This window comes from Mercenaria mercenaria, chromosome 6 (genome assembly GCF_021730395.1).
Source record: "Mercenaria mercenaria strain notata chromosome 6, MADL_Memer_1, whole genome shotgun sequence".
Taxonomy (NCBI): Eukaryota; Metazoa; Mollusca; class Bivalvia; order Venerida; family Veneridae; genus Mercenaria; species Mercenaria mercenaria.
The window spans coordinates 17,132,881-17,200,447 of NC_069366.1; the positions used below are offsets into that span (position 1 = coordinate 17,132,881).

The 67,567-nt window shown below is 34.5% G+C and overlaps 6 protein-coding genes across 18 annotated transcripts; 3 read left to right on the forward strand and 3 right to left on the reverse strand.

Annotated features, from left to right (window-relative positions):
• Positions 1-271: 271 nt before the first annotated feature.
• On the reverse strand, positions 272-13,624 carry LOC123549537 (heat shock 70 kDa protein 12A-like). 6 transcript variants are annotated; one of them, XM_053545250.1, is made up of 5 exons: positions 13,430-13,624; positions 5,081-5,464; positions 4,423-4,641; positions 3,716-3,872; positions 272-2,575 (listed from the first exon to the last, which is right to left on the reverse strand). In XM_053545250.1, exons 2-5 carry the CDS (start codon positions 5,393-5,395, stop codon positions 1,509-1,511), a joined length of 1,758 nt encoding a protein of 585 aa, XP_053401225.1. In that variant the 5' UTR covers positions 5,396-5,464; positions 13,430-13,624; the 3' UTR covers positions 272-1,508. The 6 variants fall into 6 exon arrangements, with proteins under 6 accessions (XP_053401225.1, XP_053401227.1, XP_045193640.2 ...); XM_053545252.1 differs by lacking the exon at positions 13,430-13,624 and adding an exon at positions 13,390-13,413; XM_045337705.2 differs by lacking the exon at positions 13,430-13,624 and adding an exon at positions 11,553-12,033.
• Positions 13,625-19,776: 6,152 nt separating this feature from the next.
• On the reverse strand, positions 19,777-25,175 carry LOC123549536 (heat shock 70 kDa protein 12A-like). Of its 4 annotated transcripts, none has more exons than XM_053545256.1 (5): positions 25,070-25,175; positions 23,255-23,595; positions 22,139-22,357; positions 21,746-21,902; positions 19,777-21,001 (listed from the first exon to the last, which is right to left on the reverse strand). In XM_053545256.1, exons 2-5 carry the CDS (start codon positions 23,567-23,569, stop codon positions 19,935-19,937), a joined length of 1,758 nt encoding a protein of 585 aa, XP_053401231.1. In that variant the 5' UTR covers positions 23,570-23,595; positions 25,070-25,175; the 3' UTR covers positions 19,777-19,934. The 4 variants fall into 4 exon arrangements, with proteins under 4 accessions (XP_053401231.1, XP_053401229.1, XP_053401230.1 ...); XM_053545254.1 differs by lacking the exon at positions 25,070-25,175 and adding an exon at positions 24,908-25,043; XM_053545255.1 differs by lacking the exon at positions 25,070-25,175 and adding an exon at positions 23,881-24,018.
• Positions 25,176-27,749: 2,574 nt separating this feature from the next.
• On the reverse strand, positions 27,750-28,727 carry LOC128557986 (uncharacterized). The gene has a single exon (XM_053546689.1). The coding sequence runs from the start codon at positions 28,725-28,727 to the stop codon at positions 27,750-27,752; it is 978 nt and encodes a 325-aa protein (XP_053402664.1).
• Positions 28,728-32,734: 4,007 nt separating this feature from the next.
• LOC123549535 (heat shock 70 kDa protein 12A-like) lies at positions 32,735-43,871 on the forward strand. Its single transcript, XM_045337698.2, has 7 exons — positions 32,735-32,905; positions 33,588-33,757; positions 38,346-38,513; positions 38,787-38,913; positions 40,546-40,637; positions 41,075-41,231; positions 41,650-43,871. Exons 2-7 carry the CDS (start codon positions 33,611-33,613, stop codon positions 42,711-42,713), a joined length of 1,755 nt encoding a protein of 584 aa, XP_045193633.2. The 5' UTR covers positions 32,735-32,905; positions 33,588-33,610; the 3' UTR covers positions 42,714-43,871.
• Positions 43,872-50,934: 7,063 nt separating this feature from the next.
• Positions 50,935-57,737, forward strand: LOC128545934 (heat shock 70 kDa protein 12B-like). 5 transcript variants are annotated; one of them, XM_053545260.1, is made up of 7 exons: positions 50,935-51,055; positions 51,815-51,964; positions 52,472-52,639; positions 53,650-53,776; positions 54,670-54,761; positions 55,587-55,743; positions 56,219-57,737. In XM_053545260.1, the coding sequence occupies exons 2-7, from the start codon at positions 51,818-51,820 to the stop codon at positions 56,470-56,472; spliced, it is 945 nt and encodes a 314-aa protein (XP_053401235.1). In that variant the 5' UTR covers positions 50,935-51,055; positions 51,815-51,817; the 3' UTR covers positions 56,473-57,737. The 5 variants fall into 5 exon arrangements, with proteins under 5 accessions (XP_053401235.1, XP_053401232.1, XP_053401237.1 ...); XM_053545257.1 differs by lacking the exon at positions 50,935-51,055 and adding an exon at positions 51,085-51,231; XM_053545262.1 differs by lacking the exon at positions 50,935-51,055 and adding an exon at positions 51,085-51,231 and having other exon boundaries at positions 55,587-55,789; positions 56,219-56,444.
• Positions 56,583-57,281, forward strand: LOC128557987 (heat shock 70 kDa protein 12A-like). The gene has a single exon (XM_053546690.1). The coding sequence runs from the start codon at positions 56,583-56,585 to the stop codon at positions 57,279-57,281; it is 699 nt and encodes a 232-aa protein (XP_053402665.1).
• Positions 57,738-67,567: the final 9,830 nt, after the last annotated feature.

Consider the following 67,567-nt stretch of genomic DNA (forward strand, 5'->3'; position numbering starts at 1 on the left):
TAGGACTGGGCTTAATTAAAATAGGTTTTGTGAAAGTTCACTCCTAAGTCATGTAATAAGTTCAAACTTTGTAATAAGAAGGTTTCTTGCTGTATCGTCGGCTACGTTCCTAGAATGTAGCTTTCCTTTTGGACTTAGTTCTTTTTTGATGAAACGGACCCCATATGTATAACAGTATTCCTATCGACATTACTGACTGGAATAAAGAGCTGGCACATGTATACTTACCAGAGAATAAAATAAGCTCTACAATCTGAAGCAAAATGTGTGATGAAATAAAGTCAAATTTATTGAATATTGTACATTTTAGACATTTAGGATTCTCTATTCAGTATGGATATTAAAATGGTACAATAAGTAAGATATTTACGGTATCATGGCAGGCAAGAAGCTCATATATCCTTCACAGATTCATTTATTTTGTGTTTTGCACACTTTATGTACTCAAAAACAACTACAACAACTAACAAGGATAGATATGCAACAGGCAAGCCACATTCCAAAAACGCAACCTCCCGAAATGTTAACCTAGCACGCGGATGCACACACACACGCACGCACGCACGCACGCACGCACGCACGCACGCACACTTCTCATCAAAAGCAAACACACCAACTCACAGAAAGCAAATACACTAGGACAAAACGAACAAATAAAGGAACACATTGGGGCGTTAATGGCAAAACTACCACTGGAGCCCTAAACAGGTTTATGGTGCACCTAACCCCACTCTTACCACCACCATCTAGTTATCCCCGCCAGGTGAAACCCTAACATACGTAATGTGGACAGAAGGCATGCTATATATTGTAAAACACCAAAATACTTTTGTATTTATATAAAAAGGCTAAACCGTATGTACTCAATGCATTTGCAGAAAACATAGCAAGAAGAGAAATATCCTTAAGGGCCAGACGAAACACGCCAGAAGACAGAAATTAAAATAGCTCAAGTTTCTTTCCTTTCCAGAAATGTTTACTTAGCTGAAGATACATTTCGTACTTCTTGTCTGCTAAAATAATTGTAAATGAATATATTTGGATAATGTCATAGAAGATTTAAGTGATATATCTATAAAACAGTACCTTATTACACACAGTTAGTCACTCTTATTCTCAAATAATCTGAAGTTTGGAACGACTTTATGATATTTGGTTAATGAGTATTCATTGCAAAGTAATGTAATGAGAAAATCTCAATAAAATCCAATTCTCTGCTATACACACTTATGACGGTGAATTCAATATATGATGGGAAATGTATAAGTCTGTCACATTTACAAATTCACATTTAATTCTAGTTGAATAGGTGTGACTATAGTCACTGTATAATACAATACAATTATTTGTTTATACATATTACAATAAAGTCAGACACAATATACAATATAATGTATCATAATATACCTAGAATCAATATCAACTTGCAATTAATTTACAGACATTGTAATACTGACAAATATAGCATAAAGTAGTGATGTCTTGTTATTTAGTACTCTTGTAATTCATTAAAAAATGCTCAGTGTGGTTTTACATGGAACCTTACTTTTTACATCAGAGGCGTGGATGTGAAGTTCTGTATCACCAAAAACGTACTGTACAGATATCTCCCGAATTTCCTCAGATGGATTTGGAATTTTGATCGTAAGCTGCCCGAGCTTCTTACAACCATCCTCATCGGTATACATGGTTTTCTCTCTAGTCGAAGTGAAAACTTGCAGGTCGGTATCACCTTGGAATGGCCTAACCGTGGTATATGAAGTAGATACTGTGTGACCTACTTTTACTTCTGTGCCGCAGTGCATGAACTCACCGAAGATATCGTTGCATCTGGCATCGCCTTTTTCGGTTTTATACATTTTTGAAGATTTGTGAATTTTTGCATCGAATGAAGGAGACAATTTTGCGCCATAAGAGAAACGCTGCACCCTGGATGTTATGTTCTCGGGATGTCGCCCAAACACAACTGCTCCTTGTACAACAGAAATGCCAGCTTCTTTTGGTATAAGGACTTTTCTGTCTTTCTTGTTGTGGAACTCTGCTTTGATCACGTCTTGTATGAAAGCAGACTCCGAGAAACCACCTACCATGAGAATAAGTGAGACCTTCTTCCCGACAGGTGTCTTGTCAAGGATGTACTTCATGTGGTCAACAATCTTATCTGTAGCCTTCTTGAAGAGAGCTTGCATAAGTGCTGGTTTGAATTTGGCTTTATCTCCGACAAAGGTTATATCTTTGTCTCTCTTCGCTACTTTGACAAGCTCTTTGAAATCCTTCTTTACCTGTTCTTTGCATGTGTCGTTCAAAGTAACAGGGAGTTTCATCTTTATATCATCGGTTGTAGAAAGGCTGACATTTCGCTTGACAGATTCAAATTCTCTCATCAGATCGAGGTAATCAACAGTGTGTTTTTTCATAAATACTGCAAAAACAGGCCCTCCAACAATTGAGCTGATAAGCTGTATGAATGCTCCATCAACCGAAGTGCCACCCCACGGTCCACCACTTGCTCGATCGACTTCTTTGAGCTTTCCGCAAGATACCTTTTCATGCACCGTTATATCTGCAGTTCCGCCTGTAAACGAAATCATTATGCTTAAATACCACTGATCGCACAAGTAGAAAAGTAAAGTTATTTTAATTTTAGCTTGCCATGACGGAAGCCATCAGAGCAACTGCGATACAGTTGGTATCGGCGTCCTGTGTAGACCATTGTTAACGAGTCACATGAAACGCCTATCTCAGATATAACTCTTCATAACTGCATGAACCTTCAAGCATACTTTTCCTAGTTAATACCAACTGACTGACATAGTTTCCGTAACTATTGCTTTGCTTTTGATGCAAATATGCCCCTTTTTGTACCTAGCCATTGTTTCTTAACAAAGTCTGTTTGCGATTGTCAGCAAGTAAGTATCTCAGTAACTACATATCACGTCTCTATATAAAACTTCATACAACTTTTTTGTGATGATAATACCAAGTTTTATAACACGTGCTTTCATTTTCTTGAAATAATGCGTCCTTTTATTCTTAGTCATTTTATTTTTCATTTTGTTTTTCAAGAATTCTCTTGGAAATCTCTACTAGCTTATCACACTTATTTGCCATGATAAGTTTGTAAATTGAATGACTATCTTGCTATCATTTTGACGAATACTTATTTCCATAAAATTATGTTTGCGATTGTCAGTAAGTTCTCAGTAACTACAGATCAAAGACAATGAAACTTTACATTTATCATTGCCATCATAATGCCAATAGTATGAACTAAGTTTCATTAATCTTGTTGGCATTTTGACAAAATAATCCATTTTATACATTTTCATACAAATTAGATTTCAAGCTTCAATTTCTCTTGTTTTTCTTTCATATATCTATTATTTCCTGCAGCGCATTGTATGAATATAAATCAACTGCACAAGAGTTGTGCATTGAAAACATGTCATTATATTAATGCTAAATATGGTATTTGACTGATTTAATTGATTTTTAACAGACTACATAAACATCCCATAAATATCTCAAATCTTTGAGCTAGAATTTTTATCTCTAAATGCAAATTATGCCCCGAGCCTCTTTCCCATATTTCAGATGCCCTTTTTATAAAATACTCCTGCCTAATATTACTTATTGATATCATAACATTTATATACATATCCAAGTTTCATAATTATAGACTCATTTCACGAAAACTTTGGCCAAAATAATTTACCTCCAAGATCGACAATCATATATGTGGTCCCTGGTTTAGCGTCAGAGAACTTCACCTGTCCGCCAACGTTTAACTTCTCTACAGGTAAGTGCTGACAAAATAAGGAGGCTGCTTCCGGTTCTAATGCTATTGTCAAATGCTCAGACGGAATTCCAGCCTAAAAATAATATCCATATGTGCCTCTATAAATATCGTGTTCAAGATCATTTTTCATGCTTTCTATCAAAAACTGTTTAAGAATTCCACAGTTAATTAAAAAGATGTTCGTTTTCGTTTTGGTCAGAAGTTGTTATTAAATAATAGCTTTGGATGGTTAAAATGAATAAGGAAACCCGGGAAATTCAGTGAGACATATTAAGCTGGTTGTATTGAAAGGTAATGTTTACAATAATAAAGATGACCTCCAAATGCCATTCAACGTAAGTGGCGTGTTTGAAGAAACATCGCGAGAAATTGGACCGATTACACCAACTCTTATTGTTTTGGGTGTCAGTGAAATTATCTCATTTTGATGGTCATATCTCAAAACTGAGGTTTGTCAAAGTGTAACTTTTTATGCTAGAAGCTTTCGGAAAAATCAAGATCAGTGCCTGACCTTTAACACAAATACAGTAGAAGACCTTTGCTCGACAAAAATGTCGATATGTTTTGAATTAACATAAATACGGTGAAATACGTAATGAACAAATGATGAATTGAAATATCACCTCTTTTGCTGCTTGTCTCATAAAACCTTTTGCGGTATCATCCCAAATTGCTGGTACTGTGAGAACCCACTTTATCTCGTGCGGCAGTACGTGGCAATTTTTCTTCTGCAGTAACTCCGAGAAGTTGTTCTTTAGACATTCAATAGATTTACTGAAAACCTTTAACGCCGAAAGTTTTCTTCCAGTCTCATCCGATAACATTGTTGTCCTTTTTAAGCCCTGCATAACAGAAAACACACGCTAAATATAACATGACATAAACAGTTTAATAACAAGGAGAATATTGTTTTTGACATATATTAGCGTTCCTGAAATTTGTGCAACGTATATGTACATATTCATATGCTATGATATCCATATACACATTTAACCCTGACATCGCTAATTATTTCACAATGAACTAGTCCATCGTTCAATTTGGACAGTACCATTAACTGTTAAAAGGAGAGCTTATCAAAATGATATTGACTGAATGGGGAAAAGAGCTGATCATGATCAGACTGCACGGATGATCTACACTGGTCGCAAAAGCAGAGTCATTCGTATCCAACATGATCAGGATTAAGATCGAAATGTAAATCTTCAATTATTTTGAATTGAAAATTTCATAGGTTGCGTGTAATAAGTAATATTTTAATGTGTCTGGTTTAAAACATACTGTAGTGTCATGCAGCTGCATCTTGAATCGCCTGAAAAAGTACCAATTCTTATTATCTCCGTCCATACATAGATCAGCATACTTTTCTTCCGCCATGAATCCAAACGAATCAATGTCTTCATTGTTATCTAATAGCAAACAAGTCGGTGTCTTAAGAGACGTAAGTTTTGTTGAACCGTCATTCCAAGCTTGAGGAGAAAAGATTTTCTTTGTTGGATCTGTTGGATCATATTCGCTTGTAAGCTGGAAAGCGTAACCCGAATATGTCGTTCCAAAATCTATTGCCGCTATGACAAAGTAATCAGTGTCTGCCATACTTCACGTCATACAATGTAATTGCTTAACTTTCTGTGCAATAACCATGCACTGATGTTAAAGTTGTACCTAAAGTAAAAATAGTTATTCCATTATTTTAACTGTAAAATGAAACAAACGATATACTATTACTTGATAGAATACTGGCGTAGGGGCTGTCAATAAAGCTTAGAGAAAAGTGATTACATGTACCGTCGATTTACATTTTTAACTCTGCTATTTTCCCTTTATTTACTGATATTTCTGTTAAAAATCAGTTGTTTTGACGTACTTATGGCGAGGGGTCCAAAGTATATGCTGCCCCCACACTCAAAGCTGTCCTCCCTGCTCCTACGCCTATGTAGACATTTATAGAATGAATATAGTACGTACAAGTATAAAACGTAATGTTGTCCTTAAAAGTAGATTTATGACAAATAGAGTCAAAGGTTTTTTGGCGATATTTAATTAGATTATTTCATAACTAGCCGTTATAGTAACAAGTGTATTTAATCTCGGATGATATATTTTACGGATATATTTTTGTATTCTATTAACACATAAAGAAAACGATATTTGCTTCTGAAAAAACCTTAAAGTTTGGCATAGAATGAATATATGACACTGAAAAATGATAAAGTAGGTGAAAATGAAAGTTATATATATAATTGGTAAAAATACAAGAAGGCATTATTTCGACGTGGCAACGGTTTACTAGCTTCTGCGCTATATTTTTGGTTACTTTTAAGGATATCGTGCAAAAATCACACGCCAATAAGTTTGTATCATTAGTCACTTTTTATGGATTTTTGAGAGAAATTATTTTTCGCCTAAATCGTGTGGGTCCTTTAATCGTAATCATATAAATGATAAAATAAAAGCTATTTATCGTGCTGGAGAGTGCGCTGTTATAACGATTATATGCATATATTTTCCTTTTTTCTATTCATAGGCCTAAATGCATTTCGATTTGAGATGAATAAGTTACAAAAATGTCTCAGAAAATAAACGGATGCCATAGAACACTAACATATTGACTTGTAATTAAATAGCAGAACGTGTATTACTTCCTGTATTAAAACAAAACAAAACCACAATATATTTTACCTTACAAAAACTATGGAAGAATATAAGAAAAGCGTTAAGTTAAACGTCCGTCAATCTTGCAGTTTTCCAATGAAATGATTAAGTCCTAAAATTTTATCACGACGTAAGATATTTTAGCAAATCATCGTTCACGTGATTACTAAATTTCTATTTTTATATCTTGTATTCCTTCCTGGTTGTATTCTGATTATTTTCATTTTCAACCAAATTCAACAAAAACGTTTACTAGTATTTAGAGTATAAAGATGTGTAAAATATACTACTAGCGAAACAAAATAAACTATCACTATCACTGAAGGTGATAAATGTACTCACCGCATGCACTGACACTGTACATTGCAATTTGACGCACACAAGATTGCATAATTATGTGGACTGTATGTATATAGACTCTATGTATATAGTATAGTAACAAAAATCAAAGTCCCATAACTCTGCAGAATATTTTTCTGAAAGAACCTAACATGCACCATGCACAAGTAAGGTTGGTACTGATTACTTTTGTGAAGTTTCATTAGATTATGTGCAAGGGGTCAGGAGATTAGGCGCGCACAAGACTGCATATACAGACTGTATGTATATGGTATATGAACATAAAACAAAGTCCCAATACTGTGAAGATTTTTTTCTGAAAGAACCTAAGATGCACCATGCACAACTAGGGTTGCTACTGATTACTTGTGTGAAGTTTCATTAAATTGTGTGCATGGGTTCAGGAGAATTAGCGCGCGTAAGTTTGCATATGCAGACTCTATGTATATAGCAAAGTAACAAAAATCAAAGTCCCATAACTCTGCAATTTTTGTTGAAAGAACCTAACATGCACCATGCACAACTACTGTTGTTACTGATCACTTGTGTGAAGTTTCATTAAATTGTGTCAAGGGGATGAGGAGCGATTGACAGACGGACAAACGGACGGACGACCAGACAGACAATCTAACCCCCTCCCCTCCCTTACAACTTCGTTGTTCGTGGGGTGGGGGGGGGGGTGACAAATAGAATACCAAAGACCTACATAAACGTCTAGTAGAATTAATAACTTACTTCCTAGTTACATTGCTTTCTGAACTTCAAAATGTAAGCAAACAAGAAGTTCAACATGTTATTTCAATTAGTTTTAAAAACACGCTCTCTTAATATTATTCCTGAATTATAAATAATAAATTGCCCCAAACAAAGATATTCTATGTCACGTGACTGATTTTGAAATTCTTTTCATAGAAAATATTGATTACTTTGTCAGGTGATAAATACCTGAAAAACTAGTTTTATCATGCTTATTTTACAAGTATAAATGATATAAATAGAATGCGAGTTTGTGAGGAAAACCATTTACTGTTTAATAGTACTAAATGTAATAAAGAAACAAAGCTAGTGTTTGCTGTGATATCTACAAATGGCAATTTCGTTTTATTCATTATCGACAAGTTTGAATATCATGAACAAACTTAAAAGGAATTTTATCTATTTATCAACCGCATTCTATCATGTTATCAAGTTTACCCATACCGTGATACGTGTATTGATTTAAAAAAAATATTTATAGCAAACTACTTCCGGATAACTGTAAAATTATATGTAAGGTTTAGCAGTATATCACCAAACAACAGATTTTTTAGCGAATGAACAGCATCTTGACACACAACTTATCTGTCCAATACATGTTTCACTGTTCTGTCCCACGGAGTTGGATACTTAAAATATTCTAAATGAGTTGTCCCCCTTTAAATAAGAATGCCATTTGTAAAGAAATAAATGTAAACAATTGTCAAAACGATGTTTTTCCTAGTTATGTAAAGTTTAAACACTCGCACGATGTTGCGAATGCATCAAAACGAAGACATGTAACAGCTTTTTAAAAATGGTGAGTTTTTAAAGGCACTGAACTGTCCAGAAGTGTGGCCCCTTCATGTAGTCCCTTTCCGGAATTCAATACATGTATGAATAAATTGACAATGGTTTTGTACAATAATATAAATGTTTTATATGCTGTTATATTTTCATGTAAAACAATGCTTTCTTTCTATGATTTGATGACGTTCGAACTTTTTTCTCCGAAACATGGACCTATACCTTAACTGTACAATTGTATGAATAGTTCTATTCATCACTGTCTGTGTAAGTTTCAATAGACCCGCTTTTTTTCTCGCTTCTATTTTTTTCTCATATTTATACTCTATTATATTAAATCACATACAAAAAAAATCAGTTTGTTTCGATTTATATTTGTCTATCAGGTCTAATAAGGAATGAATATGCAAGTTCTATACACCTGTTTACATATAATAACGAGATATGAAAACGCAACTATATAACATATGCATGAATATGTTTTGTACTACAAAAATAACATCACCTTGAAATGTTCGACACATACACATCTCGATACTCTATACCCATTGGCTAAGTTCACGAGGAAGCACTGGGGTTGAGTAGAGGCCAACTCTACACTCGATAACCCTCTTCAACGGTATGAGTTAGTACACCAATCGTATCTTCCCTGTTGAAGAGCTGAACTCCTCAAACTCCACTCAAAGGCAGGGTTTTGTGGTCTCTGATTTTTCATTACAGCGCACAATGTGCAGGGAAAAAACAGTTTTACATGTTTCCAGGGCCCAGTTTCTGATTGGTCATTTACTTTACAGGTGGGAGTAAGTATCACTTACACAACAGCCTACCCTTCCCTAGAGCTTCGACGTGAACTTAGCCATAGTGTTCAAATTAATCAGCACAACATACCGTAAAATTAACGCAACTGGTAAAGAGTATCGAGATGTGATTGTGTTGAACGTTTCAAGGTGAAGCTTTTTGTAGTACAAAATATATTCAAGCATATATTTGTTGCGTTTTCATACCTCGTCAGTGTATATACATGTGTCTTTAGTTTCAAAAGTGGTCAATGATAACGTTTACAAAAATTTTTACATTACCAATTCATAGACAAAAAGGATTGTTTTACATGAAAATTTAACATCTTAGAAAACTATGGTGGCCGTTTGCGGCCATTTTAAGCCCGCGAGAAAATTTATTGCCTGTGTATAAAATGTCGCGGGCAACTTACAAATCATTGAGATTTTCTGTCGAATGGTACAAAATGATATTTCATAATAGTTGTTGGAAACAGCAAGGGACTTTTTGACTCCGGTGGCCGGTAGCGTCCACGGTTTGACTCTATGTTTAATCCCTCGTCAGTCTATAAAAATTGAGAAAAGAAAATCCGCAACGTTTTTTTTTTACAATTTTAATAGAAATTCTATAAGAAGACGATGGTAAAAATTAAGCCCCGAGTTTTAGTTTATGTTCACGGTCTCATAAAATGTCGCAGCAAAAAATAGGAAGTGTTTAGCCTCGACTTTTATGTGATGCGTTTCTAGGCATGAAACTCGAGGCTTAAATGTTTAAACTCGACTTTTTATAAGGTAGGATTTGAAAGTTGCCCGCGACATTTATAAACTGATGGTAAAATTTCTTGCGACTTTAAAATGGACGGTACCGGCAACCATAGAAAACATTTATATTATTTTAAAAAACGGTTGTCAATTCAGTGGTATATGCCTTGAATTTCGAATAGAGACTGCATGAAGGAGCCACACGTTCGGACAGTGAAACATCATTTTGAAAAAGCTGTTATTTTTATTTGCAATATCCCAGTGCTAAATTTTGACTTAACTTGGCATTTTAAAGGGGGGCAACCTTTTGAAAATATTTCCAGTAGTAAGAATTGTACAGTACACTACGGTAAAACATATGTTGGAAAAATGAATCGTTAGTAAGATGTTGTTCGTTTTTTACACAATTGCCAGAAATTCATTCTCTTTTTCTATGAATGAATCATGTCGAATTCATAAAAATCATTACTGGATATTCATTTTATTTTTAAATTGCGTTTTACAAATAGCCAACAAAACTCTTATTTTTCACTTTTAGGATCCGGATGTTTTTGCGAATACATACAAATCTAAGACATTTACGTATTTCTATTTGTAGGTACTGTTTATCTTGGGATATAATACAGTCCCATGAATGCCACACTAGATATAAATTAAATCTTTTTAAGGAGATTACCGGACCTGCAAGGCAAGAAACAGAAAATTTATAAACACAGACAACACAGGACAACTTACATAAACTACACGAAAGCCCTAAGGGGTATCGTATTAGTATTATACAGCTGGTTGTAACCAATTTTAATGGTAACAAAATAGAGATCTTGTTCACTAGAATATTTATATCACTTGGTTTGATAACTTAAGTCTCTCTGTCTACAAGCAACAGTAACAACAAAATGACAGATTTGCGGATATACATATGCATATGTGGTAAATGGGAGGTCACATGGTAAAGGTATGCATAAAGCACATAGATAAAACCCGAAGTATAAAATATAAGTATTAAATGAGCAATAAAATCTGTGAAAAGATTCTTTGGAAGCATAGACCGTTACCAAGCAACATAATAGCAGATTCGGTTTGATGGAGTCTGTTCACGAGAGGTTATGAAATATGCAACACCTCTCACGCCACCTAGCACAGGCTTAATAAGCGGATTTGTTTTACAGTAAAAATGAGTGAATTCTATGATCCCGAAGGAAAAGAAAATATGACAGCACTGAGTCTAAGTTCACAAAATTATGAATACATGCCGTTTTATGTACTATTTAAAACGGGTCATTTTATTAAATTTCAGTGTTCACAGATATATAAACGGATGTCATGTCTTTATGAGACCCAGTGTAATATCATGTCTTATAACACTGTTTTGATGTCAATTGTTACATTAAATTTTAATTGTTTTATAACTTTTTATTCAAACAAGCCCCTTTAATATTTAAAAAATAAAGACAATGTTTACTTACATAAGTTTGTGTATATTAAATAATCTTATTTCTGAGTCACATTGCATTTAGTTTCTTTAACTGTCTTTGTCCAGACGTACATTTTGTGGGGGTATGAATGCTTGTTTATCAACTCGTTTCAAAGGTAGACCTACTTTCGTTTTCACAACATTTAATCGCATTAGATTGTACTGAAATTTTGTATTACAGATAAATAAATAAGAAATAGTATACCTGATTTATATTAAAATATACAAACATATATAATAATCAACGCTTAAACAAACAAAAAAAAAAAGACAAAAAAAAAAAAAAAGAGAAAGAAAACAGCTTTAGTTTCAAGCCTGGCTTTAGTTTCAAGCCTGTACGTTAAGCTGGATAATTAACTTCCTTTATTTTTACTTACGTTATTCCTAGTATTTGAAAGAGGATGTTTAATTATCACGGGCTTGTCTTACGTAGAATATCCCGTGATCTACTCTGTCCCGGTCTGTTAAACATAAATATTGAATATGCTTCAATATCCAAAGGATCAGGTAGACTTTTACGGCCGCCACACAACAATTAAAAGCCGCTGTTGAGATAGTTAATGAATTCTATAAGACAAAGAATGCCGTTCGTGTAAAGTAGCTGATGGAATTATCATTATTTGAAACAAATGAGGCTTAAAACAATCTAGATATCCTTAAAGTTGACATTAGCCCATTTTTTCGAGCAAGGTAATTCTAAACAGTTCTTTTTGCACGAATATAAGACCACCATGTCACTTACTCAGACAACACTATTAAAATGGACCATCATTGTCCAATTTTAGATTCATCAGGAATTGTCAATTTGAAAAGATTTAACGGTCATACATTTAGATGTAACGGCTACGCATATGTAGTAATGACTTTTTATAGAATTATTATAGAATAGAGTATACAGATTCTTTCATAGGTTTTTAGGCAATATTTTATAAAAAAATATGATTTCATACCTAGTCGCAATTGAAACAAGAATAATCTGTTGTACAATTTAAGAAAACGATCTTTAGAAACCTTTTAATCGTTATCATATAGTGCTTTAGGGTATAGCGGAGTTTATGGTAAAAAAAGGCTAGGCTAATGAATTTAGAATTTGATCATGGAGTCCATTCAATATGTGTTATAGAGTTCCGCTTATGCCGGTGCTAGGGGTGCTTGAGAGGCGTTGCACATTTCATTACCTATCATGAACTGACTCAGTCAAAACGAATCTGCTATTATTTTTCTTAGTTGCACTCTTTCTTTTTACAGATTTTATTAACTATCAACAACAGCAATCTTTAGGTGCTGTGCAGCGGCTGTAGCAAGTATTTTCATGCCTGGCGAGATTGTATAAAAACGGGCACGGTGTCCTAAGGATATGTATCATAGAGAAAAACGCATGAACCTCTATTAAAAGTTTGAAAATAATAGCTGTTTTTCGTCTGAAATACTGAAAAAAATACTAACTAAATTTCAATTTTCTCTTCTTCGAATTAATTGGCACACAGGAAAAATTTGTTAGCTATCCGCTATATCAGAAAGCACTGCAATAATAACATAAATGCTTTCTAACGTGCTTTGGATTATTTTTGCTTATTTTCTTCTTGTTATACACATGTTTTTGTTCATTTTTAAATGCAAAGGCTTAAAATAGTTCATCTCAGTTTGAAATAATTTCGTTATAATAGTCTCATAATCTAAAACATATGCAAAACAACAGTGTTAACAAACAATAGCAGAACGTTTATTAACAAAACGAACCTCTATATACTTTTTCTTTAAGCATTATATGGAAAGAGCATAATATGGAAAGACTGTCAGGCGTACAATATTCCAATGAAATGATTAATAGTCCTATTTATTTTGTTATGGCGTAAGATATATTAACAAATTATGGTTCACGTGATTATTAAATTTCTGTTTTTATATCTTATATTCCTTCCTGGTTGTATTCTGATTATTTTCATTTTCAACCAAATTCAAGGAAAACGTATTTTTATTAATATCTAGAGTTTTAAGAAATGTATAATATATTACTATTGAAACAAAATGAAATAGAATACCTTAGACCTGCATATAAGTCTGACTGAATTAATAACTTACTTCCTAGTAACCTTGCTTTCTGAACCGCAAAATGTCAACAAGCATGCTATTTTTCTTATTAAAACAACGCACACACATTCCCTTTATATCATTCTTAATTATGAATAAGAAAATGTATTTTAACAAAATAAATTGTGACTATTTCACGTCAGTTTGATCATGATACTTAGAATTTCACATAACCGATTTTTAAATTCCTTTCATAGAAAATATTGATTATTTTGTCAGGTGATATATGCACTAGTTTTATCATGTTTACTTTACAAATATAAATGATATGAATGTGAGTTGTACAAAATATGATAGAGCAACAAACTGAGAGTTTGCTGTGATATCTATAATTATTACATGAGTACCTATAAATAGTAACACATTTGTGTTGAAAATTCTTCCATTATCGCATTGCGTCATGCATTATCACATTATCATAATAAGCCCCGGGGCCATTATCGATAATGGCCCTGGCGTTAGCGCGGGAAATTAACGTCCGTAAACAGAAATGACGTCATGGCGTTTCTTGGAGGTAAAACAGCGAATATTTCCGTTTTATTTTATCATCTTGAGCGTAACATCGTGTATTCTTCGTGAAATAACGTATTTTTATCCCTAAATTATGCATTAAGCAAGAAAGTACAACTATCCAGGTATTTGATTTTATACAGTAAATAGAATCTTATACAAATAATATAGAAACTGAAAAGCTGAAATTTATTGTGCCAGAAGATGCAAGCTAGTACCCATAAAAATGACACAAAAATACTCCTCACTTTATTATAGGTAAACATGTAATAAACAGGTAAATACATGGGAGAGCGGTGCCTTTGAGTGATAATGGCCCTGGAAGAAGATAATAGCCCTCGGGCTAAAGCCCTCGGGCTATTATCACCTTGCCAGGGCCATTATCACTCAAAGGCACCGCTCTCCCATTTATTAACCTATACTTATTACATGAGTACCTATAAATAGTAACACATTTGTGCTGAAAATTCTCCCATTATCGCATTGCGTCATACATTGTCACATTATCATAATAAGCCCCGGGGCCATTATCGATAATGGCCCTGGCGTTAGCGCGGGAAATTAACGTCCGTAAACAGAAATGACGTCATGGCGTTTCATGGAGGTAAAACAGTGAATAGTTCCGTTTCATTTTATCATCTTGAGCGTAACATCGTGTATTCTTCGTGAAATAACGTATTTTTATCCCTAAATTATGCAATAAGCAAGAAAGTACAACTATCCAGGTATTTGATTTTATACAGTAAATAGACTCTTATACAGATCTAATATAGAAACTAAAAAGCTGAAATTTATTGTGCCAGAAGATGCAAGTGCCCATAAAAATGACACAAAAAACATTTCTTACTATATTATAGGTAAACATGTAATAAACAGGTAAATACATGGGAGAGCGGTGCCTTTGAGTGATAATGGCCCTGGAAGAAGATAATAGCCCCCGGGCTAAAGCCCTCGGGCTATTATCACCTTGCCAGGGCCATTATCACTCAAAGGCACCGCTCTCCCATATATTAACCTATACATAACAATCTGGTTTCAGTGATATATATAGTAGTTGTCATCCAGTTTTTTATTAAGTGAGTGAGTGGGGAGGTGTGGTTTCGGTCATATATCGCCGAGAAGAAGTCATATTGCAAACGCCAACTGTAAAGCATAAACATCTATGTAAAAATGCAAAGCATACCTAAAATCACCCATGTAGAAATGTAAAGCACAATATGTATAATGTAAAGCATATCTAAAATCATTTATGTAAAAATGTAAAGCGTATCTAAAATCAGTTATGTAAAACGTATATACGTATGTGTTAAAATATCAGCTGCAAACTAATAATTTGAATTAAGATCAAGAGCTCCGGGGCAATATTATATGCCCGAAGGGTTATATCAGAGGAGGACGGAACAAAATTTAAAAGAGTTTTTTTTTGGGTGGGTGTCGCCGGGTGGGGGTTGGGGCAGGAGTAGGGTGTGTGTATGCGGTGGTGGTGACAGGATACTAAAGGGAAAGATACTAAATGATTTGTTTTGGGGAGGTGTTGTGTAGGTGTGTTATGTAGATTGTTGCAGCGACAGAATACCAGGATACCAAAGGGCATACAGATCTACCACCCTGGTTCATGCGCTCCGCACATTGTCTCATCACTACCTACCTACATTTCAATTTTTTTTTCGTTGGGTTAAACGTCGCGCCGACACAATTCTAGGTCATATGGCGACTTTCCAGCTTTGATGGTGGAGGAAGACCCCAGGTGCCCCTCCTTGCATTATTTCATCACGAGCGGACACCTTGGTAGAACCACCGACCTTCCGTAAGTCGGCTGGATGGCTTCTTCACATGAGGAATTCAACGCCCAGAGTGAGGCTCGAATCCAAATCGATGAGTGGCAAGTGATTTGAAGTCAGCGACATCAACCACTCGACCAAGTTTGAAGTCAATACCTTGAATGGTTAATAAGTTATGCTCCGGACACGAAATATGACAGACAGATTTGATCTTTTGAGCTCAATTTGTGACCATGACCTTTGACCTACAGACCCCGTTTAAAAGCTGTACACATCGTCTCATCGTCACCTACCTAAGTCCCGAGTATGAAGTCAATGGAGAGTTTGAGATTTCAACCTTCGCATTCTCCTTCAACGTCTCTTGCGAAGTTAACGTATGAAGTTGTAGTTCGATTAAAATTCCTTGAGATTTCAAACTTTAGAATGAATCTTACTTCGTTTAATCCGCCTATTCAATTTATCCGTAATTATGATCGTTTTTTTTTTCGTGCATTTTGATATCAACTGTCCAAAACGGCACGGTTTTTACAAGAGGTTTTAAAAATGAAAATTAAATAAAAATATTTCAATTAATGGATATTAGTGCGATTACGATAAAAAAAAAGCGAAACAATGTGAACAATGTAAAAACTCGTTGGTGTTGCTCCGAACATTAAGATTTTATATAAAATGACGTCAGTATACAATGTAGGATTGTAAATCATACATTAGAGGAAATAAAAATGATAATCATATCAACGCACTTTATTGTTGAGGGTGTTTTTGAAAGATGATGCTGTTAATATTTTTCAAACAAGAACATGAAACACCATCTATTTCAAATGCATTTTTCGAAATACTTTGAAATTAAGTTAAATTTATGCGATAAAGCAAACACATAAGGCATGGCCATAAAATATAAAAGACAGATTCATCCGTCATGCTGTTGACTAGTTGATTAGTATTTCATAGTTTTTCTTAAATTTTCTTTTTTACTTTGAATTGGTACTTTGTACATCGAATTCCTTAAAAGACGCGTTTTACTTGTAGACTCTCATAAACAATGTACCTGATGAAAATCTACCCTTTTAAAAGATATGTTGATAACATGAGTCAATATACACAATTTATGAAAACATTTAACAAGCGAATTGGAACAAATGTAAGATACTCTCGTGATATCATACGTTTTGGCATCATGGCGCTCTGCATGACTCTGTATAATGCCAAACTCTGAGAGCAAAATATAATCGTGCCAAGTCAAAATGCCCATCTAGTATAATCAATACCGCCTGGGGACACAAATATGCCGTAGAAGTTAAAGTTTGAACAAAATCTCAATGCTTCTGACTTCATACTTCAAGGTTCAATTCAATATATTTAGTTAAAATTATTAGCCATACAAAACTTCATTATTCTTATACTTACTGATAGTGTTTCGCATCAAATTTAGTCAAATTATACATATGGATAATCGAATAATCTCATAAGCAGAAATACTGAAACAAAGCTTTTTATTTCACATAGTAATAAAGAGAAGTCTTAGGTATACTTGATATTACAAGGAAAACTTTAGTAGCAACGTGTGATATAAATAAAATACACGCATATTGGTGACGTTTTACCCAAAATATATATCAGAGACGTTAAGGGGAAGGCGAAGGTTGAAATCTCAAACTCTCTACTATCTTGCGTGATGATTCAGTTATGCTCCGCACACAATATATGATGGACAGTTTTAATTCAATTTGTAACATTGACAATAGACGTACAGAGCTGGTCCAAGGGCTTTGCACATCCATCGTCTCATCGCCATCTACTACCTATATTCCGTAAAGTTTTGTTCCGGACAGACAGACACACGCGCCAACACATCATACGTCCAGTTTTTTTTGTCAAAACGGGCGTATTAAAAAGAATTTAATCTATTTATCATGCTATCAAGTTCGCCCACACAACTGTATGGAATTTCTTAATCTATTTATAGTAAACTACTTCCGAATAAGTGTAAACTTATGATTAATTATGGAAACAGGGTACATTTGGGGCACGGCCAGGCTTACATTTAGCGAGTCGTAATATTGCACGTCCTTAATGTGCAGAATCGGGATGACCATTTTATAAATTGTGTGCATGCTTTGTGCTTTTGATTAATGACAAAATCGGAACTCTCATTCAAGAATACAGAAAGTTATCAAAACGAAAGTTGTACACCACCCATTAAAAATAGCACGCCAAAACCACAGGTAGTCTGCGGCTGGACATATAACCGTCGTGTTTACTACCTCCCGTGATTTCACCGTTATTTCTCATATTTGAATTATTTACATTTATAGTTATCAAATTCCCCACAGCTTTCGATTTAAATGCTTCTTTAAAATATTCAGAATTCGCCGGTGATATTTAAATAAAAGCCTTTTTTTCTCAAATGACGGACTAATAGAAATATTTCTAAATCAACAAAACACTTACTTTTCACTTTTAGGATCCGGACATTTTTGCGAATACATATAAACCTAAGACATTTACGTATTTTTATTTGTAGCTACTGTTTATCTTGGGATATCTTTGTAAAGGTATATCTAAATGATAGTCATTTAAAAAGTGAGCTAATTCTTTATTTTGATTAAATATGTATATCTAATTTTAAACAAGAATAGACTAGGCAAACATATGTTTTCAGAAACCATATAATAGAAAAAAAAACGGATTCCCAGGAAATGCCACACTAGATATAAATTAAATATGTTGATACCCCAGTCACACATACGGCGCGGATAGCTACGTCTAGCCACGGATAGAAACGTAGTAATCCGTATCGATCCGTACCTGAGCCGTACGGATTGGTACGGACTGATACGGATTAATACTTTAAGGTACGACACAGGTACGGATCGATATGGATTACTACGTTTTAATCCGTGGCTAGACGTAGTTATCCGCGCCGTATGTTTGACTGGAGTATTAAAGAGATTACCAAACCTGCAAGCCAAGAAACAGAAAATACATACACACACTACATAAGCTACACGAAAGTCCCAAGGGGTGTTGTATTAGTATTATACAGCTGGTCGTACCAAAATAGAGATCTTGCTCACTAGAATATTTATATCACTTGGTTTGGTAACTTAAGTCTCTCTGTCATTCACGTAAAGCCACAGTTACGCATACGGATATGTCCGTGCGTTGAGGTACGGTGCGGATGGGATTTGTCTGTGTGTGTGTGTGGGGGGGGGGGGGGGGGGAACACGGATTAAATACGGAGCAGTACGTCTTAGTACGAGAAAAATGGTGAGAAACGGGGAACAAAAAACAAATACAGGACGCGAACAAGTACGGATAGGTGCGGCGTACTACGCTGAACTACGTTTTACTGCGCCTTGCAACTTGTCCAACGCTTGGACGGGTTGAACTGCGCTTATGTACGGTTAGCCTCGGATAACTAAGACAAGGCACGTTTCAGTACGGATAAGTACGTTTTGGTACGTTTAAGTACGGATGAATACGTTTCAACCAAGTTGGACTAAAGTCACGCTCAAATGGCTACGGATCGCTTAAACATTTGTGCATGTTCAAAAGTTGGAGAAGTTTGCAAGTTTGGGATAAGTCTTGAATACGTTTTAGACCAAGTGTTGGTACGGATTTCTGCGGATTACTACTTTGAGGTACGGCTCATGTACAGATCAATACGGATTATTTACGTTTTCCATCCGCGGCTAGACGTAGCTATCCGCGCCGTATGTGTGACTGGGGCTTTACAGTAACAACAAAATGACAGCTTCGCGGATATACATATGCATTTGTGGTAAATAAAAGGTATTGCATAAAGCACATAGAAAAAAATATAAGTATTAAATAAGCAAATAAAGTGTGAAAATATTCTTTGGAATCTAAACCATAACCAACAAACATATTTATAGCAGATTCAGTATGGAGTCTGTTCACCAGAGGTTATGAAATGTGCAACACCTCTCACGCCACTTAGCACCGCCTTAAGCGAATTTTTGTTACAGTAAAAAGGAGGGAATTCCATGATCCCGAAGAGTCAGAAAATATAACAGCACTGAGTCACAAAATAATAAAACGGGTCATTTTATGTAAATTTCAGTGTACACAGAAACATAAATGGATGTCATGTTTTAAGAGACCCAGAGTAATTTAATGTCTTATATCTTGCTATTATAACACTCTTTTGATGTCAATTGTTATATTAAGTTTGAATTATTTTACTCAAACATTTTCAGTTTGGCCTCACAAGGCTTCATTGTCTTTTTATCAGTCACCTTAATGTGAAGCTCTGTGTCACCAAAGACATAGTCGACTGCAATGTCTCGCAACTCTTTGGATGGATCTGGTATTTCCAAACGTAATGAGCCAAGCTTCCTACAGCCTACATCGTCTGTGTACATAGGTTTCAGGTATGGCGTCACATACACTGTTATGTCACAATGAGCATCAAATGGACCGGTTGTTCTGTACTCTTTGCTTACTTTGTGGCCTACAGCAACTTCAGTTCCAACATCTATAAATTTTCCAAAATAGCCTTGGCAATAATCGCAACCTGCAATAGTAATCTTCCGCCCAGGTTCGTGCACATGTTCCTGAAAGCTTTCGTTTAGTTCAGCCCCATAAGTAAATCTTAGGACTCGTGATGTTATATTCTCCGGTTGCCTTCCGTATACGACAGCGCCTTGTACTACAGATATTCCTGCATCCTTTGGAATGAGAACCTTTCGCCCGCTCTTTTCGTGGAATTCCTTTTTGATCACATCTTGCACAAAATTTGACTCTGAAAAACCACCGACCATCAGGATCAGAGAAACTTTCTTCCCTGCTGGTGTATTGTCCAGGATGTTTTTCATGTGGCGGACAATCATATCAGTGGCTTTCCTGAACAATGTTCTCATCAGCTCGGGATCAAATTTGGCTTTATCACCGACAAACATAATTTGCTTCTCTTTCCTTGCAATTTTGACCAACGCTTTGAAATCTTTCTTAACAACATTGGAGCATGTTTCACTTAGGCTGACAGGGATTTTAATCTTGACAGTATCAGTCGTTGTCAGACTAATATTGCGTTTTACTGACTCAAATTCCCTCATCAAGTCTAAGTAATCAAACGTTTGTTCCCTCATAAATGTCGCCATTACAGGACCTCCAACTATATCACTTATTAGCTTGATAAAAGCGCCATCGATTGAAGTACCGCCCCAAGGACCACCGCTTGCACGATGAACCTCTTTCAATTTTCCATTTGTTACTTTCTCATGTACTGTAATATCTGCTGTCCCACCTATGAATATTAGAAGAAAACTGTTTGTGGTAATTCCAAACCATTTTGAAACAAACTGCTAACAAAATGATTATATGAAATAATGTACGAATACTACAAGTACCGGATATAAATGCCTTAGTTATTTGCCTACTCTGGTTACGAATAAGGAAGGTTTTTCAGTTTTGGAGAGGTTCTTTGCATTCTGTTTAAACATAATATGTTTAATTTTAGATGGAGAATTCACAATCTTTTTTGACATCTGCCTTGCAAAGAATACTATTATAAACGGTAATTTGTTTTTACATTACTATCAAATGTCTTTAAATTTTATTTTAAAGGGACTGGAAGCCAGATTTCGGCTAAAAATTATCTTTCTTTAAAGTTGAAGTTTGGTCATATTATGAACATTAAAACATGAGCTTTTGTTAACAAACTATCTTTAGAGATCTGATGCAAAATCGAGAAAAAAGCATGTCCCAGTCAAGAATCGAATCCGGTCCGATTGGGCAAGACGGAATGCGACCGCATAAGTATAAAGCTTTAAAATAAATACAGTTTACTTCTGGTATTAGGTAAACCAGTTAATTCTTATAAGTTTCCATAACATAAAATGTGTCAGTAACTATGTTTCAAGGCCTTCTTGAGAAATATAGCAATAATTTTCAAATTTATCTGTACTAAAGACAGACAAAATCACAATAAAATGTTCTGTCCTTATCATGATATTTTCTGACTTTTTGAAATTTGAAACAAAACGTATACCTCCGAGGTCAACAATCATGTATGTAGTTCCAACTTTAGCATCCGAAAACTTGACTTGTCCACCAACACTGAACTTTTCAACAGGGAGATATTGACAGAACAATGATGCTGACTCGGGTTCCAGTGCAATTGTCAAGTGATCAGATGGGATTCCAGCCTAAATTGTTAATAACAGGTATTTTGACTTAATTATCGGGAAAAGTAAACGCTCTGATTAAATGTACGTTCTGGTTGTCACTGCAATTATTATTTTTATTATTATTATATAAAACTGTTCTCATATATTGTAGTAATTGCATCATATCTTATACGAGAACTTGAAATATGCAACTACATTCTTATACGCCTATATTGCTTTTCGAACACGTGAACAAAACATTGATATTTCAATACCAATTCTGCTGCTTTTCTCATGAATCCTTTTGCAACATCATCCCATATTGCTGGCACTGTTAACACCCACTTTATCTCATGCGACATCACTTGGATTTTCTTCTCCTCTAACAGACCAAATAAGTGCTTTGTAAGACTTTCTATGGATTTGCTGAACACAGTGAGTGCAGGAAGTTTTCTTTTAGTTTCATCTTCGATTGTTGTTGTCTCATTTAGTTCCTGAATGGAGTATAACTTTTAACTGAATTCAGAAAACACTTGGTGAAACTTTTTATGCCCCCATTGGTATCTCTGTCAGAATCTTTAATATTTCTAATAGTACAGATTTGAAATGTCATTTAGAAAAAGATGATGTTAGTAACAAATGAAAATTTCATTTAAAAAAAAATCGAGTAATAATATGATATCACTCTATTTTTAACGACCTTATCCTAATTTTAAAAGGTCACAAAATACATATACATATCTCCAATTTACAAATGAATGAATTTCGTTATATTTGAAGAAAGGTTTGACAGAAACAAAATATTTTTATTATGTCGTATCTTGTGAATAAATATAAATTTGATTTTATATTAAAATATTTATCAGTGAAAATCAACGTCTAAATTAAGTAAAATGTTAAGTTTTCACAATTCGATTTTGTTGAAACTTTAATAGAAGCTATCTGTTATTTACATTATGTTAGTCTAAAGGTGTAAGAAATTTGATAAATGTACTATCAAAATTATGAAAGATATCGCCAAATGTATCGAGAGGACGTTACAAGTTTCGATTAGTATATCAAAGTATATTATTTTCGAATGATAATAATAATAATAATAATAAAGATAAAAACAATGATGATGTGATGATGATGATGATGATAATAATAATAATAATAATAATAATAATAATAATAATAATATCTTTATTCAAAGAAGGTAACACATTAAGAAATATACAAACAAACGTATACATCATATATCAAATATGGCCTTCCGAAACTAAATTTGACTGGGAAGAATTATCATAGAATAATACTTGCTTATCGACAATTTCACTTTTAATTACCAATTACAAAGTTTCCCAGCAAAAGTTTATTTTACACATAAATAAAGTGAAGCGCTAACTTACTTTTGTGTCATGCAGTTGCATTTTAAACCTCCTGAAAAAGTACCAGTTCTTGTTGTCTCCGTCCATACATAGATCAGCATATTTTTCCTCCGCCACAAATCCAAATGAATCGATATTTTGATTGTTGTCTAAAAGCAAGCATGTCGATGTCTTCATTGACGTAAGCTTAGCAGGACCCTTGTTCCAAGCTTGAGGAGAAAGAATTTTCTTTGTTGGATCTTCCGGATCATATTCGCTAGTAAGTTGGAAAGCGTAGCCTGAATATGTTGTGCCGAAGTCTATTGCTGCTACAAGGAGGTATTCATTGTCAGCCATAGCTCCAATATTTTATTCCTTTTTCCCTATATTCAAATAGTAAATTCATATATTAGTTTCATAAATTTATTAAACTATTACTATTCCTTTATGTGCGGTATATAAAAGTTCTTTTCCAGCTTTGAATCAAATGTCATAAATGATATATATATAGTCATGAATAAACATTTCTTTAAAACCAAACTTGTATAGATTCAGACTGATATACCGTTTACAGGTAAATTATTCAACTAAGAATTTTCCTGGAAACTGTCCTACTTTCTGTATTTATGTTAAGAATTCTAAAAGCGAAACTAAAAATTAAAGCCGACCTATTTGAATCGATATTGCAAATGTTCCTGTACTGATTTTCAAGTATTCCGCGAAATCAAAATTAGATCTACTTCCTGGATGGGTACAGTTTTTACAATATGGTTGACGAGATGTTTAACTAACGACGAAGATTTGAAATAAGTTGTTGTTTCGTTTCCTGGCGTGTAAAATACAACAATGTACGTATTAATGGGGGCAAGGGACAGTAAATTTGAAAACTCCACAACTCTGCGCTGATACCAGTGCGAAAAAAATCACAAAAAAATCCAATTTCAACAAATTCAAGGCAATTGTTGAGCGAATGTCTTGCATAGACAAAGCACTTCATTATGTGATATTTTCAGTCTGCCGATTTTGTTGCTTCTGTGATAAAAGCGAGTAAAATGCAGGTTTCAGGACACTAAATTTTGAGACAAAAATGGCCCAAAATGCACACCTTGCGCGACCTGTACCGTATTATCTGAAAATGACTGACCTAAAACACATGCATATTTTTAAAGCATGTGGCCAGACGAAAATAATAGTGGGAAGAAAAGTGTCTCATAACCATTTACTTTTTCCGCAAATTTGAGCTGAAGCTGGATGGATGGACGACCGTTTCCCCAGGTAAAGTTTTAGACCCGGCCGTCTACATGAAGCTAGGAAAATCGATACATGCACATATTTATTTCACACAATAATCACTCGTACGCAGGAATCCTTAGTTCTATAAACATCATAAATAACCAGTTAAATATATATGCCTGTGAAGTACATATGTCTATTTTATTTAAAAAACGTACCCGGGCCAAATGCGGAACTGGCCCCTGCCACTTAATATTGTTTTACAATTAGTGTTTACATGCGAGAAGAACTGAAAATTATAACAAAATTTCAAAATTAAGAAAGGAAACGTTTTATTCATTAATGTCTGTTTATCGCTGGATATTCAGAAATCTGCTGACTAAATTGATTTCTGTACGTGTGCAAAACCGAAACACTTGCACAAAAGCAATAACAACTCAACAGATCTTTGATCATATTTACCAGCAAATTTGTTAAACTATTATTATTCCTTTCTGTGCGATATGCTGGTATATAAAAATCCTTTTCCAGCTTTGAATCAAATGTCATAAATGATATATATATATATAGTCATGAATAAACATTTCTTTAAAACCAAAACTGTATAGATTCAGACTGATATACCGTTTACAAGAAAATCATTCAGCTGTAAGAATTTTCCTGGAAACTGTCCTACTTTCGGAAATTACTATTTTGTGTACGATGATTATCGCTCTAAATCCATATATTGTATATATTGTTGATATTTATCTGTGAATGCGAAATTCATCACGGTTCAAAACTATACTACCATGTTTTAGTATGAAATGAATTATTGGGAGATTCAAGGTCAACTTATTGTCAAACAACAACACCCGACTGAAAGCAAGCCTGTGGGTATCTTCGTTTCAAATGAGCGTTTTAATTAAAACTGACATGCGAATAAAGATTGACATTCATATTCATTTTATGTAGTATGCTTTCACTCGGGATATTTCGTTGTTTCACATCCAGTCGACCACTAATTAAAGCAAGTCTATTGTAAGTTTTATCACATTTATTCATAAAAATTTACAAAAATTTCACGACTGTATTTGCCTTCTCTATGGTTTGGATATACTGGACATGGTTCCCGCACTCGTCATGTTGACCCCACTAGGTCAACCAGTCACCGAACAAATTGTCTTTTAGGGCGACCTTTCAGCAATCCGTTAATGCCCCAAAAGGCTAAATTCAAAAACTGCCACAAAAGGCTAATTTAAATAATGCCCCAAAAGGCTAAATTCAAAAACTGCCCCAAAAGGCTAAATACAATAAATTGCCCCAAATCAGTTTAACTTTTTAATAAATCCGATAACTTCCCATTTGCCAGAAACATTGATGACTGATCCTGGGAATCAGTGACCAAGCCATACAAATGTCCATGACAAAAATTTTGCCCCAAAAGGGTAAATTCAGTAAATGCCCCAAAAGGCTAAGTTCAATAAATTGCCTGCCCCCAAACAGTGAAACTTTTTAATAAATCTGCTGAACTTTCCATTCGGCCATAAACATTGATGACTGATCCTGGGAATCAGTGACCAAGTCATACAAATGTCCCTGACCAAACATGCTAAAATACTATTTCACTTTCGCCGCCAAAAGACATAACAAAAACACTTTTGGAACAGCGAATATCCACCAACAGATTGCTGGACGAGTACGAGAACCATCATAATCGCACGACGGCTTATTCAAAACAAAATGTTTTACCAGACATGAATGCTTGTAATGCAGAAGATAATTGTGCTAAAAATAAACAGTTGCCAAGAAAAGATAAATGTACGCCGTCTTCTGTATATAAAGCTCGAGTTACCTCCCTCAGGTCAGGATATTTAATATAACAACCCTTGTTTCTTATTACATTTTTCGCAGCATAGCTATTAATTCGTTTCCTAGCTAGCTCCATTGCGTAATGATTGTCAGAATAGCGCCATGAGGAGCGAGGAAGTATCTCTGACCAAACAATTTTAGCTTGGAACTTGTCATCAATAAACTTAATTATCTCATCTATTTGATTGCGAATGTTTTTAAGTGCAATACGACCAAGGTCATTGCCCCCACAATGCAACAGAATAATATCTGGCACCTCTCCAACTTTCTGCATGGTTTTCAATTTACCAATTACATCTAATAAAGATACACCACCGTATCCTTGCCACCACAACTCAGCAGATTCCAAGTCCAGATTCAGCCCACCAGGCCGGCGTCTTGCAACAAGAAAGGCCCGCCTGATTATTGAGGATCCAACACACCAAATCTTTGTTGTACCTAGAACAACTTTGTTCAAATTACACTACGGAAAATTCATAACAATCTGACATTTTTCTAAATTTATAAATTTTACACACTTCCTTTGAATATATACACCGCTCGACATATTTATGTTAAAATGGGAAGCGTGTAAACTGACTCTGGTTTAAGGTAGATACGATAAGCCTCTGAGCGCCATCGGTCAGCTCGCTTAATTGTGTCAACAGGATAACCTGCCATAGCTGCAGCAGTTGCTGCCCCTATTCTAAACGAATGAGATGTAAATTTTCCGTAATCTACCTGTAAATTGCCGACACATTTTTTCAATACAGATGTGAACTGATAGCGTGTAAGCGGTTTTCCATTCAAATGGCAGAAAAAAGGGCCACGTACTTTCGGACGTCGCTTTAAAATCTCAATGATGTTATTGACCGCACAAATCTTAGAGTATGTTCTTCTTATTTTCAGAAGTGATCCTTTCCCATATTGGTCCGTTTTAGAATATCGAATAGCAATTGTTACATTACCTTCCTTTTCATTAACATTTACGTCAGATATGAATTAAAAGAACATTTGAAAGTGATACTGTATTTTTTGCAGCAAGTTCCCCTACTCTCAAGAAAGCAGCGAAAGCAAGGCAATACGCTGCTGAAAACAAATGACTTTCATATAAATTTGAGCACACTATAGGTATAACTGCCAAAATATTCTGCAATAAATGAGGTGTTATTGGTAACCTAGGTTCCCGATTCTTTCTGCTGAAAGATCTCTTAACACCTTCTAAAGTTTTTTCAATAATGTAATGCCTAGATATATCAAGAACATTTTTTATCTTACATTGAAATCCGATGGCACTGACGTACAAACGTGCCGTAGAGTGTGCCAAACCTTGTAACGACAACCAAGAAATAAACATAACTATTTGCTCTATAGTTGGCGGCCAAAAGTCTTGCAAACTATATAACCTCCTAAAGCGCTCAAGAGTTAAGGCCCGTACTGTAAGCATCATTTGTATTATCCGAAATTGAAGCGTTTAATAGTCGTGCAGCTTCAGATTGTAAATCATTGACCGAAAACGATCTGGTATCTGTTGAGGTTCCTGGTTCGCATCTGGCGCTAAATTCCGGAAACGGTCCCACTGCTTACGGGAAATAGAATCAGCAATTGAATTTAGGTGTGTGGAAATATGTAATGCCTTAAAAACTATTCCGTATTCCATAGCCAATAATACAAATTGACGCACCAGCTGCATGAGACGTTTGGACTTGGATGTCTGTTTATTAATAACCCCTACTAACGCTTCATTATCTATTCTCAATAAAACTTTATTATATTGCAATTGTTTTCCCCACAAACTCAAAGCAAGAATAACCGGAACCATTTCTAAAAATGTGATATCAGCCATTATTTCCTCACACCACCAGTTTTTAGGCCATGCAAAAAACGACCACTCATTACTATAAAAACAACCACAACCGAGATGAGAAGAACCTGCGCTATCCGTAAATAGCTGCAAACTACCACTGTCCAACCAGTCGGCTGCTGGTATGTATGTTATACCATTGAACTTCTCAAGAAATGTTAACCACATACTTAAATCCAGCTTAACTGAAACTGACATACGTAACCTGTAATGTGGCTTTTTTACACCTGTCATAACGTCATAGCATCTTCTTAAAAACGCTCTACTTGAGCGAATAGCCTGGCTAAAAAAGGACAACTTGCCAACCAATGACTGAAACTCTTTTAATGTAACCTTCTTTTTCTGCAGAACATTAAATATAGATTCACGCAATTCTTCAACTTTATGCAAGGGAATCCTAACTATCATGCAAATTGAATCTAGTTCCAGTCCTAAAAATATCAACTTTGTACAAGGCCCTACTGATTTTTCTTCCGCAATAGGAACCCCAATGGCAGCACAAACTGATGAAAATGACGAAACAAGCTCTCTGCAATGATTTGTATTGCGAGCTCCCGCAAAAATGAAATCATCCAAATAGTGATCCATAGTATTTTTTTGCAAAGTACTGAACTAACCATTGTAAGAATGTTGAAAACTTTTCAAACAATGCACATGATATCTTGCAACCCATCGGTAAAAACTTATCGATATAAATATTTCCATCATTATCTTTTAAACCTAGTAAACAGAAATCATCCGGGGAAATAGGTAAAAGCCGAAATGCTGATTTAATGTCACGCTTGGCTATTTCCGAGTTTCTTCCCAACCGAAAAATCATATCTGCCACACTGTCAAATGATGTATAATTAACTGAGCTAATTTTATCATCAATACCATCATTTACACTTTTCCCTTCCGGGTAAGATAAGTGAGTTATAAGTCGCCAACCCCCGTCAGACTTGGGGATTAAGCCAACTGGTGAGATTTTTAGATTTTTAAAGGGTGAAACTCTAAATGGACCAGCAAATCTACCCATCGCAACTTCATTACATATCTTTTGTTTTAAAATTACTGAATTTAAACGTGCAGATTTCAGATTAATTGAGTCAACTGCAACCCTATTCCCTACAAAACCAAGCCGGAAACCATTCAAAAACCATCTTTTAATAATTCAGCATCCCTCCTATTTGGATATATTTCTAAATATGAAATCAACAAATCAACATTTATAGGAGATTTGCCCAAAGTTAAATCAAAATTTTTTGTTATAGTTTCTTGATCGGACATCTGTGAATGAGTGAGGCCCGGCCATACGCTGGCCCTGGGTAGCAGAGGCTCTGCCTGGCCGGGCTCCAGTAAATCCTTGACCTTGCACCCTGTTAACAGAACACATGTTAGATGGATGAGAGCCGTTACAATTTAAGCAAGCATGTCTATACGTGCATTGCATTTTTTGACACTGTCTATAATTAAAATCATAGCATTTCTTGAAACTAAAATTGCTCCTAGCACTGTTGTTGTCCCTTTGCATAGGCGGGGTACCTACATACAACAACCAAAGCTCATAATCAATTCGAGCAAAAGAAATGCCAGTTGGGTCAGCCGCCAGTCGCATCCTAAACTGCTCGTCATAGGTTTTCCATCCTAAACCAGGATGACGTTTAGCCGCTAACCTAATAACGTTCATGTATTTTAAAATTTCTTGCGTTCTATGCGAATGAAATGCTAAGAAAATAGATGCGTAAACCAGAAATGCATCTGACCAAATTTCGATTGTATTGATCTTATTTTTCTTTACGGGCTTAACAAACAGCTGGCCTAAATGCCCCATCTCAAGTGTTCGCGTTTCTTGCTCTCCTGGCTGCATTTCTAAAAGTGATCCTAAATCAATATATTGGCCAGATATTATTTTATTTTTAACACTTTCGGCGACATGTAACCCCAAATCAGCATGTATACTTGAAACAGCGACCGGAACGCTACCCAACTGGCCATTATCATCAACGTTATAATTAACAAAATTTATACCGTTCATAACATCCCGTTCCATAGGCTGAGCCTGAGAGATGCTTGGTATGTCAGCTTCTACCCTTGGTAGTGCTGGTGGCATGACCTGGGCAAAGCTTGGTCCAGTCAAATCTGACGCCGCCGGGGTCGTGCTTTCTTGCAACGTCATTGGTGTGGCATCACCTTCCGACGTCCCCTTTCTCCGGCGTTTCTCCGCCACAGCATCTGGCAAGCTTAAGATTGGCGTCTCAGCGGCTTTTTTCTGCTTCCTTGTTCTCCCCATGATTATTTCAGTATGTAAAATTAAAAAATATAATTAATTACCGGGTAAACTAATTGGTAAATTTTATCTATGTCTTGAAATTGTAAACAACAAATTTACACAGGTCCGTCTAACATTCTTCAAATCCTAAATTATCCAATTAAATACAATACATCTCAATAAAAGACATCTATCAAAATTTGAACTAATATTTAAACGTTAAAAATCAGAAGTTTAGAGCTATCGGGTGAAGTTGTTTGAATTATTTTTCAAAAAAATCTTGATCGTTCTTAAAACCAACCGTTCTATCTTTTCTCGAAGTTGCAAAAGGAAGTAGCAAGGCGGTGTTCCCATAAATTCCACCCGGTCCAATGATCTCACAGAATTTAATCGAACTCCAATAACAAACGGTTATTCACTAAAGGAATAACCGCAATTACGCGAGGCCATAAATTTCTTTATTGTACCTGTTCAAGGTCACTGCATGTATCTTTATCTACTTGCATTCTGACACATCTTGCTAAGTGCTCTATAACAATTTTAAATTACATTATTTGAACATTTGGAAGTTTATTTTAAGTTTGTTAATTACGTCTTTATATTAAGGAGGTAGGTTACCTTGTTACCAGGGTAAATTCAAATTAGTTGAACCCGAGCATTTTTTTTTTTGTATTTCGTGTTATTTAATGTTTTAACTACTACAATCTCAGTTTCGTGTATCTCTATCTCTTCACGTACAATTGTTATCCAGGTTTGAAGTACATTATACTCCAAAGGTATTCTATATTATACGAAGAAGAAAAATACGGATATTTAACACTTTTCAGTGTATTTTGGTTTCATTGTTATCCGTAGAAGTCTGCATAATTGATAATTTTACTAGTATGCGCGTTAACTTTCTAATATAAGCTTAAATTGTATATGTCGCGGGGCTCGTGTTTCCTTTGTAACGCATTATCTCTCATTTTTAAACAACTATGTATGAAAACGGGATTTTCAACGGCTTCAGTGTCATTCTGTTAATGACCAACATGGATTATTTGGGCAATATTATTAGCAAAATACCAAGCACTTTACACAGTACCCTACTTTTAAACATTTAAAGTAAACATGGCAACAGAGATCTTTAAAACAGCTTATATCATGCTTTTTATCGTAATTTCTTAAAAAGATATTAAACAAAATTATCTTTCTTGTTAATGTATATTATTTCTAACGTAAGTAATATTTCCGTGTTATTTGCATTTATTCAAACAAATTTCACAGCTTAAAACCCCTCGTCTGACATTTTTTATGGAAAAATCGTTCTGCATGCCGCTATTATTCCCACGGATATTGTTGAAATGAAAATAAAAAGGCAAAGTTGTGTTCTTTACATAGTCCAGTGTCAACGCTTTTGTATTTTACATTTAGATATATAGGTCACGGGCTTCGTTTCCATGGTAACATCAATTTAATTCAAGATACCGCAATTTTTCACTGAAATTTGAATAATTTTACAGTCCATTTTTTATTTGAAAGTGGCAGTAATAAGTAAGCTTTCACCCAACTTTATTCCCAATAACATTGGTTACCATCATCCATGTTCTTACATTCAGCATAACATTTCAATATAACTACATAAAAGAAGCAAAATATTGATTTTTATTCGGAGCGAAAGACTAATAAAATAGAAAAAGTGGAAACTCCACAAGTCGCTCAACACAACAAAAACGAAAATGTTGCAGGCTCGGTTTGATTGAGCCTGTTCATGGACGGTAGTGGAAATGCATGCTACCGTCCACGCCCTCTAGCCCCGGGTTGAGCAGAACTCAACATTTACACAATGCTAAAAGTACAAAAAACAATTTAGAGACATCCGCAGATGTGTTCATACGGCGGTGCACATGGAACCTTCAATGCTACACTAGTTTGTAATTCCATGAAAAGTGGCGTATATTTCAGCAAATAATGTTTGTTTAAAAGTAGTTCGAATAAAGAAAATGCACAGACTTACTCAAAAAAAAAAGTCATTAATTTTGCGCGGTAGCTGACACGTAACGTCATGACGTCAATGATGTCATTTTAAGGCAACAATGTTTTGAAGCGTTTCTGCGGCAAATTATTCATTATTTCTGCATTATTAAACCATTAAGCATCAGATCGGCGACAGGTTCATGATTGTTTTCCGGATAATGGATATAGAAACACATTTAGTTTGTCGTAAACCTCGTCGTAAATCGTTACGTTAGCTTCCGGTTGGGCATGCGCTCATACAAATATTAAGGTTACCTACCTCCTTAAGTTTATATTGAGAATTCGTAAAGCGAAACTAGAAATTAAAACCGACCTATTTGAATCGATATGATATTCCAACTACTCCTTTATTCATTTTCAAATATTCCGCGAAATAAAAATTAGATTTACTTCCCGGATGGGTAAAGTTTTTACAATATGGTTGACGAGATGTTTAACTAACGACGAAGATTTAAAAAAGGTTGTTGTTTCGTTTTATGGCATGTAAAAAAAGAACAACGTACGTATTAATAATGTTTTACAATTTGTGTTTACATGTGATCATATCTCTTAACAAGAACTGAAAATTATAACAAAATTTTGAAAATTAAAAAGGAAACGTTTAATTCTTACATGTCTGTTTATCGCTGGATATTCAGATATCTGCTAACTAAATTAATTTTTGTAAGAGTGCCAAACCGAAACACAAATTAAACCGGGACCCCAGTGGAAATAAGTCTTCGGACTTTTCTGGGCTTTCCCAGCATCAGCATACTATTCCAAGTCAGGATCTTTGTCATCTTGGATCTTTTTTTTTAATCAAGTAATTTTAGCATGAATTTAAACAATATGATTATCTACGAGCATCTTTCAGAGTCGATAAAATTGTGTTCAGGTTCTGTGATCATTAAAAACTGTGTGATATATATTTTTTTTTTCAATTTAGATGTTTAACATTGAAACTTTATGCACAAATTTTTATTTTCTATCGTTTTAATACTATGTTATATATTTATATGCTATTTTTCTGATGCTCAATAAATCTATCTATCTATCTATCTATCTATCTAAAAGGCAATAACAACACAACAAATCTTTGAAGAAATAAAATAACATTTAAAGGGTTTTTGTATCAATAAAATGTGTCATTTACATATTTTAATGACTATTAAACATTGGGGAGATCTTACGTCCTTTTTCAGTGAAAACAGTTGTATTCTGAAACATGACTTCAAAGAAAGACATCCTATTAGTTGTGGCCATAGATTTTGGTACCACATACTCCGGTTTTGCCATACAGTTTCGTCATGAATTCGACCCAAAAGACCCCACGAAGATTCGAGCGCCACAACCTTGGAATGGTGGTAAACAGGTATAGTTGTTTTTAAAAAACACACTTTTGTTAAGACAGATATGTATAGGAAGTATGCAATGAAAATGTGAAAACTTCTATTATTGATACCGCGAAGACATTTGTGAATTAAGACACAGCGGACTGTGAACACTGCTGACGGGGAAAATCTCAACATAATCTAATAATAATATGTGTGCTAGTATAAACATGCCCATGATGGTGGTAAGTTCTAACTATTATGCAACCAATATGAAATAGGTGATATAATTTTGGCTTTGTCTGTCCGTTCTTCCGTCTGTCCGTCAGAGAAAATTTGTGTTAAACATGCCGTCAAAAGTATTTAGCCCACCGTCATATCATTACACTTTTTTTTGAAATTTTATCAACATTAAAAGTTATGCATTTGAGAAAAAGTGGTCAGTGTGAGCCAGATTGATCACTCTGTGTCCGTCGTCTTTTGTTGTCATTCGATATATAAAATTTCGCTTTAAACACTTCAGAGATCACAGTTTGTGGTCCAACCATATGGATTAATGTTTGTCTTAACAATGACAGACGAGTTTGAAACTGGATCAAAAGCAGACCACTTGATCTGTAGATGGTTAACAACGTATTTACCGTGACATAGTGACCTAGTTTTTGATCCTAGATAATACAATATTGAAAGTGATATAGACTTCATAAAGACAAATATTCTGACTAAATTTCATATAAATCAAACAAAAAATATTGCCTCCATAGTACTCAGAAGATTTATCAAGATTTAACCTAACAACCTAATTATTGACCAAAGATAACCGAATTTTTAAATTTGATCCAGATTTTATAAAAAGACAAACTTTCGGAACATTACTTTTTTCAAATGGAAAATAGATTTAAAAAGTGTTAAGAATGCTGATCCTTGATATGACCTAGTGACCTAATTTGATATCCCAGCTAATCTTATCTTAAATTTATACTGTAATTTATAAAGAGTATTTTCCTGACTAAGGTTCATCTAGAATACATGACATCTAGATTGGTAAGTATGTTTGTTTTTATAATTTAATTTTTCAATATCTTAACACCAGATCACCAAGTTTCATACTATACCAAGTGTAATTAAGGCTTTTCTACTTTTTAGCTTTAGTAAACTAGTTTTATACCCATTTTCAAAGTTAACCTACATTTGATAAAAGCAAATATTCTGACCCGGTGTCATAAGATCTAGGAAAAAGATGATGCCTCTACAGTACTAACATTTTTTTCTGTGATGCAACCTCGAAACTAAATGTTTAATCACAAATACTCCAGTTTTAAACTAGACCTAGATTTTCTAAAGTGGAACATTCTTAATAGTAATTATCAAGATCGAATATAAATCATGGCCTATGGACCTTAACATTCTCACCAAGTTTCATTACGGTTGGAATAAAAGTGTAACATTTAGAGTGTTAACAGTGAAATTTTGAACGACGGACGATGAACAAAGACGGACGACGAACACAGTGCTACCACAACAACTCACTTAAGCGCTCTCTGCTCAGATGTGCTAAAATCTGTCGTGCGCAACTCCTAATGTTGAATGATATTACTGTACAATTTCATGAAGGCGATATGTGTAACACAAAATTGTTTTGACGGACAGACGGATGAACGAAAAGACAAAGCCAAATACAATCTTCCTTTGCAAGCGGTGCCATAATAAGGGAAGTCATACCATTGTTATACGCATGTTTTTCTACCGCACATGTTAAGATTAAATTATGTTGAGATTATCCCGTCTAAGTGTTTACATTCTGCTTCATCTTAATTTATATGAAGAGGAAAACTATAGCTAGATGATAGCAGTACTGAAGTATCTGTAGTGCATATCAGTAAGATATACAATTTTAATGCAATCATTGCAAACAGTTAAATAAAACTGAGATAAAAGATAGGATACGTTCCAAGTTGAATCAAAGTTTTTTGTTGAAATTGGCATGTCTCCAATTCATTGAAGTAGATGACAGCGTATACGAAATAAAATTCCAGTATGTTTATCTGTTGTCACAATGAACGATCAATATAATACCGCGTTCAGACTACGTTTTTAATCCTATATTAACTTGGGTTTATTTTTTAAACTCGTTTGCGTCCACACTATATGTAGTGTAAAACGTGAATTATGTAAAGGTCAAGTGGGTTCTGTAATATAGCATTAATACCGTGTTCAGACTACGTTTTTAATCCTATATTAACTTGGGTTTATTTTTAAACTCGTTTGCGTCCACACTATATGTGTAAACCGTGAATTATGTAAAGGTCAAGTGGGTTCTGTAATATAGCATTAAAACTACCTCGGGAGGTGGTTTTAATACTGTATTAAAAAGTAATACTACATTATTTTACAAGTATGAACGCAAATGTGAGTTTTAACTGGTTTTACAATCCCAAATTCACAGATCTTATCTTTTGGAGGAAGAATACCAAGCGTTTCTCTTTTGTATCAAACAATTGATGCTATGGCTGGGAAAAGTAATTGGAGTGTCGATGAAACAAAAACATTAAAGTGCGATATGGAGTCATGCTGATGCTCAAAATGGACTATAGATGGAATGAATAGAAATTCTTAGATGAACACAAAAGTTTAAATATTGATGACTCCTTCTTGTTTCTGTCAGCCTCCTTCTTTGTAACTTTTTTTGCTTATTGCAAAATATTTGTTTACTTCCAACATTGCATGTATATATCTAAACCACATTTCTTTGCCTAGTGTGGACGCAAACTAGATTATATTTTGATGGGTCTTAAATGTCAAATACCAATTATAGACAATAATACCGTGTTCAGACTACGTTTTTAATCCTATATTAACTTGGGTTTATTTTTTAAACTCGTTTGCGTCCACACTATATGTGGTGTAAACCGTGAATTATGTAAAGGTCAAGTGGTTTCTGTAATGTAGCATTAAAACTACCTCGGGAGGTGGTTTTAATACTATATTAAAAAGTAATGCTACATTATTTTACAAGTGTGAACGCAAAGGTGAGTTTTAACTGGAATTACAATCCCAAATCCACAGATCTTACCTTTTGGCGGAAGAATACCATGTAATTCTCTTTTGAAACAAACAATTGATGCTATGGCTGGCAAAAGTAATTGGAGTGTTGATGAAATAAAAACATTAAATTACGATATGGAGTCATGCTGATGTTCAAAATGGACTATAGAACAGAAATTCATAGATGAACACAGAAGTTTAAACATTGATGACGCCTTCTTGTTTCTGTTAGCCTCCTTCTTTGTAACCATTTTTGCTTATTGCAAAATATTTGTTAACTTCCAACATTGCATGTATATATTTAAACCACATTTCTTTGCTAGTGTGGACACAAACTAGATTATATTTTTATGAGTTTTAAATGTCAGATGCCAATTGTAGCCAATTAGTGCCTGACAAAAATAAAACCTATCTGCTAGTGTGAACACGGTATAAGTGCCTGATAAAAATAAAACCGATCGGCTACTGTGACCACGGTATTAGATAATGTACTGTTTAATACACTAACATATGTTTTGTTATGTTATTCTACGCTATGACATCGTTCAGTTACAGTCCATTTGAATCAATGTCAAATCGTTATTATATAATATCATTTTCATACATATGCATTTCCAGATAAAAGCAAAAAAAAAAAAAAAAAGCGAGGAGTGGAAAACAAAACTAAACACTTTACTCCTCATAAAATAAACAAATTTTTTTGTAAACATGGACGGTTCCAACGACAAAATACAACACATATCGCATATCCGTAGGTGATGCTAAAACAAGTCCCGAAAACTTTAGGGGCGAGTTACCTTTGATCTGAGTACAGTCTTCCTTTTCAGAAGTATTTTAAGCGTCAATGTGAAAAAAATTAAACTTCTTATGGTAGAAAAGTAATTAAGTGTATAAATTTAACCCAAAATCGAAAGCAAAGTAAGATAACGAAATAGTTTTCTTTCGCACCTGTATCTATAATTCATCGTATATAATAAGAACACTAATCAAACATTTGTAACTTCTATACCAACAAATCCGGTATACAGTAAGCATATGGAGCAAATATTTATAACATTTTTCACTTCATTCATTTGAATAATGTTAAAACTTTAGCAGATTAAAAGTTTGTAACCTACTCGAAAATGCACATTTTCCTGCAACAAACTCGTGTATCTAGAATAATTTAAGAATATATACTTCTGACTTTAGGCAAAGGCTACTTTAATTCTGCTTTAGATATTAAAAGAAAGCAAAATCATCTGGATTATTATATTATACATGTATATATATAAATTCCATTATATAGTCATAATAAATGTGTTAGAGCTTAAATCATATTGACAAAAAATTAGGTAATATGGAGACTTCACTACAGCTTTTGCTGGTGAATGAAGACCTAGCCAGCCAAATGTCTTCCTCAAATGAATGTCTTCCTCAAATGAAAAAGTTTTACACACTTAGTGAGGTTTGAAACCTTCAGCAGTGAGAGACAAGTGGTTTCAAGTTGACGGCCTTAACCTTTCGGCCACATAGGCATCTACAGCATTCCTGCATCTTTAAAATAGTATACTAGCTTTTCTAACGGATGTGTTTTTCCTTCAGAATTTGATGTCATACAAAACACCAACATGCTTATTACTGACAGAGAAGCAAGAAATTGACAGTTTCGGTTTTGAAGCGGAGGAACGATATGCTGACCTTTGTATGAACAAAGAACACCACAAGTACTACTATTACAGGCAATTTAAGATGAAACTTCAAGAAGGACAGGTGTGCAATTCATCAAGTACTTTTTGTCTGTCTTCAGTATATTACGCACTGTCAGTCTGGATATAAATAAATAGATTTATTTTTTAATCTATGGCACTTGTATTCACAAAATAGAACAATATCCGGAACAGGTGCATACATTATAATAAGAGTAATTCCGCGGTGTGCTCAAAATAAATCCATATTAAATGCATTTCCAAATGATGTTTGTTCACCATGTTACGGAAAACTTGCTTCTTTCTTGCTGTTGAAAACTTATATTTGTTTATAAAGGGTCTGAAAAAAGGATCGTTAATTGAAGATGCAACTCAAAAGACAATGCCAGCGCTGAAAGTTTTTGCACTGTCTATTCAATGTCTAAAAGACTGCCTCATGAAAATGATGGACAAGGAAGGCACAGGTAAATACAACAAAATATAACAAACAGAAAAAGCTATGTTCCATGAACGCAACCCCCTCAACATGTGCCCCTATGGTGGTGCATGTATAGATATATACACGATCAATATATGCACAACATACATAGGCAAAGGGAAACATATAATCTCCAAGGACAAAAGAATAAACATGGAAGTTTGAAACGATTAGTTTAAACAAAATTTATTGTATGTCTTTACACTTCTTTAATACTAGTAATAGTATTCAAAATAAATAATTCGCCAAAGGGTTGGATGACAAAGTCTAACAACGGTTAATAAATACCCTCCCATCGTCACAATTTATCTTACAAGGGATGTGAGTACATTACAGATAATATTGTTAAAGAGCAATTGTTAAACGATTAACGTAATAAAGGAGAGAAACAAAAATATAAGATGTAAAAAAAAGAAAAATATTTATTGTATATCAAATTGCATGTGTTAAAATAATGTTACATTATATTATGTTAATTCTAATGCCAAGACTTGAGTTTCTATTATTTCACAGACACAGTATATTTGTTTTTAAATGGTGACACATTTTCAAAACGCTTATTGTCCTGAATAAACCCTTGAACATTGCTAAATATATTAATATCACCATGTTGACTAAAACATACTTATTTGCTGTTTAATAAAGTTCGGACAATGACGAATCTTTGGTATCATGAGCTCATTTGCAACTTCGATTTGGTATTAAATGGTTCCAAATATGTCAAAATTCAAATTTTTACATTTATTCCTCATACAGGTGTGGTCCTCTCACCAGATAAATTGAGACTGGATACTTCCCGTGATTTAAATATTTGTCAATAGTGACGTTTTGAAAGCTGATATTGAGGCAACTGCTTTTTTATAGATAGTAATCTACATCTGCGAATGTCTTAAAATTATTTTTTTGTACTCGTAGTAGGCGCAAATACTGAATTCTGCTCAACCAAGGGTGTTGACGGTGCATTTTTATTACCGTCCATAACATGTTTAATCAAACCAAGTCAGCAGCATCATGTTGGGCGACTTGCGGGTTTCCACTTTTTCTTTTATAACAACTTCAATGTCTTCACACTTTCGTAGATTATAAGATTATTTACACTGACGACTGAATGAAATAGATTATTTAAGTAGGAACTTTGTCTACATGGATACAAATGTGACTAATTTGAAACGGTTATTGGTGCACGAGTAGTGAAATACTTTTTAGTCAAGCACGAATATTTTACCAGTAATTTTACTGTACATTTAGCGGAACTATATCAATGCACTTTTCTAAACGTTTTGAATTCAACTGACAGTTTGACTATACTTAAAAGATTGAAGTCGCATGTGAAATAAATACTATAAGAGATATACTTCAAACAATTTAAAATGTAACATGTCCCATTTAACGCTATAAGCAAAATTTAAATGCCTGATAAAAATAAGTTATTTCAGCTGAACAATTTGAAGAAACGCAAAATGGTCTTATCTTAGTATCAATGCAGCCCTATATATATAATTGCAAGTCTATACGTTTACATGACTTTCTCAGTTTTTTATCAATAAGGGTTTCGTGTAATAAAGTCGTTTGTCAATAATTAAGCATGCTAAAAACTATTATTGTATATTATCATCAGGTGTTAACAGTGAAGATATCATGTGGGTTCTGACAGTTCCTGCTATTTGGGACGATGCTGCCAAAGGCTTCATGAAGGAAGCTGCAAAAATGGTGAGTACCTTTACCAGATGTGTATGTAAGAATGTTTCACTGGTTGTAATCGCGAATGGAAGTCTTGTACAAGGGAAACAAATCTAAAACAAATAAAATAAAACGATTTGCAAATTTATAGCTCTTTTTTTATTACAGTTACATATTAAACAAAGCACGGAAAATTAACATTCATAAAATGAAATGACGTCTAAAGTCATACATTACAACAAGGTTGTTACAGAGCTCCATTTTGTTTTATAATCTGCAGCGAAACATTGTAAACTACTGCTTAAATACAATCCTTTAATACCTTCAACCAGACAGTATTATAATGTTTTCACCTTGATAAACACACATTTGAAAAGTAATTATAACCTGTATCGTTCGTTTCAAGAGACATACAAATAAAGTAAATAAAACCAGGATAAGGGATGTATGAATGTTTTTATTGTCAGGCTGATATTGAAGACAACCAGTTAGTCATAGCTTTAGAACCTGAAGTAGCATCCCTTTATTGCCAATATCTTCCGGTGGAGAAGTTCTCTGAAGGCGGGAAAGCAGGTTTTGCAAATGCTAAGCCAGGGACAACTTACATGGTTGTAGATCTTGGAGGTATTTTGATAAAAATAAATAATTCAATGCTGCTATTTCTTTTTTAATTTTTGTACTTTTGTGGTTTCAAACTGCGTACAATTGACAGTACTAGGTGTTCGGTTGCATTTTTCTAAGAAAAAAAAATTCGTAAAATATTAAATATGTACAATGTCAAAATAAGATTATCACGAATATCATTGTGTTAATGTTTCACAAGATATTGAGGACATAATACATGTCAAATATTATTATTATTATTATTATTATTATTATTATTATACCAGATTTATATAGCTCCCCTTTCATGATAAACACGTTCAAAGGCGCTTTACATATAGCATCTGGCATTTTCACAGCTTTAATATTGAAGCATTATAAGTTTGATATTTTTGTAAATTTTACTAATAGACTGAAGTCGTTGTCTAATTATTTTAAGGTGGTACTGCGGATATAACTGTACATGAGAGGCAGCCAGGGAATAAGATTAAGGAGGTGTACAAAGCCACTGGTGGTCCATGGGGAGGCACGGCCGTCGACCATGCTTTTACACAACTAATAATAAGTATTGCAGGAGGACCAGTCTGGGGCAGATTTCAACAAGAGCAAACCTACGATCATCTAGAGCTTCTCAAAGAGTTTGAATGCGTGAAAAGAACACTGGGGACAAAGACGGGCGACTGGTATACGATCAAGCTTCCAGCGACACTGAATGAAATATGCGAAGAAGTTCATGGTCAAAAGTTTGCAGCTCTCGCAAAGGAATCTTTAATGGCTGACCAGCTGAATTTCATTAGTGATAAAATGAGAATGAAAGTCGGTCTTGTTGAAAAGCTTTTCAGGAAGGTTACTGATAGTATCATCCAACATATAAAGAAGATCCTGCTCAGTACAGATGCCGGCAGAAAAATATCCCTGATACTTATGGTCGGAGGATTTTCAGAATCACCGTTCGTTCAGCAACAGATGAAGTCCACTTTTACAGATAAATCGAAGGTGAAAGTCATAATTCCACAGCAAGCCGGTATCGCCGTACTGAATGGCGCAGTGTTATTTGGGCGAATGCCAGAAGTCATAACAACAAGAGTTGTGCGATACACATACGGAGTAAAGGTAACTCCAGAATTTAAGCCTGGTGTGCACCCCGAGGAGAAGAAAATTCCAGGGAATCCACCCAGATGTATGCACGTTTTCAGTCCTTTCATGAAAGAGGGGGCATCAGTTGAAGTGGGTCATCAAGTGATCGAGGTATACAACACTGTTGTTCCGAATCAAAAAGAAATGTCTCTTCAAGTGTTTACTGCGTCAGGTGGCATTCCAGACTTCGTCACCGACAAAAACTGCCAGATGTTAGGGACTTTATGTGTTACAATTCCTGATCCCTCACCAAATGAACGAGATCTGATTGTTGTTTTCCGTTTTGGTAGTACAACGCTTGCTACGTTTGCGATGGAAAAAGAAAGCGAGAAGGTGTGCTCAACGGTTTTTAATCTACAGGAGTAAAACTCCCGTTTCGTATAAAATGTAAATTAAAATTATTGCAAGAACATTAGGCATGTAATATGTCTATACGCAGATTCACCTTTGACTGTTACAGTTACTTTGTTTGTGAATAGCTTTTTGTGTTTATGAATGCATCTCACTGTAAATGTTATGTCGATTTGTGTCATCTTGAAATTTAAAAAAAATGACTCAAGCATAATGACATATAGATTTAACCATATTAATATATACAATCTGTGATATGATGCACAAATATTTTTATATATATTTATATATATACGTGTGCGTGCGTGAAACATAACCGATTAGTTTATAATTTAAGAAAAGTAGCGGAAAACTTGAACTTATAAAAGGGATTATAAAAATGCATGTAATATTATATAATGTTGATTAAAATTCTAACCAGGAAAACGGAACCTTTTTAATCAAGGAATTGTGCTTAAGATAGTGGACGCTTGACAATCGGTCATTTTCGTTAGATTATGATATCTCCGCATGTGATTTCGGCATTTTCCGCTTGTCACTGAAACTGCTGCTTGTATGATCTATTTTTACGGCGGAAGAATGCCGAAATAACAGACGAGAATACGAAATTGCATGAAAATTGCTGAATGCCATTACGGGTCCTCAACATGAAATGATTTTATTATTTTACTAAAATTGGAGATCACGGAAATGGCAAAAGTCATTGAGATAAAAAAAAAACGGACCTGCTACTTTATGTAACTTGCATACAGCAATGATGAAGTGTGTCTCTTCACTTGAACAGCTACATACACTCATTGTTTTAAAATGACCACTTCGGTAATACAACTCAAACTCGACTCTTCTATCTGGAATGAAATCAGAATTTCCATTTTGCCATTTTAATCATTATGATACAAAAATGAAATATGGCTAAGACAATTATATTATTTAAGATACATCATAGTTCGACACCTACGTAGCATACCACGCACATAAATAGTCTTGATAATGCAATATGATTTTAAAACATTATAGACTAAAACTACACTTGAGAGAATGTTATCTGAATCATGTATCATATTTTATATATTCAGCAACTTTGTTTGTAACTAATGATCTAAACAGACAATAAAATAATCAAATCATTTTTGTATATGTATATAAACTGAACGAATAAATACATGCATATTATTGACTATGCGCATGCGTGGCAAGATGGACGTTAAATTTTCAAACGTTGTAAAATTTTAGTAATTTTGTCGAAATTTCTGTGTATTATATGAATTAACTTTGGATGTAAGTGCTGAAAAGTGTCGTTTGGATATTTGACTATGAGGTCGGACTCACAGAACCAAGCAAGTACCCCTATTTATGGTGTCTCAACTGAGAATAGATATAACCTGTTATGTTTTGAGGACCAATGGGCCACCTGTAACCAAACGCCCATAAGGCAATCGAACAGTGTAAAGCGCAACAATATGGATAGCTCAACAGGGGCAAATAGTACTGCTTCTTTTTCTTCGTTATCTATGGATGATAAATTATTAATAATGTGCTCGAAACTTGACAAACTAGAGCAAAATGATGCACAGTTGATACGAATGTCCTCCAATTTAAACCAGACAATGATCAAGGTTGACAAACTTTGTTATAATATTGACAATCATAAGCTTTACCTGAAGCAATTAGCATACCATGCAATAGATCAGAGTGCGCGCTCGAGGCGAAATAACTTGATTTTCTACGGATTAGCCGATGGACAGAACGAGGATACGTATAATCTCATGGCCGAATTTCTGCAGGACCATTTAGACATTGATTTATCGGAAATGTGTGTACAAAGAATTCACCGTTTGGGTTCTATTAAACGAGCTCGTACATTCACACAGACTCCAAAGCGCCCAATTATTATTGCATTCCGTGATTACCGTGACACTGAATATATCATGGAAAATGTTCAAAGGTTACATGGCACAAGGTTCGGGATCGATCGGGATTACCCGAAAGAAATATCTGTTGCACGGAAGAAGGTGTATGACTTTCAGCGCACACATTTCTCCAAAAACGATAAGTGCAAGATCCATTATCCGGCTAAGTTAACGGTTAATGGAAAACTCGTTCTTGATGAATTTCCAGATTGGCATCAAATCTTAAACAAAGATTTGCTTGACATTTTCAAAGACACGGCAGATATCGATGAAAGCGCATATCTCCGATCAACTGTACTTGATACACAGTCTCAGTCATATAGTGAAGTTTCGCAATCCGTCAATCCGTCGCAATCCGTCTTGAATAACCCACAGAATTGTGTAATGTCTGTGGCTACACCAACTGTACAGGTTTCCATGCTCGAACATGGCGACCCGGTATCGGCACATGAAGCAGCCGATAAACACCTAAGTACAAATCTAAACACGTGGTCACAAAGCACGCCGCCTTGTTTACAAACATCACATGATCATGGTCAGGTGACCCAGACAAACTTTCCACTGTCCAATGTAAACTCGCAACGGATATCAACGAGCGTTGGCGATACTTTGTCAGCCAATAATAACCATCGGCAAGTAGCGGACACCACCGGATGCAACCAGCGGAACGCCAGCGATCATCAGCAGAGCGTAAAGAATGGTCAATAGGAAAACGGGGAGAGTCAGTCTAGTATATTGAACTGCGTTTTATTAAATATTCAGGGGTTAATTACTCGAAATGTAAATAAACTTGATCATGAGGAGATTGTAGAACTGTTCGAAAATAACGACTTATTATTTTTCACTGAAACGTGGTCGAATGAGTTAACTAATATGACATTTCCCGGTTTTAATTTACATGCACTGCACAGATCTGACAAACATTCAAATGCTAAAAGGGACTCTGGAGGAATCTGTTGTTTTATCAGAGACAATTTATTTGAAAATGTAGAATTTTATAACAGCGACAGCGATGATATTTTGTGGTTAAAATTGTCAAATGTTTTATTCAAGAGCCAGTGTGATTTATATATATGTTTATGTTATGTCATACCAAAGGGCAGTAGCCGTGAAAATTTACCTGATATCCCAGTGTATGATAGAATTTTGTCCGACATGGTCAAAATACCTGCCGAAACAAGAGACAATTGTAGGTATTTAGTGTTAGGAGACATGAATAGCAGAGTCGGCCGTTTAAATGATTTTGTACAATATGATGAAATAGATCCATATGTTAATTTTTTACCCGATGATTATGACACAGATGTTTTTTTGAAACGATCGACTGAAGACGATGTTGTTAATAGAAATGGTCATTGTTTAATTGATTTTTGTAAGGAGAGCGGCTTAAGGATTATGAATGGCCGCGTGTGCAATGACTCAGGTAATTACACATTTATAGGTCACACGGGAAAAAGTTTAGTGGATTATGTGATAGCTAGTCCGTCCATTATAAACACATTTCAACACTTCCGTGTGGGAAAGCCTAATTTATTGACTGATCATTGCACAGTTAATTTTGGCATAAAATGTAACGATAAGCAAAATGTACATCAAACTGAAAATGAAAGTGGAATTAAAATCGATTTCACTTACAAGTGGGACCCAAATAAAATTGATATATATAAACAAGCGTTAAAAGATGCATCTTTTCAAACGTCTATCCAATCATTGAAACAGGATTTGGTGAATACATCTAGCACTGTAGACATTGATTCAAATGTCGATAGATTCTCTGAAGTTATGAGCACTATTTGTTCCCCTTTATTTGGTAAACGAATTTTTGACATTTCTGAGTCAAAAACGAAATGCAGTAAACCATGGTTTGATGATGAGTGTTCAGTTAAAAGGAAGCAGTTCTATAATGATGTTAATATTTATAACCGAAATAAAACTGAGGAAAATTGTAACAGGATGATCAACTCACGAAAAGAGTATAAACAAATGATAAGAAATAAAAAATATTTACACAGAAAAGAAAATACTGATAAATTTGTAAATGCAAGGTATAAAAATGCAAAACTGTATTGGAAGCTCCTTAAGGATAGTGTGTCCTCTGCTAGTTCCCCAAATATAAGTGTAAATATGTTCGCCCGTTATTTCAAAGCAATTAACAATCCAGATAGCCAATTTTGCTAAGCCGACGATGATATACTGTTCTTTAACGAAAGATATTTAAACGGAGAGATACAGGTTATGTTTGAAGAACTGGATGAGGAAATTACGATCTTAGAAATTGAAAAAGCTATCAAGCAGCTGAAATGTAACACTGCAAGTGGCCCAGATTTGTTTATAAACGAATTTTTCATATACGGTATTGATCAGTTAATTAGTTATTTCCATGTGTTGTTCAATAGTTGTTTAAGCAAGGGTTATTTCCCTGAGCAGTGGAGTCAGGGTTTTGTTGTTCCAATTTTTAAGGCTGGGGTTATAAATGACCCAGCCAACTATCGTGGTATTACGTTATTAAGTACGTTGGGGAAACTGTTTAGCCGTATTTTAAATAACAGACTTGATCGCTGGGCTGAAAACTATTCCATCTACGTTGAAGCCCAGGCTGGATTTAGGAAACACATGGGCACAACTGATAATATTTTTGTTCTAAATGGTCTGATAAATCATTGTTTAAATAATAAGGATAATTTGTACTGTGCTTTTGTTGATTTTCAAAAGGCTTTCGACTTTGTTGTTAGGGATGTCTTATGGTATAAATTATTGCAATATGGTGTAACAGGAAATATATTAAATGTTATAAAATCTATGTATAATAATGTCAGGTCACGAATGAAAAGCTATAATAATGTAAGTGATGCGTTTTCCTGCAGTTTAGGGGTACGACAGGGTGAAAGTCTTTCGCCCTTTCTCTTTAGTATGTATTTGAATGATTTAGAACAAACATTTAATGATAAAGGTATAGAGGGTATTGATGTTGGTATGATAAAAATATGTTTGTTGTTATATGCCGATGATATCATTTTATTTGCAAAAAGCGCAGCTGAACTACAGGATTCGTTAAATATCTTAGCAGAATATTGTCAAAGATGGAAATTACTAGTAAACACAAAGAAAACAAAAATTATGGTGTTTAGAAAATCAGGCAGATTGCCACAGAACTTATGTTTTATGTATAACGATCAAAAATTAGAGATTGTATCAAGCTTCAAATATCTGGGTGTGCTATTTACCTCAGGTGGCTCATACTACGAGCATGACAAACTGTTAGCTGGACAAGCTTTAAAGGCGATATTCAAAATGAATAAGTATTTATATAAGTTTACAGACTTGTCACCTAGACACACATTAGATCTGTTCGAGAAATTAATTATGCCAATTTTAACGTATTCCTCAGAGGTGTGGGGTTTCTACAAAGCTCCGCAGGTAGAAAGAACTTATCTTAGTTTTTGTAAAAGACTATTGGGTGTTAAAATAGCAACACAAAATGACTTTGTATATGGCGAACTTGGAAGACAAAGCATAGTTTCATATAGGATTTTCAATATTATAAAATATTGGTTAAAAATATGCACATGCACAGAATCTAAATATTAAGCAAACATACTTAATGTTAAAAAATGACACTGTTAATGACCCAAACATAACAAACTGGGTAGCAAATGTTAAGCGAATACTTGTAAAGCTAGGTTTTGAACATGTATGGCTGAATCAAGGTGTCGAAAACAAAGAATATTTTATTTTCATTCTAAGGCAAAGAATAAGAGACCTATGGCTGATTGATTTTAATAACAGATTGGAAGAATCGACAAGAGCTATATTCTTTAGAAAAATAGTTAGCTTTAGTTTTAGCAAATACTTAGATGTTATCACTATTCGTAAATATAGAATAGCTTTATCACGTTTACGAATGTCATCTCATAGATTAGCTGTTGAATCTGGTAGATGGAGAAAGCCGGTTTGTGTCCCTTTTAATGAACGTATATGCCCACTTTGTAACGTTCTAGAGGACGAGTACCATTTTGTACTTGAATGCAACATATTCAAAGAAATGCGTGTTAAATATATCAAGAAATACTATTGGAACCATCCTAGTAATTTTAAATTTATTGCTTTAATGACATCTGAAAATGTATCAGAAATACGAAATCTAAGTTTGTTTGCATATCATGGTTTCAAAAAACGCCAAGAGCTGCACAGTGCACTATAGGTGTTATAGATGTTATAGATCTCATTATAAACTATTGCGGCTGTACATGTAGGTATATTTACTGTCACGATTGTTTCTTGATATGGAATGTTTTGGCAATTTACATGTTAGTTAGTATTGTAATGGGTTAGTTGTTTCTGAGAATGATTACGTTGCTGAAAAGTCCTGAGCTGTTTGTTAAATATTATTGCTTAAGTACTTATCACCAAGCTGTGCTCTACATTTTCGTTTCGGTAGGACACGCGCGCTCTTGTTGATGGTACATTTAAATAAGATTTTGACTGATCGGGGTGTATGTTCTTTCTGTTAAAGAGCAAATCCCTCTATGGTTACTTTAAATATATTTGGGAGTTTGCACCAGCGTAAAGTCATTGCTATAGTAGAGAATAATATATAATGTTTTATTTTATTGTACTATTTTGCATTACACTGCCTCTCCCTAACGAGATATCATGTGAAAGTGTGCTTCGAATTTATGTTTTATTCTCTTTAAATGTTGCCTCATTTCGACAACCTATAGAAATCATAAATCCTACTAAAGAGTAACTTGCGCAAATACACATGCTATCTCGCCATCTTGTCATGCTTTGCAATGTTTTTCATCACTATGTTATATTGATGCTTTGTCAATGACCCTTTTGAGGGTTTTAGTACAAATAAACATTCTTCTTCTTCTTCTTCTATTATTCTGTTTTCATGTTTCAATCTTTACAAAGCTGACATACTATGCTATTTGTTCTATTTGTTTGTCCAGTTGTAATTCTGTTTGAATACGAAACAAGGGGCCGTGGCTTTGAGCCACTGCTCCTCCAACTAATAACTGCTAACATTGGGATAAGAGTGGGTGTTTTACATCTGGCATGTTAAAGAGCTAGGGAAGCTTCTGGAATTGGAGCGTTTTCTGTACCGTGCTTCTTAGTAACATACTTAACTTTTTTGCCGGATATATTTCTTTGCCATTCCTCAACACAAACCCATTCGGCGGGGGATACAAATTCATCGAATTTGCTTGTTTAATTATGTTTATATGGATATCTAGAGACGCTTGTTCTCGCCAGAAATACAACAATCCACTAAACACTATGACTTTATTAAAGCAATCCCATAGATTCATCTGCAAAACTTGTGACCAGGGCGGTGGGGTGACCGGGTGTGGGTACACAACTTCATATGTTGATAATAAATGTTCATGAAAAAAAATGAAAGAGGTTTAATGAAATTCTACCAATTGGTTAGTTTGTTATGTACAAATATGTGGATTTTTAAACAATTAAAGGGCAATACCTCTGATGTTACTAAAGAGATCCTAACGAAATTGTGTGTGCTATACCACATTATGGTGATCTAAATTTAATTTAAGTTTCATAGTACTAAGTCAAATATGTCACAAGTTATGAAGCAGAAATTGCCATACTTATAGTACCATATATAGTTAACACTATAAACTACTAAGGACCATAACTCTGGGGTTACTTGGGCAATCTGACTGAAACTTGACAGGCCGCATTTCTCTAGAGTGGTGAACATGTATATGAAGTATTATTTAAATATTCGAAAGCACTTCCTAGATATGGCTCTGGACGGACGGAAAGATGGACGAACGGACGGAAAGACGGACGGACGACGCCAAAACTAACAAGGCATCATTGATACTTATCTTCAGAAGTAATATTCAGATATATGTTACTCTAACCAACCACAGTTATTAAGTAATTTTAAACATAATTTTGATTTTGAAAATTATTTACATAAAATATGAAATTGCATTATCAGATCTCATGTCTATAATACCCATCGAGGATAAAGATTTTCTATAGTGTTTGTTCCCATCCCCGTGAGCTTGGAAGCCATATTAAATAAATTTGACGCCATGATGTCTGCAACATCTAAAAAAAGTATTGCAGCCTGGCTAAATTCATATATTTTGCTAACAGGCTATGTCTTAAGGGTTTCTCAAAAAGTAAATCTGGAAAGCATCTTATTGTTCTTTAAAATATTGTAATGCATTGCTATTATATTATTAGTAACGTTTCATTGAATTTATATCTCTTTATACTTTTTTTCCACGTCTAGTTACATTTTTTTCAAATGCATGTATACACTGAATGAATATTTGTGTAGGCTATAAACATTGTCATGAAATATTTTATGCTTGAATAAATTATCCGTATTCGTATTCGTTCTGTGTTGGTAAGGGACATAACTTGTGTGTCAGTTTAATACCGTTTTAGCAAACTTTAAGTCGGGTATGTATTCTTTTTCTCATTGCAGTTGATTGTATTAATAAACTTTCCTTTAAGCAAACAAAATCGATTTTGAAATATTCCATGTAAAAACCGGCTTGATTTACTTCCCGGATGGTGACCTGTCTTAATGCGTTTTATCGGCGACCTTTGATCGTGTTGACTTAAACAATGAACTGGTGAGTGCATCAATTGTAACGATTAAAGACTTTTTAATTCGCACCGTGCAGTTTCAATAAATTCATTGATATTTAATTCAAAAATGTTTTAAAACGAAAGAGGAAGTTTCTCAGGTAAACGTGATGAAATGTTTCTGAAATCTGAGGATATTAGTTAAGGATAACGAGATTTACTCAGGTATATAGGTATAGGTGGACTTAAAATGACCTTTCCGATAAAGGCAAATATATTAAATTTTGATTGTAAATGCATATCAATGCAGTCAATGTGTAACAAATGGGAAAGCTGTTGTAGTTACAGTTTATATTGTTTTTGTAGAAACAATCACTATATTATATTTGTTAATAACCCATTTCTTTCATGTTTTATATCGTAATTTGGTTATTTCTGTTTTTTTTTTCAATATGTAAACTAAGTGTATACGCATGCAAAGAGGGTTATATAAATGTGATATAATGAATACTTTTTCAAATCCGCAGCCTATGTTGAAAGGTTATTTCAATAAAAAGACAATATCATAATTATTGTATAATTAATGCTGTGTATCCGGTTATCTATTCCGATATTTTGTTACTTTGTTAGAGTATGACATCAAGACAAGATATTCTCCTGGTTGTGGCCATAGATTTTGGGACCACTTATTCCGGGTTTGCAATTCAATTTCGTCATGAATTTGACCCTAAAGATCCGACAAAGATCCGCGCCCCTCAGTCCTGGAACGGTGGCAAGCAGGTAAGGAATAGATGCCCCTCTTATAACATTCCAACACAAGGTGTAACACCATAAACTTTCAGTATTTTTCGATTTTTATCATATTCATTTGACTATACATGTATTGAATAATAGTGAAAGTGATCAATTAAAACACTTTGATCAAACACAGCAATAATGTGTTGTTAACATGTATGATCGATTGAATAGTGTCATTATTTTTGTTGTTTTAATTGTGTTCATTGTAATGCGTATGTTATAATAATACTGTAAATATCTGTTGTTTATACTGATTTAGTCCAATTTTGCAGCAAAGAATCACAAAGCTGGTTCCATGTTCGATTCCGATATCTGGTAAACTATATGCGGACGGTGACGGCGGAGGTCGCAGATGGAGCGGCATTGTTTTGCTACATAAGAGCTTCCCTCTAAGAAAATTTTAATATTAATTGATAATATTTAGGTAAACTGTCAAACTTTAACATATCTTATATTCCATTTATTGAATGCAATCTATATCGTTGACAGAACTTGATGTCGTACAAGACACCAACATGCCTGCTACTGAACGAGGACCAGGAGATAGACTGCTTCGGTTTTGAAGCTGAGGAGAAGTACGCTGATCTATGTCTGAATAAAGAAAACGGAAAATATTACTACTATAAACAGTTTAAGATGAGACTACAAGAGGGACAGGTGAATAAACTCAGTTTATATTTTATTATATATTTTGAAAGTTTAATTTGGTTAAGTACTTTTTATGCAAGTAAACATCGAGGACTAATAATGATTTTGAAATATTAATGTTTGTTTAACCTAAACGGTTCTAAACCTCTTCTTTTCTTTTGTTGGACACATGCCCATTGTAAAGAGTTGATTGTAAAAGACTTGTTCTGTACGCTTTGGACAACTACTAAGTTTCCGTTATTGAAGATGACTTATATACAGACTAATATTTAAAGCAGATAGAATCCAAATTCTACGGCAAGTTATTGCCAGTTCCTAAATTGACAGACAAAAGGTCAATACGATTTTCTGCCTGCGGTATATAATCTTATTCTATGACCCGTTAGTCAACAATTGCTTATTATATGACATTATTATTATCTTCATATTCAACCTCATCAATATACATTATATGCCCTGGTTCAGCAACTAATTCAATGACGATGATGATCACGGCAATGATGATGATAACTGCAATTGTTGAATGAAATAATGATAATAATGATAGTGATGATAAAGATGAATGATGATGATACGCAATGATGATAGTGAAGAGTGACGATGAAAGAAACTAATGATTATGATTATAATATTCTGATGAATGAAGATGATTATAATGATGAGTGATGAATAATGTTAGTGATGATAGCAGTAATATTGTTGATTAATGTTGTGTGACGGTGAGGGGTTTTATTTTCAATACCATGAATGATAGGAATGATAATAATAATAATGCTGATGATGATGAAGAAGATGAATGTTCAATGATGACAATTAAATATTGTGACTGGTGATAACGTGATGAATGAATAATAAACTGTGACGCTAAAATATATCTGTTCCTATATAAATGTTAGAAATGGTGTTTTTTTGAAAAGTAGGATATCAACACTTGTCAATGAAAATAAATTACACTATGATAATAGAGAAAACCACAAAACTCTTTCGTTAAGGTCGTTTAAAATTATATTTTCATCCAGGGCTTGAAAAAAGGTTCCTTGTTAGAAGACGAAACACAGAAAACTATGCCAGCGTTAAAGGTGTTTGCTTTGTCGATACAATGCCTTAAAGACTGTCTGATGAAAATAATTGATCGAGAAGGCACAGGTATGTCTGATATTTACATATTAAAAATCTATTTCCAGCTTTTATATTGGTAAACTGTGACCAAAACGGCAAGTCGTACAGCAATTGACCATGAGTCTTACTGTGAAGTACGAGTATCAGTGGTGTCTTCATGACTTTACGATTTCATGATTTTCTAAAATTTCATAAACTATTATGGAATTGTTAAATATATTTTCTTACGTCAGTTTCTCAACGATTGCGGAAATAGGTTAGCAAGAAAACGACAAAAAATCGTGATACAGGTAGAAAGAGACAAGTTCCTGGTGTGCGCAGGCGTTTTCATTGCTAAGCTCAATCTTCTTCCGGTCGGAAAAATGACATTAGAACTACCTTGTCATTTTGTATTATCATGGGCAAAATCTTAATATTTTTTAAGAAGCATTTAAATCGTAAGTTGTGAATTAATTATTGACTATAACTATTTATAAAGAATTACAAATAGCATAAATATCAGTTACGTCACGGCGGGTAGTCAACACGGCGGTTATTTGTCCTGCGGCAGAGTACCTGTGCGTTACACAATTCAAAGCTAAATTACACGTACAGGTCAAGGTTACACAGTCTCTGGCAACTGAAAAGCTATTTAAAAAGTGGTGATTTATGCAATCAGAAATGCTTAATATGAACATTTTAATGCAATAACCACAAGTTTTTGGAAATCATATAGGTAAATATCTTAAATTAACAAGACCCGAGTACAAAATGTTTCCCAAAACAAAGATTTTGTCGATGATTCTTTTCCCAATCGGCCAATTTTACCTGTCGAAAATTCCAATTTTTTCATTGTGTAGTGGAACATGGGAGTTTATTGTATCATATAAATATTGTATTGTATGTTTTGTATATAAAATATATCATTTCTTCTCTTTCAGGAGTCAACACGGACGATATATTATGGGTATTGACAGTCCCAGCCATCTGGGACGACGCAGCAAAAATGTTCATGAAGGAAGCTGCAAAAATGGTAAATACCGTTTTTGTGTTTTTAGCATTTTTGCTATTTGGTGTATAGTGAAAACACGATATTTTGATATTGTTGACAAGCAATTACTGTCCATATCATAATGTTGATAATGGTCATACAACTAAATGTGATCTCACCTCTATAATTATCTTTATACTAGTATACAATATTTAGAAAAATAAATAAATCGATTTCATCATAACGTGCAATCATTATTTTATTGAAACAAAGGGATAAAGCCAAATGACTGTGTTTCATCTATAATACTGAAATGTTTATTTTAACTGACTGAAATAGATTTAGTCAACGCTATTTTTAATGATGTATCCGCATTAAAAGTGCAAAAATCTACCAAGAGAGCAACACAATTTTTAGGACTTAATGCTAAGGAAAGTTTAACATATCTGGGTTTTGTTCGGCTGTAAGTGGTAATGATGTCGTTTCAATCCTTTAATTAGAAAGAAATTTTGCTAACTGGCTGCTTAAGTCGAATATCTGCTTGATACCAGTGGCAGCTAATAGATGTCCAGTTTCATCTCATTTCAGTCGTATTTTATTGTTGTCGGCTGCAAGTGGTAACCATGTCACTGTAAAGCTTAAACCTTGGTTATTGTAGAAATCCAGTTACTCCAATCGCAAACAAAATTAATACTCACATTTTTATGTAATTGTTACGATACATACCAAGCTATTCAACAGTAAAACAGAAAAACGTTTACTTAGATGAATTGAGATCAAGCTAACGACGCCCTGTCATTGTACCGATTTTCATATTCAGGAAACATATTTTTTATGCATTTAATGTACATGAAATTCTTATTGCAGGCCGGTATTGCTGAAGATCATCTAAGCATAGCTCTTGAACCGGAAGTGGCCTCCCTGTTCTGTCAGCATCTACCTGTAGAAAAATTCTCGGAAGGAGGGAAGATGGGCTTTGCAAATGCAGCACCAGGCACAACGTACATGGTCGTGGATCTTGGAGGTAAGTGCAACACCAGGCACAAGGTACACGGTCATGGATCATGGAGGTAAGATCCCCATAGTAGTTTATCGACAAATTTCATTATCTTTATATTAAGTCATTAAACTGGCAAAAGCTCAGGACAGCACTTCCTTAGCGTCAGAGGAGACACCAAAATTAGCCATTGAAATAGCAGAAAGACGAAAAAAGCTAATGGCATCTTTCATTCATGTTACTTGCATAATATTTGACATATTACATGGATATTTAAAGCAAATGACTTTTGGTTACATTTCAACATTCAATTGATATTTAAAGACATTGCCTTTAATTTGAAAAGAAAATAAACTATACATGATTACATGATATTTAATATAAAGTTATCAATAAAGTGTAAACGTGGATAAATCGGTTACGTTTCTTTAACAAACATCAAAATGTTTTTGATTTTTGCAACATAAACTGTTTAAACAAGATGTTAATCTTGTAATTTCAGGTGGAACTGCAGATATCACTGTTCACGAACGCCAGTCTGGAAACAGAATCAGAGAGGTGTACAAGGCCAGTGGTGGTCCTTGGGGTGGCACAGCTGTTGATCATGCATTCACCCAACTTATCATTAGTATTGTTGGGGGTCCTGTGTGGGCGAGATTCAAGCGAGAGCAGCCGTACGATTACCTTGAATTATTGAAAGAATTTGAGTGTGTGAAAGGACCCTTGGTACAAAGTCTGGTGAATGGTACAACATAAAAATACCGGCAACGCTTAATGAAGTCTGTAACGATGTACACGGAGAAATATTTTCAGAACTGACAAAAGAATCATTAGTATCCGACCAAATCTCGTTCGTTAGTGATAAGATGAGGATGAAGGTTGGGCTTGTTGAGAAATTATTTACAAAGGTCACCGACAACATCGTCAAACATATCAAGAACATTATCTCAAGGACAGACGCTGGGAAGAAGATATCTCTCATGTTGATGGTTGGAGGGTTTTCGGAATCCCCTTTTGTACAAAAAGTGATGAAAACAGAGTTCACTGAAAAGACGAAAGTTAAGGTTCTTATTCCGCAACAAGCTGGAATTGCTGTTCTCAATGGGGCTGTGCTTTTTGGTCGCATGCCTGAGGTTGTTACAAGTCGTGTCATTCGGTATACATACGGGGTAAAAATTGTACGAAAATTTCAAAAAGGAAAAGATCCGGAAAACAAGAAGATCCCAGGTGATCCAACACAGTGTTTCGACGCTTTTAAACCTTTCATGAAAGAAGGAACATCAGTTGAGAGAGGCCATAAAGTGATACAAGCTTATTCAACAAGCCGACCTTTCCAAGACGAAATGGGCGTGAACGTTTACACAGCGTCGGGTTTCGTTCCGGAGTTTGTGACAGAAGATGGTTGTCGACTTCTAGGAACTTTGAGGGTTAAAGTGCCCGATCCATCGGCAAAGACAAGGAAGCTTGTGGTTATTTTCAGGTTTGGAAGTACCACACTTGCTATGCTTGCTGTAGAAGAGGACAGCAAAAAAGTGTGCGCTACAGTGTTTGGACTTCCAGAGTAAATATGGTTCTAAGAAATGCTAGCAGAACTGTATATAGCATAATGTTTATGAAGCATTATAATAGCGTTATAGTAGCATCACTTTGACAGATCCTTGTACAAAAAAATGCAGAAGGAATGGATAAAAGGACATCTAGTGGACTGGGTGTAGAATTTCCAAACATAAATGGGCAAAAACTGTTTATACATGTATTGTTTCATAACCTGTTTCTTGCATTATTAAGTTATATGGTGAGAAATGTGTTTTGTAAAACAGACTATTAAGGTGTAATATTTAAAAAGATCACCTTCCATTTTCACAAACCAATTATTTTGCATGTGCTGGTATACAATATATTGACTTGACAAGTTTAGGAAAGCGTTACCACTGGTCTCAAACAATGAGAAAAAGAAACTATGAAAATGATTTATTAATATGATACATAGGAATTCTTTAGTCATAAGCAAATGCTTTATACTTTAACAAAACAACATAGGATTATATAGATAACAAGATTATTTAGAATTAGTAGAATATTTCCAAGAATAGATACGTATAATCAAGGTGGCATTCAGCAGAAATAAACATAATTATTACAGTTTGTAGGCAAAATACCATTCACATTCAAAGGGACCAGCTTTTAAAAGCTGCAATTAGGTCTCAAACTTACAAAATGTACTGTACTTTATGTTACTGCATGTATCTCAAAGATTAGAACTATTTTCTTTGATTTTTTGCAATAAATCCCTGAAATATTTAATACTAAGATGTAGTTTATGATACAACAATACAAGCACGGGTATTGTAGTTTATATCTGTATAATTCATAACTCATTATTCTTTATGTCCACGTTCGGTACTTGTATAATGTATTTTGTTTTTCATCAGCTTATAGCGAGCGTAGCTCGCGAGCAATTGCGCGAAGCGCAATTGCGAGCGCGTAGCTCGCCTTACGGCAATGTGTAGGCGAATATAACAAAGGTGTGCCGAATGGGGCAAAGTGATGTAGCTGAAAAATTTTCCTCTCGTCTGGGCGCCGCCATTTTGGGTGCCGCCATTTTGTTCTACTTCCGTCAAAGTCGGGAAAATTGTTTTTATTTTTTTTTTAATTTTATATTTGAGTTACAATCTCTATGTTCATTAGGTGTCTTTATTTTTAAAAAAGTTATATTATGGAAATAATTTCAATTTTGCTTTTATTTACAAAGTGCGTGTCCCTAGAGGACAGGTGCTCAAAGGGAATGCTTTGTTGGCAGTGAATACAGAACTTCATTTGATTGCTGAATATTATCCATCACTCAAAAATAATGCAAGAAAGATTTCCATTTGGTAGAAAAAAAATATGATTTTCTTTTAAAAGATCAAGCATTGGCCAGAAAATGGGATAAAATGTCATAAATAAGCATAAAGGCATAAGAACGCCACAAACAGGTAATGACGTCACCGTGACACCGGCTTTCCATAAATTTTGCAACGTATGATATTCGCTGTTACAGGTATAATGACACTAAATTTTTGTTTCTTTTCAAGTGAAAAGGTTCTCGGAATTGTTTTAAGCAGTGAATAGTTTCTTTGCCGTTTAAGCTACGCTCGCTCAGAGGCTTTGCCTTTTTCATATTATATTTTAAATGTACTATTTTTGTGTTTTTACGTTTGTGTGTGTTAATAGGGGATGAAAATCCCCGAGACGGTAATGTCCGTATATAGTTATTCGTCTGTGTTCTCTGCATATACTGAGGCATTGTTTTCGATGTTTTCCGGTTCCGGTTTATATACACACCGCAGACTGGTTTTCTGCATGAACATCCGAGCACCTCGAATCAGTCACAGAAATTCGTAAACCGGGCCAACATGATTCTTTTACTTCTTTTTCGTAATGAAAACTGCACATGCAAATGAAAAACACTTTTAAAACAGTAAGGAAGTGTAAAGGCCGTCAAGTTTCTGCGTGGAGTGCAAACAAACAAACAAAAAATTCCTAAAGCCAGTGCGAGAACGCTGAATGACGTCACCGTCACGGCCCTCCGTAAATTTTGCAAAGTATGATACTCGCTGTAAGAGGTATGATGATACTAAATGTAAACTTGCACTGTTAGTTTCTTTTGGGTGTTGAGTATTTCTTTGTAAGTAGTTATATAAAAGATAAATCCCCATGCTAGGCGGTGCCTTAATTCATATTACATATACACTAAAACACTTACATTACACTTACATTACACCGACGTAATAGCAACTTTCTAGCTTTTAGTGGCAGAAGATGTCCCCAAGCGCCCTCACAGCATTAAGTCAGGTACAGGCAAGCACCTTTGTAGAACAACAGGCCATCCGTCAGCCAACTTGATGGCTTCCTAAGATGACAGAATTCTACATGACAAGCAAGGTCTCGAAACCACACTCGTGAGAGGCAAGTGATTCAAAGTCAGCGACCTTTTTAGATATTTGAGCCGTGCCGTGAGAAAACCAACATAGTGGGTTTGCGACCAGCATGGATCCAGACCAGCCTGCGTATCCGCGCAGTCTGGTCAGGATCCATGCTGTTCGCTTTTAAAGCCTACTGCAATTAGAGAAACCGTTGGCGAATGGATGTGCAGGCTGGTCTGGATCCATGCTGGTTGCAAAGCCACTATGTTGGTTTTCCCATGACGCGGCTCATTTAGATATTTTAGCATTTTTGTAGTACACATAAATATTGAAATTTTATTACCACTATATGTGCTCATTAGAAAATTCCTTAAAATGTATGTGAAAATAAGGGATTCGTTTTAACTGCTTACAACGTTGTGAATGGCTCTAATTAGTGTCAACTACTTGAAACAAAACATTTTTCTTTTATAGTTTTAACGCATGAAATGTAAACCATAGTATAGAAGAGCCTTTGTCAGACAACTTAATTCTTTAATCTTTCTGATGGTAGAAAAGAAATTTAAGTGCGATTCGAAACACAACTTTTGTAAACAACGAATTATTATTTTGTGATTTATTATTCACCGGAAATTCAAAACGTGACACCACTGTCATAAAAAGTCCCTCCTATAGTAAAACTTGTTTCAAGCAATAAAATGATGTGTGGAGGTTCTTATTTTTATTGTATGTATATAACAACGCCGCGTCCAAGGCACATTTTTGATACACTTTCCTGGACTAGGTGCGACATTTCGGATTAATATCATTTGATGATATACTAGTGCAAAATAGGTTTTCCCCAATTCAAAGAAACACACATTCCTCCTAAATAAATGAGAGTTATACTGATACATAGAATACATTTGATGACAAAACTCATTTACTTTGGGGAAGGGCCGTCGCTAATGTTGGAAAAACTTGTGGCCCAACCCTTTTGCTTCTGATTTCAATGTATACATTAACATGCTTTTCTAATTCTCATTAATCTATAACGGATGTGTTTATTTGTATTATAAACATGTATCGTTTGCAATAAAATATGTTTAAACTAAAATTTTTTTGGGGGGAGCCAGTTGTGTTAATTGTAAATAAAATGCCAGAAAAGATACTAACAGTTATGTTGTGGTGTAGAACATTGATATAAACCATTTCCTCCACATTTTACTAATTGACAAGAAAACGTCCAAAGAAAATTACATTCACCCATTGAAAAGTAATACCTAGTTTACATATATACGGATTTGTGTTTAGGGTCTATCATCCCAGACATTTTAGAATTGTGTCTTTTACAAACAAACGTCAATACTACGTTATGTAATAAAAATCTTTTAATTTAGAAATGTATACTCAGGCGTCAATAAATAGGTTAATACTTTCACTTATTGAATAGCTTGAAGCTTTGAAAACCAAATCTTATAATGGGATTTTCTTTAGTCTTAGCTCTAACTCACACCGGGTAGGGGCAAGTACTATTAAGCTAGCTACTTTGAAAATTCGGCTGCAGATGACCTTCAATGCACTAAAGAAGGCGGTTCAATTGATTCATTTGTAGCATTCCCAAAAGAAAAAAAAACACAAAGAATATCAATTCCAAGGCATTAAGTAATCTCGAACGGGAAATGTATTACTTTGTCATACAACTACTAATCAAACAGTTTTAGGAACACCATGTCAAGTATATTGCTAGATTACTTCGTTTCATTCAGCAGAATTTAGACAGGAAATCAACAAATAATAGTGACGTTCTGACAATTTTGACTTCGTTTGTTATTGATGAAATATCGCAGAGAGTTCCTTAATGATAAGTATAACGTTGATTCTAAAGGAACATATGAATTACCAGTGATAACTGACACTTTTTAGTATTTTTAGTATTTTGTTAAATATTCGCTCCTACATAATAACTAATGGATATTATAAGACTTACAACAATTTCAATGTCCAGAATGTACTGTGTTTGAAAGAAGTATGATTAAGAAATGATTTATAGCAAAGTCGTGTTTTAACACCATTTATACACGATGGGCGGTTATACGTCGGGTGTGATAATTTCAGGAGGGCGCCAAATGGAAGGTCGTCACGCTTCTTTGTTTATACACACCAGGCCATGAAATGGTAACACGTCTTGTGGAATAGTACAATTAGGGAGCTAATGATGGCGAATTATCCTGCACATCGAACGATCAACTCAGATTGTCTGTAAATCAGTCAAAACAGATGTATTATGTGACCTTGTGTTTTAAACTTGTTTTTATCAATAAGATTAATAAGCAAAATATTTGATCAAATTTGAAAGCGCTTTTTCTCGATACATACATGGCGCTATTAAAATATCACGTCAACGTGACGTCAACATAATGTAATATCGTTGTGATGATTTAAGCATTGCCACTCATATTTCACTTCATAGCAGTTGTACGTGTATTATAAGTTGAAGAGATGTTGGTGACCGGATACGGAATATACGCTGTCGAAGAAATCCATTTTAGGGAAGAGTGAAACTCAAGCCTGATATAGATGTTTTTTTAGACAGCATGTGTCCCGTATTCGGTCACCAACATGTTGTGAAGTGATTTTATATGACCGACTACCGTTGGCTTCGACATTTTCGAATTTGGACATAACTGATGTAGTTTTAAAAAATCCATATCTTACTAGCTACTTGATAGTCAATACTTGCCGAATAAATCGTATTTTCTGTCAAAGTTATGCATGAAATATTTTTATCATACCCATTCAAATAAAAACCTTCATTTGAAACCTTATCATTTGATATGCTGTAAGAAATTTCTGCAGAATCAGCAGTATGTTTTGTTATCTATAATCATTGACACTAAACCCAACCTATAAGATGACAAATATGCTAACCTAGTTTGTATCATCTAGAATCAATGGAAAGTTACACATGAACATTTTTAACACGAACTTATCACAGATTGTATCACAGATGGCAAATAGTTACTAAAGGGCAGCGAAGGTTGAGAACGAAAACAAAAAAATAATCAGTGATAATGACGTAAATATTTCTTAATCAATTAATGCAAAATAAGTGAAAGTATCTTGCCAAAGTCGTGATGTCATTTACGTCGTTCGGATATGAACACCATGCGCTAGATTCGTAATATTGAATGTTTACGCGCGTCAGATTTGCAGTACATTTAATTGAAAGCATAAAGAGGCTGGAGACAAAGTCTCAGTCACTTTTAAACAATCCTCGTAATAACATTTTCCAAATGAAAATATAAGAGGTAATTATCTGAGCGAAGTTGTGTAAAAAGATTTACATTACCTCTTGCGCTGAGAGGAAAGTGTTACTGAATATTTTGCCTCGTAAATGCATTACGTCTAGCAGCGACGGAAATTGCTTAACAGAACGTACTAGACTTGCAATTTTCGTAATAGAAAGTCTACGATTACGCAAAGTACTTTTTAAGATATCAAATCATGTTTAATCTATATGTTACATGTTTGATGGCTTCTAGAACTGACGTTAACATTGCATGGATTTATTTGAAAATTACATGATTGAGCATCTACTTAGATTCAAAATACATTAACTACAACTGCTCTGCTTATGTATGCACCAGCTTAATTTTCCAGTGATTTGACGAGGAATTTCAATAGAAAATTTTCTCACTTTGAGGTGTGATATTCTATATTCACGAAAAACAAACAATTTTTCTTTTAATCTTATGCTTAATTACGTTGAGATGTGCATTTTAAAACAAATTTTAATCTCAGCGCGTGAAACTGACGCGCGTAAACAGACATGACGTCAGACGTGTTGTGACGTTAGAAAGACGCACACAACAAAAAGTTCCATTTTGTTTTTGCTGCATAACGTTATGAAATTCTCACTAAGTAAAATAATTTGAATCGAAAAATATATTATATAGAACAAAGTGCGACCACAATTTTCATCATGTTTAAAGCAAATAATTTAAAATTCATACACAATGTACAAGTAGATCGGCATTTACAGTGAGTGATATGCAGTGAGTGATATGGATTATATCTCACTGATAAAACACAGTATTTCATCAGTTTGCATAAAATAAATACTTTTATGTCAGTTTTATAGGGATTACCGAATTTTAGTATTTACTTTTTCTCGTGGGGTGATTTATTTCGAAATATTACAGGGGAATACAAGAAGTAAAAGTCGCGGTCAGTATAGCACATTCTCTCATTTTTCATTATCGAAAGTGTTTATGTCTAGTAAATGAATAAACATTTGGGATCAATACCAGAAAGAAAAAAGTTTAAATAATAATTTTTGAATTTAGAAAAGATTCACCTGGTGGTGATTTCTTTTCTTTACGCTGTGTAGTACATTTGAAACATGGTGTCGATATTGAATATGGGTTTGGGTATGTTGCTATAAACATTTTCTTCTAATGTTGGTGGGCCACACAGTAATTGTCTGGATAACGACTGAAACCAACAAAATGTTGACGCCTTATTTCGTTTTTTTGACACCTACGTTTGATAATAATTTGCAAAGCAAAGATTATGGTCACATTTATGTAAAATGGTGTCTAAATCTCTTAGCTATGAACTGGACAAGAAACGTCGGACCTACGTTCGGACGGACTGACTCTACAAATTCTTGACTTACAACTTCCTTCTTTCAATACTGTTTTATTTCAAAGGCAACAGAGTTTTACAGAAGACAAAGTGGAGTAGGTTCCTATATGTACACTGTTGAATTCAAATATCTAATTCAAGGTGAAAAATCTGATAGACTGGTAAGGCCATACCAAATTGATATGTCGTTCGTCGGAACTACCGCATCAATAATTTCATTCCCGAGAAAAAAAATAAAAATTACCCGCCCGCACGTACATAAAAATCTCCGAAAAAAATTTTTTTTTCGATTACGCGGTCCGGAATAATAACGGCAAATCAGGTTTTATCGCCGTTTTAATGCGTCAAATTGATATTGATCGGATTTCATGCGTCCGTAATACATGTAGCTGATAATCCAAACTCAAAAAGTCAGGAATTATGGTGTTGTTCATTATTTGTTTTAAATCTGGAGTGTCTTTGTTAGTGCCACACATGGCCTTCGATGTGCCGGTAGGTAATGAAATAGGCACATTCTACTTTTGTTCAATACAGTGGAAAGAACGAAGCCCGGCTTGTAAGACGTGCATGGGGATGCAGTTAAAAATATTTGGAAATATTGTTCAGATATAAAGTTTTCAAACCATTTGTTATCAGTTGTTTAATTCAGCATGTTAGATCTAGAGCCCAAAGCTGAGGCCAACTACTATCTTAAAAAAATATTTGTTCACAGATCCTGACCGACCTATCACATTGTCTCGGCCAAAATCTTTTTGAACGTAACTTATTTAGTACAGCAGTCAGATTTTCTATCAAAACGCATTTAGTCAATTTAAAAATTGTTTAGCTTTTCAAATAAGTAGTGTTGATATGAAAATAATTTCAAACAAAATCTGTCCTTTTGTAACCCTAGTTTTGCCTTTTTGTACACATGACGCCAGGATATATTTAAAATTGGCTGTAAATTGATTGAACGAAAGAAACTGAAAAAAAAACAGACTTCCCCAACTCTAAATTTCAAGTTCAGTCAAAGCACAACAAACAACACTTTTAAGGGTGGCCATATTGTGATCATTCTTTGTCCGTCTGTTATTATTTTTGCCTGAAATGAATCTCTACCACAGTAGGTTAAGCTAGCCTGATCATGATCTGTTAAGAAATTATTCCAAAGGGATTCGAGCAATGTTGAAGCATCTGTATGCCCAACTCCGTTTGGTCTCACTGGTCAAGTGGTTTATTACTTCCCCTGTCACCTCTATGGGTTGGAGTTCCACTAGGGGCACAAATTTGTTCATGTGTGAAAGCCATATAACTGTGTTTCAGAAGAAATGTTATTCCACACAATCATGTGCCTGTTTTGTCTTAAATATTTCTCATCCTTTGCCATTAAATAGGCACGTCTACAGATTAATGTAGAAAAATCAAAATTAAAAATAAGACACTCATTTCTTAGTAATTAAAATTACAAAATAAAAAAAATAAAGTGATTCAGTGAGTTTTGGCAAGAATTTATTTGCAAAATCATTCATGTAGTCTTTAAAACATATAGAAAAGCTATATACTGTGTTACCCACACTGTAATGTTTGATTTCTGTGTTATTTCTAAAGAAATGTTAACTTTATACATAATCATAACCGCCTCCTCAAGGGTTCAAGGTGGGAAAAAAAATAAAAAAAGCCCGCTCGCTCCATGTAAAATCTACCCGCCTCGAAAAAATCAAAATTGAGAGAAAAAAAAATAAAAATTTCGCTCGCCCGCTCCTATTTTTTTTGAAAATTTTCCGAAGAACTATTAATCAATTTGGTATGGCCTAAGTAGAGCGGGAGCTGTTGTTTAACATTAGCCAAAAGTAAAGAATTTCATAAAATCCCAAAATATCTCTGTTTTCACGTAATTCTTTTTTAATAGAAAACTATGCAGTCATTTAATGAAATTCCGTTTTTACATAAAGAAACATGGAAAAGAGATAACACAGAAATTAAAATGAAAATAGCTATTTTGAAAGGATACTAAAGAACTTTTGCATAATGTAGATAATGCACAAGTGACTTCTATTCCGTAGCAAAGTAACACTGTCAAAGCGCTGTCAATGGATATACCCCTGCACTTTAAGCACTTGCACACTTATTGTTTTGCCAGCTGATCCTATGATTGCAGGTATATATGTAGAATACGATCTAAGACGGCGTACATGATTTGTACTGATAATACTTTGTTCTCTGTCTACAGCATTCTGGACAGTTATGCGCAGAATACATATCAATGCCAATAATAAACAAAACTTATGATTTATGTCCTACGTTCAAAGATAAAAGTGGTTTGCGCATTCGTCTGTAACAGGCACTCTTGTTCCAATAAAAATAAGACTGTTAGCATTGATTTAACGTCAGCTTGGGCGGTTTCACTTCACTCTCAGACTGATGGATGAGGATTAAGGTTTAATATGGCAACTTGTCAGATATTGGAAAGGAAAATCTATCTGACATAAATAGGTGCATAAGCATTTATAAAACAGGGACTAGTGTTTTATTCATGTAAATATCTCGACTTGTTTATGTCCCATCAATTCTATTATCAACCATAGTCATGAAAACTATCATGCCAAGAACCCTTTAAAAGCAAAGAAATTTACCAAGCAAAATAATAGCAGACTCTTGTTCATGAAAGGAAATGAAATATGCAGCATCCGTCGTGCCCCACTGCACTGTATTACGTATCAGAACTGAATGGACTTCGTGGTCTTAAAGAACTAGAAAATATAATAATACTAGTGATTTCAAGTACGGAGAACCTTTGTGGGCGTCACTTGGCATTTAAAGACTGCTTCTATGATAGTTTTTACGGTCATTAATAAGACTGACATTTGGAGCGGCATAGCATCGTGAATGATGTGGTGGATAGGCAATATTTTGCACACATGTTCCCTTTTCATGTCTTCAGTAACAAATTGTGCACTTTTATAAAATAGCGTAGTTTTACAGAGTTCAGTAATGTTTAAATTGTATTATAATAGCTTTTATAATATGTTTTGATGTCAGCACGTATATATGATGAAAATATAGTTCCCCTCTCGTACCGAATACTGTGATGCTCAGTCAAAAGCGGCATAGAAGTCAGTCATGAATGTTACATGCTTGCCAAACAACAATTCAGTTATGTAACGGCGGGCAGTTAACCTAACCTGTCTTGCTGTATTCTGTATAAGTAACAATCTGTTCTCCAAAAATACTTGCCAACTTCTCCACACCAATCAGTGGATGATGATTAGAGAACTTCAAGCACATTATCATTTGTCAAATATTCACGGAGAGCGTACGCCTCGCCAGGGGATCTAACT

Excerpts from the sequence above, each read along its gene's own strand:
- LOC123549535 (XM_045337698.2), top strand. The coding sequence starts at position 33,611 with ATGACTTCAAAGAAAGACATCCTATTAGTTGTGGCCATAGATTTTGGT. Across the intron at positions 33,758-38,345 it reads CTTGGAATGGTGGTAAACAG|AATTTGATGTCATACAAAAC; the intron begins GTATAGTTGTTT and ends TTTTTCCTTCAG. Across the intron at positions 38,914-40,545 it reads GATGGACAAGGAAGGCACAG|GTGTTAACAGTGAAGATATC; the intron begins GTAAATACAACA and ends TATTATCATCAG.
- LOC128545934 (XM_053545260.1), top strand. The coding sequence starts at position 51,818 with ATGACATCAAGACAAGATATTCTCCTGGTTGTGGCCATAGATTTTGGG. Across the intron at positions 53,777-54,669 it reads AATTGATCGAGAAGGCACAG|GAGTCAACACGGACGATATA; the intron begins GTATGTCTGATA and ends CTTCTCTTTCAG. Across the intron at positions 55,744-56,218 it reads CATGGTCGTGGATCTTGGAG|GTGGAACTGCAGATATCACT; the intron begins GTAAGTGCAACA and ends TTGTAATTTCAG.
- LOC123549537 (XM_053545250.1), bottom strand. The coding sequence starts at position 5,395 with ATGGCAGACACTGATTACTTTGTCATAGCGGCAATAGATTTTGGAACG. Across the intron at positions 3,873-4,422 it reads TGAGACAAGCAGCAAAAGAG|GCTGGAATTCCGTCTGAGCA; the intron begins GTGATATTTCAA and ends TATTATTTTTAG. Across the intron at positions 2,576-3,715 it reads TATGATTGTCGATCTTGGAG|GCGGAACTGCAGATATAACG; the intron begins GTAAATTATTTT and ends TTTCGTTTACAG.
- LOC123549536 (XM_053545256.1), bottom strand. The coding sequence starts at position 23,569 with ATGGCTGACAATGAATACCTCCTTGTAGCAGCAATAGACTTCGGCACA. Across the intron at positions 21,903-22,138 it reads TGAGAAAAGCAGCAGAATTG|GCTGGAATCCCATCTGATCA; the intron begins GTATTGAAATAT and ends TTAACAATTTAG. Across the intron at positions 21,002-21,745 it reads CATGATTGTTGACCTCGGAG|GTGGGACAGCAGATATTACA; the intron begins GTATACGTTTTG and ends TAATATTCATAG.
- LOC128557986 (XM_053546689.1), bottom strand. The coding sequence starts at position 28,727 with ATGGATCACTATTTGGATGATTTCATTTTTGCGGGAGCTCGCAATACA.
- LOC128557987 (XM_053546690.1), top strand. The coding sequence starts at position 56,583 with ATGAGGATGAAGGTTGGGCTTGTTGAGAAATTATTTACAAAGGTCACC.